Source organism: Rhinolophus sinicus, linkage group LG07 (genome assembly GCF_036562045.2).
Source record: "Rhinolophus sinicus isolate RSC01 linkage group LG07, ASM3656204v1, whole genome shotgun sequence".
In the NCBI taxonomy this organism is placed as follows: domain Eukaryota; kingdom Metazoa; phylum Chordata; class Mammalia; order Chiroptera; family Rhinolophidae; genus Rhinolophus; species Rhinolophus sinicus.
Window position 1 is genome coordinate 120806951 of NC_133757.1, and position 72089 is coordinate 120879039.

The window sequence follows — 72089 nt, forward strand, 5'->3', positions numbered from 1 at the left end:
CCACATCTCACAGGTTGCTACTCTCTGGTTCAGGGAACACTGCAGTCCCCGGGTAAAACATCTTCCTCTTCCTGGAATCCTCAGCTGTGCTCTAAAGGCCTGTCAACTGATTGCATCAGGTCCATCCAGATTATCTAGGATAATCTCCTTACATAAAGTCAACTGATTATGCACATTAATCACGTCTACCAAATACCTGTGTAACAATGCCTAGATTAGTGTTAATTGGATAACTGCCGATTGTTGTCTAGACAGGTTGACACACACACACACAAATTAACCATCACAATTTTTATATACGTGTGTACATAATTATAGTATTTTATTATTAATATTTCTCAAAATTGCTTTTCATTTCTTTGTCTTTTGACAGTATGACTATACAAACACATTTCCAGATGTACTGTATTTTAGAAGGCAAAACATTTTCTTCTCATTTATGTATTTAACTAGGAAATAAATAGAATGCAGTGTGACATAAGTAGGATAAGCCCTAGTTTTGAAGTACAGTAGGTTTGTGTTTGAAACCTTGTTCCAGTATTTACTAGTGATTCAATCACCTTGGACAGTGTTATTCAGTTTCTTTGAGGACAGCTTCTTATCCTGTTGTACAAGTTAATAATGACTGTATCTGTATGTAACATACTGTAACAGTCCTTTGTTCAGGGTAGCTGCTCAATAAATGATAGACATTATTAAATGAGATATGAGATAGCCCACTGGTGGGGTTGGACTCACTCCTAGAATGCTGGCCAGACTCGGAAGCCAGGGAATTCCTGTAACAATGTCTCCCTACCTTGGGGTGGAAGTAGCCGGGTGCACCATTCCTGTGAGAGTGATCCTTTACTAGAAGCATGGTGACCGGAGGCGAAGCAGTGCTCAGGGCCAGTGCCAATGTCATGGGGAGTGGTTTCTAAGGCCGTAAAATTCCTGCCTCAAATCTAGGTCTTTGCCATAAAAATGTTAGCTGCTCTCCAGTAACTCCTGAAGAAGAATATGAATGTCAGAATTTTGTTCATTGCATTCATTTTTTAAATTCAGCAAATATTAATATTTATTGAGTTTCTATTGACTTCTTGACATTGTTCTGGATGAGTGTAACAGAAACATTTTGAGATTTGTGGAGATGTCAACTTTAGAGGATAGTTTACAGATTGGAATGATAAGGCTGGTAATTAAGTATTTTAATCAATAATGTCCCTGGTCAGTGAGGGATTGTCTTCTGTCACAATAAAGGCTGCTGTAATAGATTGGGTTTTATTGATGTTAAAAACTCTTTTTTTATGCTGAGCAAGAGATACTTTATTTAATCATTGTAACTAGTCTTAGAGGACCCTCAGAGTAACCTCTATATGCAACCTCTGACCTGGCCTACAACATTGTCCATTATTTTCACTATCTTTATAATCAATACAATTTGCTATGACCAAATTAACCACACGGTAATCAAAACTTTTTATTACAGTGATGAAAACAAAGTACTGAACTTCTGTCTATGTTTCATTATGTTATGACAAAGCCTGTTTATATTTGCATATATACACAAATAATTTTTCATAAAATTACATTTATATTTACACATACAAAAATATTATTTCATATACTTACAGATTTTATGGTTGAAACCCAAAAGGTTTTAGTCTATTTTAATGAAGTTTTCTCAGAAAAATTATCTACATATTGAACTTGCACCGGAATCTCAAATACATATTTCGGCAAGATATGCGTATATGAAGACAGTGATGATATACCTCAAGTAGATCAATCAACGATGTATATTCATTGTATAATAATATTCGTAAACCTCAATGAAGTGTTTTCAATAATTAATTTTACTTTAATTAATGTAAATATCTCAATAAATTTAATTTAAATGCCTATTTAAGACAAAGTGTTGTGACGACAATCTGGCTGCAACATCTTTCACCCCATTGATCGCCAGGGTTGGTTGGGCTTATCTGGCTGGCTGGGCGGGTGTCCATTCCTCCCTCACTGCTCCACGTGCATCCCTCCTGGAGCTGCGGGCTCTTCGGAGGAGAGGACCACTCTTTGGTCAAGGTTCATGAGTAGCTGTGCTCCCCTGCTAGTAGAACCTCCAAAGAAGCTCTCAGGTCCAAAAACTCTTCTCACTTGAGCATGCTACATTTTTTTCTTAAAACGTCCTGTGAATCCATAAACTTTTCTATATGCTATTCATGTAATCTATTTATTTTCTTATTGGAAAAATACTTTTAAAAACCCCCAGTCAATCTGGTTTCTATTTCCTACACATGACCTTTGATTAAAAAAACAATTTCTTGGGGCCAAATTCTAGAAATTTAGGTCCTAAGAAACATCTGAATATGAGCAGTGTATGAAAGTGGCCATTACTTGACTGGAGAATCATCTGAGTAGTGATAGATTTCATACATGCAACAAATTGAAAGTGACTCTTTTTGCTTTCCGTTTGTTGGGGATAATTAATGTAGTGTATGAGTTCAGTATTGCATTCTCCAAGGTTGGGAAGTACTTTATGATAATCAGTGACTGTCTAAGGCCATCTACCAACAGTGTGGAGGTGGGCAGAACACCACTTCCCCAAAGGTGTATGTCTGGCAAACTCTGCTTTGCAATGTTAATAATAATGTGTAATTGTGTGTGCTAGAGGAAAAGTTATTTGAGTACATATACTATTAAATGTTTCAATACAAAGTTTTGTGTTATAGATATGTATCATTTCTTATTTTCCCACTTAAGTGTCACATACTGTTTAATGAAATCTAAATTAATTTTCAAAAAGGCATAACTTATCAGCAAATGCATTTTTAGATGAATTTCATGTTTGGTTTAGGGACTGAATGTGTATTAAATGTCAACTAGAACATGAAACTATATATTTTTTTAGTATTAAAAACAAGCCAAAAGAGCAATAATCCTGTAAAGTATTGCACTGGTGTATTTTTATAATTTTGTTGATTCTGAATGAAGATTATACGTACACTGCAAGAGTGGATACATCTTTTTTCCTAATAAAGGAAAAACAATATATTTTCCCTTTTCATATTTTTTTTTTCACATTCTAGAGACTTCTAGATGTACTACATAAAAATATTGATCAGATATATGCAAGTTATAAATAAACTGAAGATACAATTTTTGGCTATTTTGGTGCTTTTATAGTAAAGAAAGCTGAGATTTACAGATGTTTACACTGTAGAAGGTCAATGTATGAACCTGACATTTGTGTATAAATCTCAAAGGTGTCTGTCTGTGTGTGTATATGTCATAGAAAGATGTGACAGCTTGATGTCTCCTTTCCTTTCCTTTCCTTTCCTTTCCTTTCCTTTCCTTTCCTTTCCTTTCCTTTCCTTTCCTTTCCTTTCCTTTCCTTTCCTTTCCTTTCCTTTCCTTCTTTTCTCTTGGAACAATTAATTTTTTTAAAAGAACAGCTGATAGAAATATTTATGACTTTTAATACTTATATCAGCTTCATTTCTTTCACAAAATTATAAGTGGTATCCACTTTGGATTTTAGTGATTGTTTCACCAAATTGGCTTTTGAGCAATGGTAACAATGTGATTTTATTTAAAGAAAGCAATAACGGAAAGCAGATATGAGGAGTGACCTTTGGACTTGGTCTAGTAAGTTCATCGCAACTCTGTGATGGAAGCACATCTGTACTAGAATTGCCATTTACTGCGGCTTCTTCCTGACCCATTGTAGCTGTGCTCCTCTCGGCCAGACAGCCCCTCGTGCTCACCCTCGGCACTGGAGAAACACTTTTTTTCCCTCCCCCATTTATTTTGTAGTTTTTAAGTGCTCAAGTCAATTTGGTTTCTCTTAGTTATAATGATGTTAAAGTTACAAAGTTCACTAGATAGTGTTTTGTAGGGTGTTTAAAGGTGGGTTTAATAAATGAATCAAAAGCAATAACACCATAAATGCAACAGTTTATGGAAGAGGTAACTCAGAAACTGTAAAGTTGTACAGTTTGAGTGATTTGTAAGGTTCTAGGGATTGGAGAGCTGTAGTCAATGGGCCAGTGATTGCAGTGGTGTGTAATACTGAATGCTATCTAGAAATGATTGTTCTCTACAGCGTTGCTTTTACTGTCACGAGCAATGTGGGCATTTAGTGCAGTTTTTCAGATACCGTATAGCCCTGATTGATTTTCTGATGCTCAGCATATCCTGAAGTCCTGAGAACTCTCTTGCTGTTAATTTTTATAGTGCATAAACCAAAAATATGCTAAATGCTTTCAGTGTTCCAATCTTAACTTCACATTTTGCAACCAGATGATCCTTATAAATTTGTTTCCCAGAAGATCATAATCCAGTATTGAAAAATATGTATTTTAATATCAGAAGTTTTCTTCATTAGCATCTGTTTTGTAAGGTTCATAATTCAGTAAAATGACATGTTTCAAAGTACAGAGTATTTTTAAATAATTAGGAGTGGGTTAGCCAATTTGGACGTGTGACAAATTCTGGTTCTGAATATTAGGAATGTGCTGGTAGGAAGACCAGAAGGAGGGTCTGGGAGAGGGTCTGCTCTGATCTTATAGGTAAGAGAAAATCATTTCACCAGAAGGAGCCAAATGAGATATGTAGTGATGCATAAATCAATACACAGCTGTGTAGCAGGCCCCTTGTGTTGGATTCATCAGACTATTGACCAAAAAAAAAAAAAAAAAAAAAAAGTTTTGGAAAGTGGGGGAAGGGTTATGGAATAATCAAGAGCAGGTAAAAATCCCATTATAATGGATTCCATGAGACAACTAAATTGTTTTGTAGTGACTGCATACATTGCTGTAAATATTTCCATTCTGCAGGAGGAAGAAAAAGTTTAAGCATAGCTTATCCAAAACAAATTAAGAAGAAAAAAGAAAAAAAAATCAGTTCTTTGAACGCAGAATTAAAAATGGAGTGATGAGTAATATCCTTCTACCATATACTCCTGGCTCAGTAGTTTGTTTTGTTTTACTGTTTGGAAAGTTTATAGAGTTTTAGAGAGGTAGGGTGTTGGTATACTTGAAGAAGGACTATATAAAAAACATCTAATGTAGTATTGTCGATATAGTAAGTCCAACAAATATTGAATGAATGAATAAAACTTGAAAGATGGTTGCTGCTTGAGGCAGGGCTATGGTGACAGTGTGAACACCATCACCAGGGTCTGATTCAAGTTCATTATGCTCTTCCTTGTCCTTTCCTATAGAAAGAGTGTCCCGAGTGCTGAATTGTCTTCTCTTTCATCAAGGTACCCTGATACTCTTTACAGAAACTTGAAAATCAAAGGAGCTGGGCTCTTAAACTCATGTAGGAGGTTGCTAAGTGGTGTAAGGGGTTCACAGTGTGGATCCAGCAAACTCTTCAAGCATATTACTTCTCTCACAGAAACTACAAATTCTTGCATAAAAATTGTTTTTGCCATGATGGTGGATCATCTGGAACATTGTGGTGTCATGAACAATTAAAATTCTCTTGCATGGGCAATCTTTTGAATTTCTTCTTTCTGTTTTGAAATGAGAGCATCACCGTTTCCTGTATGTTCTACAGAATGCATCTTTGCAGTTATGCGCCTCAGCTGTATTCTTCCTATACTAAAGACCATAAAAAGCCTTTTATTTTATGACTGCATTGATAAAATAAGAGGTCATTGTCCTCCTAATTGCTGATTATAAAAAACAAACAAACAAACAAACAAATAGAAAACATTCACCCTGCAAAATTTTGAAAATGCAGGATTTTGGAGTCAGAGGCTCATTATGGGCTATTTTATAGATGAAACAAGACAGGATTAGCCCAATTAGTTTCTGAACAGGTACTAGACCTCAGGCAGCCTGACTGCCAGTATTTGCTTTTCTATTCTCTCTACAGTTTCACTTTTTCCCTGTTCCCCAAATGCAAGATTCTAACCTTGTTCTGCCCTGGGTTCACAGATTCCTTCTTTTAATCATGACTAATTAAGCACTTGTTAAACGCAAGAGATCTGACCAGGCAAAAAAAATCTAGCTGTTACCCTCAAGCCAGTTTGATCATCAGAAGTACTTGAGAAGTTGGGGCTAAGAGATAAGAAATGTTTTCTTTTTTTTTTTTGCCTTGTCTCCTGCTCTTGGGAGACTATGATTTTTAGAACTTAGTGACACAAAAGTGTTAAAAATAGTTTGAAAAATGTCTTAAATGTGAATGGTCTCAGTGCCTTACAGTAGCCAATACAGCCAATTGGATTCTAACTTTAAAAGGTTCAAAACCTCTGTAAAAAGAAAAAAAAAAGATAATACATTTATTTGATACTCCATAGACAAAAGAATCAGAAAACTAAACCAGTTTTTCAATTTTCTCACCAGTTGGTTGATTTGATATCATGTAGTTACTACTTACAGTTTCTAGTTATTGATGAGTCATGGAAATGAAGTTAATTGTATACACATTAGAATCTTGTTTAGGCATCCATTGGCTCCAGTTAAATAAGCCCACATCAAACTTTTGAATTACATGTAACTCTATTAATTCTTTATTGTCTTCTAGGTGAAAATATGTAGTTTTCATAAAAATGAAAATAAAATGTTTTGGAGTTTTTCATTTGCTTAGTGCCTAATAATGGAAAATACATTTTAAAAATAATATATAAACTACAATGATATTTTAAAAATAATTCTAATAGCAATAATGGAAAGTGGAAAAATTGATTTTTCCATTTACTTGCCACATGTTTTCAAACTGTCAGTGCTAAACATTTGAATGTTTAAAAAAATCTACAGGGCTTTGTTTTGCCAGATATTTTTGAAATTATTGTATATTTTAGAGCCAAGAGGGAAGAGATTCAGGCCAGGATGTTAGATATTTGCATGTCCTGTCAAAATAGGTCATCTTTCAAAGGAGTATAGAATATGTAAGCATTTGCTTACTTTGTTGCTACTTATGATGACAGTGTTCTCTGGAGCTAAGATAAATGAGATGTGGAGAACAATCTAGCTCAAGAATTTGAAAACAATCTCCACTTATTTATGGATAATGTTTTTCTTGGTTGAATCTTGTCTATACTTAAAGACTGTCCAATTGATTAGGAAACATGGCATAAACTGATTTTTCAAGTATATTTGTTACAGTCCCAATAATATGCTTACTATACTTTTTGTGCAACCTCTAGACACCTTTTCAGGTGAAATATTTCTAAGTTTAAAGCAATGGGTCCAATCGTTAAGCTAAGAAAAGTACAACAATATACTAGTTTTCCTGGTTTTCTAGATTTATTGATACTCTGTAGCTTATTTATTATAGTTTTTTACACTAATTTTGCTTTTTGTTATATATAAAGTTTATGAACCCCATATTAAGCAAATGATAGATGTCTACTAGTGAGACAAATTTAGGGAAAAATCAAGACATATTAAGTCACTTCATGTTTTATTAATAATATAGGAGTTCCAAGTCAGACCTGGAAAAATTTAAATGGAGAAATGGAAAACGTTACATTGCAAAGAAATGTTGATTAAACATGATGGCAAAAAGCAAGATGATTTCATATACTTGATGTATTATGAAATATATGAAAAAAATTACATGAAGTCAAAAAGATTGTTTTACGTGTTGCAAAGCGAAGTTTTACTGAATTTATTCTGATTCCATACACAGCATTGTTTGTGCTAGCTTGATTTCATATTCTTTTTTCTTTTTTTGTGTGTTTTGAATAATGAATAATTTTGTTGTGTAAAATGAGGGCCAGTGTAATTATAATGTGGACATTTGAATTATCACCTTATAGGTTAATTTTAAAACACTTTTTTCAAAGTATTTTAGCAATTGTTACTAGCGAGAAGTTACTGCCTCATAAATCCTTTCAAAAATTCTAATTATTATTCATTTGTACATTTAAAACAAGCACATATGCCCAAACAAAACCAAAATCCTAATACTGCTGTTTTAAATGCACAATAGCTAAAACATGTTATTTTTAGAGCTGAAGATTTAATTAAACTTAGCAAATATTTTTTAGCACCTCACCTACAGCCTCTCTCATAATCTCTCAATTATGCCTAATGCATAATTGGTACTCGATTGACACTCGATATTTCGGAGTGAGTGAACAGATGGAAGCATTTTGTTAGCCGAAATAAGTTGTGTATAAAGATATGTAAGCATTACTTATTCTCAAGGTTCTTGCTACCAGCTAGGGATTCAAATAAGTAAAGACAGAAAAGAAGGCCTTTCAGGGAGAAAGAAGTGGATGTGGAAGAGGAAGGAATTGAGAAAGCTCAGGAAATGCTTGGGCACAGTGTGTGGCCCCGCGTGCTTTGTGTTCAGTGCTGTGGGGCAGAATGAGAACTAAACCTGGAGGAGTGAGTTGACCCCTCATTTTAGAGAGATTTTTTTCCCCCAGACTGCATTTGTGCTTGAATGGTTTAGAAGTGGACACATTTTGGAAATGTGTTGATTGGAGAGATGGCATGGCATTAAGAAGGCAATTGTATGACAATGTTTACCAGGTCATCTGCAGGCCTGAAAAAGGGAGGCTGCCAGAAGTGGTACAGCCAAGAGGCAAACCAGGCCACTTGGCTACAGTCTGTGGTATGTTTCTCAAATTATTATTATTATTTTCTGAATTTTCATAGGCTAGCGTTCCAATGTTTATTGGCAACTCTAGAATGTTTCTTAGCTTATCCATATCATAATATCTTTCCTATCTTTCTTAGGTAGGACATTTAACTATTACGAGCTTCTCAAAATACCACCTTAGTTAAGATAATGGGTGTGTACAAGAGTGTGTAGCATGTCTGCTGTTGCTGTTCATCCTGGGTATCATTAAAAACTCCAAGTATATGAGGCCACAGTCAGAAAAGATAAAAATATGTATGACTAGCAACCCTCAGTATTTCCTCTATGTCTCTGAGACTGTTTCTGATTAGTTTATTCATTTATTCTTTTCTTTAGATTCCACGTTTAAAAAAAAAAAAAGTATGTATGACTGCCCTTAAGGTAAATTATCCTATTTATCATACTCAGGTTCGACTAATAAGACTTTTGGAACATGAATTGTTCTCCCCGTACTTTCATTTGCTAGCGATAATTACCTTTGTTAGTGTGTAATAGGCAGTCATTGTGCTAACTCATTACATGTAGTATCCTACTTAATGATTGCAATTCTGTGATTCATATGCTACCTTACTCATTCCTTAGAAGAATAAATTGAGGTTTAGAGACATTGAATCATGTTTGCATGTCAGGCAGCTAAGAAGTGGTACAGCAAGTACCCAAATTGGTCTGCTTCAAATAATGTTACTCTTTCATCATTTAACATAACTTAATCCTTGCAGAAATAGCTTTATGCAGTCTATATTATTCCTATTCGTTTTTAGATTAGGGAACAGTCTTATTCATCTACATAGAAAATGGCTACGCTGAGATTTAAACAGAGTTTTCAACTCCAAATTTCACGACCTGCATGTTCTATCAACTTCCTTATCAAGTTTAAGACTAAGAAACAAAGTAAAATACAAATAATTTTGGGTCCCAAGCTCCCTGTTAATCAGTGACTTCTCTAATATATTAGTAGCTTTTTTTTGTTGTTCTAATCATTCATAGCCCCAGCTTTGTTTCTATTAATTACAGTCTTGGTTTCAATCTTCTTTATCTGCAAATTTATGTTTTTAGTAATTTTTATTTATATATCTGTTATTGTCCTGTATTGGGACCTGAAAGCTTTGTATTCTCCCCCAGAACTTGATTTTGTGTTGCCTCTCCACTGGAAATGGTATGTATGACTCTAGACGTCTTCATGGTAGACCTTACTGCTACTTTCTTCTGTCTATTCTGTGCAGCTGCCTAGTGAGTCATTTCAGTGTCCACTCCATATTTCCCAGCTGCATTTCATTTCATTACCCAATACTCTACACATGCATGAAGAAACATTTCTTATAAGGTTCATGTTCCAGAATGCTTAGATTAGTGGGTGGCTTGGAAGGGAGGTGAGGAGGATGGCAGAAAGAAATTAATGGGGTCCCCACAGAAAGATAATTCTTCAAAATGCACAATAAAGAATTTCTTAAAATCCAAGTCACCCTGACAACATACATAATACAGTTGTAACGTACATCTATCTTAACTTTTGAAACAACTCTTCATTTATTAAGGTGAAAATGCTTGTTAGCATTTATTTCAGCTTGCACAGGAGAGGTAAATGATGGGCTTTTCAAACGTTTGATAATACAGGGTTAATTAATGGGTCTTAGGGGCTTAGGATTCTTATGAATGATATTTTAAAATCTATAATACAAGCTTTAAAGCACCACCTGCAAAATGAAAGTGTTCTGCTGCTTGAAATATATTGATAGGAGCTAAAGTGAATCTCATAAATTTTGTTCTGTTTCTCCTCTGAACAAACACAGCTTAGGGTTGTATAATGCGTGTCTGGGGTGGTCTCGGTCTTCGTGCTGTCAGGATGTAGCATGCTATGTTGTTCCAGAAATATAGATGTCATACATTATATGCCTGGAAGAGTGATTTTTTTTTTTTTTTTTTTTTTTTGGTGATACTACGGGCCTTATTCTCTCTGCCTTTGTGTACAATTTTATATTAATATAGAATGAACAATTATTAGTAGTAAATTAAACAGTAGAGGGACTGACCTGAACAATTATCTTAAAGGATTATATAGACACTGAGCTAATCATACCATGTTGGATCTAAATGAAATCACTGAACTCTAAATAACATTACCTTTATAAATGGCAAATGATGGCCCACAGGCTGATTTTAGCCTGTAGATATTTGGCCCACACGGTGTTTTTTTTAACAATTGAATTACTTTCCAACATTCAAAAATGAGAAAGATTTCACCTGAAATACCAGATTTCTGGCTTCTCTTGAAAAACCAGATCTGGCAGCATTGAGCAGACTTTCCCACATGGCCGCAGTGAGGAAAACTACAGAGATTACCCACTACATACATTTACTGGAACAGGAATTCCATGAAGACTCATGAAGAAGTAAATGTTCCATGAAGAACTAAAGCTCCAGAAAGTTCCAGGGAGAACTGGTTTTGTAGAATGAGGCAAACTGAACACCAGGAGGAGTGTCTGACTATAGATGCTCAATAAATATTTATCATACAAATCAACCTGTAGTCTTTTAGCAAACATTTGTTGAATTAACGGGGCTTGGGTTCTCCAATATGATTCCCACCAATCCTTACTGTATATACTAAAGCTGTGTTTTCATTTTTATCTCCCTGGCCCCCTAGGCATTTAAAAATTTTTATTGCTTTTTAAAAATTGTGATACAATATATGTAAAACCTATAATTTAACATTTTAAGCATTTTTAGGTATACAATTCAATGGCATTTAAGTTTATTTACATTATTGTGCGACCATCACTACCATCCATATCCAGAACTTTTTCACCTTCCCAAACTGAAAATCCATGTCTGTTCAACAATAACTTCCCGTTGTCTCTCCCCCCAGTCCCCTGGCAACTACTGTTCTACTGTTTGTCTCTATGGATTTCAGTACTCTGTATCCATTATACAAGTAGAATAATATAATATTTGTTAGTTTATGCCCTCTAAGAACTTAATGTATTACTCCTGTTTAATTTACCGTCCCTTCCACAAAATGAAACAAAACAAAACAAAACAAAAAACGTTATACTTGGATGTAACTAAAGGTCAAAGAAATGAGAGATTGTGTACATAGTCACATAACTGAAATTACTGGTAAACCTACTCTGGAACCAATTTCTTTCCTCCTGGACTTGTAGTCTTTGCACTACAACATGTTAAATTACTTATTTTCCCATTCACAGAAAAAGACTTTCTAGACGTCAAAGCTAAGAATAAGAGACAAAATATCACGTTCAAACTAAATTCAGTCCAAACTGAGGTCATGGTACAAAAATAAAAAAAAGTCAATCAAGTGATAATGTTTCAAAAATCACACATAAAAATCATTAATAAATAGTAATCATTAAAAATCCCTCTAGTATAGCCTCTTTTGACTAATCTGATTGCATATGGCTCTGTTCTGGGCTACACAACAGAAATAATGTACAATGGTATAAGCATACAGACCTAAATGTTTGCCCTAAATTTTCAACTTCATGCTTTAAATCCTTCAGAGACCTCAACTGATTGAAATTGGTGTTGGAACACTATTCTGGTAGCTGATTGGATGTTACCTTATCCACACAGTTACCCTTAGAAAAGGCTAAAAATGATTAATTTTTTTAAAAGAAAATCACTTTAGGTCTGGACTAATTTCAACTGTGTTTGACTGAATCTGTTTGCCTTTGGTTAAGACTGAAGATCTTACAACCATTTTGTTAATCTTGCCCACAAAGGGTGAAATCTCTGCTTGTTAACTCTGGTGTAACAAGCACACATCTGACTCCTGGGGAAGTCCTAAACTTCTCTACCAAGGAAAGGTTAAATAAAGACCTTCTGTGATGCCCCCACTCCCCCGTTTTTTTTTTAGCTTTAGCACAAGAATCCAAGGTCAGCCCTATCATCAGATCATAGGTAGCCTGCCTTTCCAGAATCATCACAATTTATTTCAGATTTCAGAGTTCTGTTGTTCCCAAAGTCTTTTTCTGACCTCTGTCTAATCTGCTGATAGATTTCAGTTCAGTTTATATTCTTTTGCTATCTTACTACCTAGATATTATATACTCTCATTCAAAATTTTCCAACATTTGTTTCTCAAAGCACTAGAGCTGTGGGATGTTAGTCATCATTTCATTTAAAAAATTGTTATGTTGTTAAGTAACTTTAGGAAGACACAAGTTAATAAAATTTAATTATTTTTTTCTTCAGTTTGTTTCAGAATTTTTAATATGCTGAGATGTGACCTGTATATTTGCAAAAATGATATATGGCACTATTTCCAAGACATTTTTTTTTTTTTTACCAACAAGTTCCACATTAAGTTTTCGAGGCTAGAATTTATCTTTGAGAACATTCTCATTATACTCAATATTATGTGATTGGGAAACATTTCAGTGTCTGTTATCCAGGACCTCCTGGCTTCAAGGGGTGATAAAGAGTATTTAAGCACATTGTGACAAATTTTGTAATAGAACAACGAAGTCTATGTGAGCTCATTAAAGGAACACCTAAGACGGAGGTCAGAGGAGATTCCTGGAAAGGGTGATGTTGAGCAGAGATTCAAAGGATGACTAGAGGTTAAAAGAAAAAAATCATGTAGTTCTAGGAAGGTAGAGGTTAGACAGATACAGGATGATTTTCGTGGTTGTTCATTTACTGTGCCATTGATAATATTATCCAAAATGATATTCTAGGAGGTTGCATTGAGAGAACACACAGGATCTGCAAATGGGAATAAATCCAGGGCAATGGAACAGAATAGAGGCAAACCATCATAAGTGGAGAAGTTTCAGGAAGTCTCTAGCAGTTGGAAAGTGAATATGGCTTGGGAATGGTTTCAACTGAATACAGACAACTATTTAAGAGCAGTGTTCTCCTATGAAGCTTACAGAGGTGTCAGCAGGTGATTCTCAGGTGGAACATCAGAGAGGCAGGTACCAAGAGTAATGTGAGAAGAACAGCTGGAACAGGGAGCCAATTAAATACTTGTCACTGAAGTATGTGCCGGACAGTATCCCTAAATCCTCTGCCCTTTGTACCTCAAGCAGAGAAAAGCTCTGGTGTTTATACCCAGTCAATAAAATCAGAAGGCTCTTCTATAAAGAAAATGAATAACATTTTTGGAGAGAGTTAAGGTTACTAAAGTAGATATTGGCACTCCAAAATAATCCTCTGCAGCCTGACAATTGTGGGGCCTGCACAATACATGTACCCCAAAAAGGTCAGTCAATACCCCTAAGTCATGTACATAGATTTCTCAGTCAACTTCACAGTTCAGAGAGAAGTCTGGTGGAGATGTCTGCCTGCTCCCTTGGGAACAGGTCAGACACCTCGGGAATCAACATAATCATTTCCTCAAACATGAAAAAGGAAATCACAGTCCCCAGCCCTGTGAGGCAAATTGGCAATAGGAGAGACGAAGACGATACACAAAAGTAACAATAGACTCTAGGAAACAGGCAATTAAGGAATGAGAAAATAACTTACAAATTGTTGTTGTTAACATCAGAAATATAAGAAGAATTGTGTCCATAAAGAAAGGCAGTCAATAAAGGATGAAGGAACAATTAAAGGAGAAAACAAAGCTCCTCGGTTTAGAAAATCTAGAATATAAAATTGAAGAAATAACTTCATGAACACTGAGTTAAAAAGCAAAAAGCTGAAAACAAAGAAAGAAATATTTACATAGGAAAGCCAACACGTCTCTAATTAGTAAGGGGCTGCTATATATTGCCCAAATAGCAGAATTAGGAAAGAACGTAGTACCAAGAGTTATGGAAGTAACTAGCAAAAGCACTTAAACAGGAAGTACTTAAAAATTATTTTCTCTGGCTAGTGGCCTGGGCCTTGTGTTGAAGGAGGAGTGGGGTGAAGAAGCTGTTGCTTTTCAGTACAAATTTTATAAGCTAATGTATACATGCATTATTCGCTAATATATTCGACACTTTGTTTTATTTTTACATTCAAGGTTAAAAACAAACCCAAGAATAGAATTACTGTATCTTTGTTGAATTCTCCACTTACTTGTATGTTGCCCTTTCACAAGTTTTAATCTAAGTTGCAAAATTTAGAGGCTTTTTTTGTCTTTGACTTAAAGACTCTTCCAGAAGTTTTCCTAAAATACCACCTCATCAATCATATTTACTTTGCGACATTTCGGATTTATAATTGCAGAATTTCATATTTAGAATTTGGTTCACATAGGGAATATCTTCCTAAAGAGAGTCATCTAAGTCATTATAAACATATTTATTTAATTTGTAATGATTTGGGAGTAAGAAGGTTGGCTATTCTGGCGAACATTTAAACACTACTTTAGCAACTATAGATGGAAGATTCTTCCATTTTCTTATATTACATTTGAAAAGCACTTTCTTTTTGCCGAATATTTCTTTTTTTCAGATTCATTTTCTCCTAAAAATCTGGGAATGCAGGTACCATTTGCATATTTTAAGAAACTGTGGTTTAATGAGTTTGGCGACTGAATGGAATTTTGTCCCATGTTTCATGATTAGTTCAGTGCTTTTTCCCTGCCCCAGGAATTCATAAGTATAGGAGTTTAAAAAAGAAAAAAAAAAGAAAAAAACTGAAACCCATACTTTTAAAAGATTTTGGGGACATATATAGGTTGTGCATTTATTTTTTCTCAATGATGAAAGAACTCTAGAATTATCTTAAAAGTTGAGTGACGTTCTTTGGATTTGTGTTCACCCAGTGAATGGCACATATAAGACCCAGGTATTTTGTAATGAAAGAAGGGATTCGTAAATCTTGTTAAAGAGCAAACTCTTAGAAGATGAGAAACAATATAGATATTTATTGTTAAGGGTACTACACTTGCAAAGCCAACATTTTCTTAAAAAATGAGACATTTCACTTTGACAACAAAACAATGGAATTTAATAAGTTCTGCATACCATATATTTTGCAGTTGAGCTCTAACATGGTAATCCACAGTACTGTCTTTTTTCTTCTCTTCTCACTCTATCATTTTGTCCACCACACCTTCTTTACTTCTGATGGAAGAATGGACTTGTAATAGTTGTGTTGAAATTTCTTGATTAGTGATAGTTGTGTTGAAATTTCTTGATTACGCCTAGTAAATTCTCAGTAAAAATTTGTTGAATTAGTGAAACTATATGTTCTTAGCATCTCTAAAACCAGATTATAGGTTCTAATGCTAAAAAATGTAATATTAAAGGCATTTAAATTATTCATTATTACGATTAATTTTAAAGAAATTAGTAATCCTGCTCTTTTTAGATATAATAATACTTAATGAGTCTAGTGAGTCATCTCTTGAGGTACCATCATATAATTGATAATAGAGATACAAGATTTTGACAAAGCCTCCCTCAGCCTTCTGGTGATGTTTCAGGAAAGCTTGAAAGCCAGATTCTTTTGAGGAAAGGCACTTTTATATCACCTATAATTACTGATGAGGCCAGAATTCAAGATCATTACATCCTCACAATTACAACATACCTGTCCTAAACTATGCCCTTTAACATGATTGCAGTTTTTACTTATTATTTACATCTCTTACTTTATCTGAAGTGTCTTGTGAAATCTCAATCTTTTTGTTCTCTGAACTTTAATATAATCTTATCACTGCTGATTTATCAGATTAATTTAACCTTAAGTTAAATTTTTTATGTACCTGAAAATATTTAAACCTTCTACCAAGTAAATGAATGCTCAAAATGCATATGTTTTCTTCATAAACCCATAGAACAGTGCTGTTTTTAATGGAAATCACCCCCAAAGTTGATCATTTGATAATATTCCTTATATAACAACATTTTTAGTAATAATCATGAAATGAAACAGATACTAACAGGAATAATAACAGAAAAAGAAATGCAGACAGGGTAATTTTCCTGTATTGAACTTTGTATATATGATCATGCCAGCAAAGAAAATTTAGAAAAATACAAACAAACAAAATAACTAATGGATTAATAATTCTTCATTTCATTAAAGTAATTTTTTTGAGAAAGAGGAAAGAAACACATGAAGAATGCCTCGGAGAGAATAAATTCTGCAAGATTCAGAGAATGAGCTGTGCAGAGAATTATAATATCAAAGGGACTCAAGTACTGTTTCTTGAGTCTTGATTGACTTTACAATCACTGTACTATAATTGTTTATTTTGAATTTGTAGATGCAGTAATATATTGAGCCACAGGGATTGGAGTTGTGAACTGTGTCCACACTGAGCTTCAATTATTTCAAACCCAAAAAATTCTTGCCCTGAATGAGGGCGGCTAGGGTAGCTGAGCTTTTGTGTGTCAGGGCTGACTGGGTAACTCGTTTTCCGAATTCACTTGCCTTTAGAGTACTCTTTTTATTAAAGGTAAATAATCAACACATGCGTAGTTGGAGCATACAAACATTTTGTTAGAACTCCACAGTAACAGGACCAATGTGTGGAACACAGAGCAGAGATATTCAAAGGACAGCCTGTGGGCCAAATCCCACAGGATCCCAGCGAGCCATTTTTGAGGCGAGGGAGAGGGAGAGCAAGAAGAGGCTCAGATGCCCCTTCTGAACAGGCACCTTCACAAGAGGACGGAATGCTGCTGTGCGTGTGAGGCTCCTCTTAGGAGGCGCTGTGAAAGCAAACACAGATGATGGCATTTCATTTCCCAGTTTCTGTGTGTCTTAGGTGTTGCCTTTCTCTGTGGTAATGTGGTGAACTTGAGTGTGGTTGAGAAAATATGTCTCATGCGTCTGAACCACCGTTACTTCTTTGGGGAAATAGTACAAGCTGCAGATTTAAATCAAAACCTTCGAGGAACTGCATTTCTTCAAGCAGCTGACCTTCATATAGTTTTGTTATCTTTCACATTTTCATTAAAAATAGTTAAATGACGAGAAAACGGTTTTCACATCAATATCTGCAAGCTATGTTTTTGAAATAATGCCTCCTCTTTTGACCTAATCTTATTCAAATAAACACCTGTTCATTATGTAATAGATTTCCTTACCTTTTTCTTTAAAGTACGTTACTTTATTTATTGGGTCTCATAAAAGGTTTCTATACAATTTGTTTTAAATGACCCCGTCATAATTTGGCAGACCAGAAATACGACTTGTCAGGGAAATTTCTTTCGTACTCCGTGACTCAGGCGCCATAGGCCATCATGTCCAGCTTTTTGAGCATCGCACCCAAATAGAACAATCTTTGCTTCCTCTGTGGGAATTAGCTATACATATTCCTGAATTTAGGCCACAGTGACTGCAAATTTTGCAGCATAGTCTACTTTGCAGCATAGACTGTGATATTGCAATGATGCTGTTTCTTTACTATAGTGATTTTTCTCCGTTTTTTGTATTCCATACTAAATAAAACACAAAAAGGAAAAGTCGATTTTATACCTTAAAACCATATAATTGTGTATCCTTGACTCATACCACTAATTTTGCATCTGTATTGGGCTGTAGTCTGGTGGTTTATTTCTGCCCCCTTTCCAGGAAAGAAGGCACAGAACTGGCCCCCCACCCCCCAGGGTTCATGGAGGTCTAGCTCATGTCCTCAGCCTGTATTTGGCTCTATAGTCAAGGACTACGTGACTGGATTTTCAATTGCTTTCTTTCTCTTTCTTTTCCTTCTTCTAAGTTATCCTTTTGTGCTTCATGGACATAAACTTGTTTTCTTTATGGGTTTGTCTCCATATTTTAAACAAAAAAGAAGCCATTGTCTATCATTTCTATATTTTGGGATTAGAAGAGGTAATTTTTATATACTTTATCCTCTAGCTTCAACGAGAAAAAAATGTGTATATGTTTTTGGCCATAAAACCCAGAATTATTTCTAAATTCCCTCATTTCTGCCCCAAAGGGTATCAAATACTTTTCTAGCTGGTAGCAGGGAGCTATAGCACATAAATTCGTACTCCCTGAATGAAAAACAAGCAACCTGCTTAAACCCTAAGATTTGCATGTATCTCTGTAGTAAATAGGGACACTAACTATTTTTTAACCTAGTTCATGAAAATGAAGTTAACAAAGCCATTCTGTTCCTTGTGGTGAAACTAATAGCAGGTCCTCTTATAGAATGGCGAGTTAACAAGATTAATGCCACCAATTATGCGATTGCATCAAATCCTTGAACTTCAGCAGGTAAATGAAGGCATTCATGGTGGTCTACTTTGACTTTAACCGTCTTAGGTCCCTATTCTTTCAGGCCTAGTTGTCTGTTTATGGAGAGAGTAAAACCAATCACTTTCAACATGAGTCATACAAATGCAGGTTACATAAAAATGCCAAATAAGGCACCTGGAGGAGAGTGGGTTTATTTACAGGATTAACACCCTAGACTTTGATCATGGTGTGATTGTTCAGTTCTCATCATTTCTTTTTACCATTAATCAGTTTCTGCTTCCATATCTCTTTTCAAACCTCTAATCAGAATCTATCATCCTCTTAAGCTTACTAAACTTGAGCTATTTTCCAAAGAAACATTTCTGAAATCTAAATTTTGTTCCAGAAGACTTTTAAGATAACATTAGAAAAATAACACTTCCTACTCTACATTCTCCTGTAAACATATGAAATGCTTTTTATCACCCTCAACTATTTTCTCAAATTATGTCCCATGTGATTATTATAAATTTAATCCATATGATATGTATCTATTCTGTCCTTCTTTCACACCGGTAGATAATGTCTTTGTTCTTTGCACAATTAAAGAATCTGGGGAAATAATAAAAATCGCATTAATTTATCTGGACGTTCAGCTCAATAATGCCAAGCATATGCTTAGCTAACATGTTTTTGCACTTAATCTGTAGATTTGATGTTATATAACTGCAGCTTTAGCATAAGTTACCAAAGAGACCTATTATCTTTCTTCATATATTTTTTGTTACTGTAAAGTACAGGGTGCATAGGAAATATTTTTGGAAGAATATAGCAATCCTGGAAATTTATGTTGCATTTTTGAAAGCAAACTTTAATATGCATAACCATTTATGTTAAAAGTAACATATGTTCACTTACTACACAAGTAATTCAAACACTACATGTTTATACAAAAATAACAATAGTATCACTTCCTTCCTCTAGTTGTACCTGTCTGAGGTAACCAATTCTAAGGATTTGGTGATATGCTCTGGAAATGTTTAATTGTACTTTTTGTATTCCTGTTAGGATTCTTAAAACTTAACCCTATTTGATTTTATTGCATGTTAGTTTTCTTCTATGACTTTGCTGTTTCTTCGTGGTCTTCTTTGGCAGCACAATCTAGTTTCAATTTTCATATCTTTCCAATCAATAGAATTGATTTTTATATCTTTCCAATTGGTGTATTTTGTCAGATGTGGCATCTACCATTAGCTAGTCAAAATGGTAGTACAGTTGATTTTTCTTTTTATGTGTAGCATTAGCTAAAATACTAGGTGATGAATCTTGGTGACTTTTACAGTGAATGCAGTAGTATAATTTATTGGAGGCACTCATAGTACCTGCCACAAACAGGTAAATTATACTTTGATATTTTCCCCCTGAAGAACATTTTAGCCTAAAGGATCTTACTGCAATTCCAATTGAACCAGAACAGTCTATTAGACTACTGTTCTTTTAGAAAAATCAATGCTTATTACCTTCAGGTTAAGCTTAAAAATACGGAATTGTTTGAATTAGTATGAGAGTGGCATGGTATCTTGTGGATGCATTTAAATATATTATTATTATAAAGATTCAATCGATGTCCAGCTTTTGTATATGAGAAACTTATAGCTGAGAACCTGAATAAACAACAGGAGAGTCAGCATTTCCAGTTTTACATGTTTAACGAAGGATTATGGAATTGTCCCACAAGTATAAGCTAAATCATGAAAATTTACATTTTCCTTCTGTAGGACAGTTCCTCCTAGCATTATCCTCTGAACACAGCTCGCTTTCTTGTGCCAGTATTCTATTCCCTGAACTGCAGCTTGGCAGCAGCGAGGTCTCAAATTTCAACCACATGTATTTCAAAAAATCAAAAGATCCTTATTTGGACTTTAGTCACATATCTTTAAAAGCAGTGTTTGTGCGTCAGATTTAAAAATAATTGAAACCAGGGGCTTCAAAAAACCAAACTTCTCTTCCAAGATGTTTCAACTTCAACTGATTCCAAAAACATTGAAAGCAACAGAATGGAAAGGAGAATAGAAACCGCATGCAGCCTGCAGCACATCGAACTGACAGCGCGGCAGAAATGGGGTCAAAATGTGCGTCTTAGTCCCAACCCCGGATCCTGGCATGCCTTGACCCTGTTTGCGGGGCTGCCTGCTTGAAAACAATCCTGGGGTCCTGCGAGTGTGCCGGTGAGGGTGTCAGCCCATGAAATCATTTTCTCTAAGACTGAACTCATACCCAAAGATGGGAACATATGTAGCTGTTTTGGGTTGGTTAGCCAATATTAAAAATCACATTAAAAACTATATGCAGATATATTTCATAGTCACAATTGATTTTCTATTCCTCAGATATGCCTTTCTTGGGGGGAAGGGTTCTTGCATCATGTTTTTGTCACAACCTTGAAAAGTTTAGTGAGGCTGGGCTTACTACGGTGTGTCCCTGTGAGAGCAGCATGGTTTGGAGCTCTGTTTCAGTTTTGAGCATTTGTCACGTTGACCTGGTCATGAGAAAACAGCTCCATAGAATTGCCTTAATAATTGCCTATTATTTTCGATTTGTTGGCTTTCAAATAATTTGAAAAGAGCCTAGATACCTTTAAGACAATAGGAGTCTTCCTTGTAAAATCCAGATAAAGGACATATAGCAGTTGGTAAAGAATTACTTGTAGATTTACAGCACATGCTTCCCCTATTTTGTGTAACAGGGTAGCAATAATCTGTCTAGTCCAAAAGAGCAATTAGTATTCTCTTCCTGAAGAAAAGCCATGAAGGAACTCCATTCTGCCTATAGATGAAAGAGGAGAATAAACGTGTATAAAAATAGTAAATTACTCATTGTTATGTAAATGTGTTTGTTTTTAACTCTGTTTCATAGGTAAACCTTTTTTTGTATACTTAAGGGACATACAATATTGATTATTTTAATCACACGAGCAGTTTTTTTTAGACCTCACTAACAATTTAATAATTTTGTATTTCTTCCAGCTTCTACTCTTTCTTTATTCCAAACATTGTTCACATTGTGTAAATTCCCCTTTAGAGAGAACTGCTATAATTATCCCTAATCAACTCAAAACTCCTCACTGAATCACAATTTTCTTCTATTCAATCATGTCCAAACACCTGAGCCCGGAAGTAAGCCTTCTTATGATTTTACAATTGTCCTTCAAATCCCATTCCAGTCTTAACATTTATTATTCTCTCACCTCCCCCTCGCCCATCCTCACTTGTACAGTAGAAAATCATGGTTTTCCTAATGGAGCAAATTGCAAAGAGAATAGACTTCAGAGTTCAGTAAACCAAAACTGAAATTCCAATTTCACCTTTTATTAGTTCTGAAATCTTGGAGAAATCATTTAATATTTATAAAATGTCTGTGTGCCACCTGTCTCTAGGGTGATGGTGCTTCCAAAAATCAAAAGGAAACATTTTGAAAACATGATGTACCATTAATTCCCAAAGCGTATCAATCAGAATACTAATTACATTTTATTTTCTTATTTTTATATAAAAAAGTGGCTCCATGCTTAAACATGTTTATTTGAATCCCAGCCCCACCATTTACTAGCTGCTGACTTGGATAATCAATTTAATATCTTCATGACTCAGTTTTCTCATTTGTAAGATGGTAATAATAATAATAGCTCCCTCAAAGTTTTCTTATGGAAATTTCAATAAAGAGTCAATTCTTATGAGAAGTTTGAGAGTTAGTATTAGAAAAAATGCCTAGAAGAGTACCTCCTGCAAAGGAAATGATATATAAGGGTTTACTGAATAAATAAGCACTGCATTAAACAAAGTTAAGTAGGTTTCTTTACTTTAGGACCTATAAGCAAATATTCACTCTTGCTTTCCAAGAGAGGATATTAATAGAGTCTCTGAAAATTATTTCCTAAAGGAAAATTTCTTTGGAAGAGTAACTGGGAAAATGCTGTGTTTTACAAAAATTGTTCAATTTCTTCCTAACAAATAATGTATTTTCTCACTGCTTAACCTCCTTTTAGGGAATGATATGCACATTGGCAAGGCCTGGTTATGTTCTCTAGCATAATCTTTTTTTTAAAAATTAATTAATAACCTGTATTTCTTACAGCAGTTTTAGGTTCACAGCAAAATTAAGTGATGAACAGAGTTCCATATACCCCATTTCCATACCTGTACAACGTCCCTAACTTTTGACATTTCACAGCACAGTGGTACGTTAGTTACGGGCGATGAACCTTCATGGACACATTAATATCACGTAAAATCCATGGTTTGCATGAGGGTTCACTCTTGGTTTTGTGCCTTCTGTGGGATTTTGACAGATGTATAATGAGATATTCACCATTGTAACACTACATGGAATAGTTTCACTGCCCTAAAAATCCTCTGTGATCTTCCTGTTTATTCCTCCTTCTCACCTAACTCCTGAAACTTTTCACTATTTTCAGAGTTTTGCCTTTTCCAGAATGTCATATGAGTGGAATTACACAGTATGTAACCTTTTCAGATTGACTTCTTTCACATAATGTATGCATTTAAGTTTCCTCCTTTCTTTTCATGGTTTGATAGCTCATTTATTTTCAGCACTAAGTAATAATATTCCATTGTCTAGATGTACCACAGTTTATTTATCCATTCACCTACTGAAAGATGTCTTGGTTTCTTCCAAATTTTTGCAATTATGAATAAAGCTCCTATAAACATTCATTTGTAGGTTTTTACATGGAAAAGTGTTTTTAATTTATGTGGGTAAATACAAAGGAACATAAGTGCTGGATCATACAATAAGCATATGTTTAGGTTTGTAAGAAACTGCCCAGTTAATTTCTAAAGTGTTGGTACCATTTTGCATTGCCACCAGCAATGGATGAGAGTTCCTGTTGCTCCACAGCCTCCTCAGCATTTAGTGTTGTTAGTGTTCTGGATTTTGGCCAGAACATGGGCATCTAGTGGTATCTCATTGTTGCTTTAATTTGCTATTCCCTGATGATGTGAAGTCAAACATTTTTTTCATATGCTTAAACATCTTTTTATTTTTATTTTTCATCTGTATGTCTTCATCTGTATATCTATCTTAAAAATTCTTGTTGAATTTTAAGTGTTCTTTGTATATTATGGATAACAGTCTTTTATCAGACATTTCTTTTGCAAATATTTTTCCTAGTAGTGTCTTGTCTTCTCGTTCTCTTCCTCTTGACAGTGTTTTTTACAGAGCAGAGGTTTTTACTATTAATGAAGTCCAGCTTATGAATTATTTCTTTCCTTGATCATGACTTTGGTGTTTATCTAAAAAGTCACCCCAATAAATTTAATTAAAAAAAAAATTAAAAAAAAAAAGTCATTACTATACATAGGAGTTTTATAGTTTTTCAATTTACATTTAGTTATATGACCCATTTTGAGTTTATATTTGTGAAGGGTATAATATCTGTGTCTAGATTAATTTTTTAGCATGTAGATGTCCAGTTGTTGCAACACCATTTGTTGAAAAGACTGTCTTTGTTCCATTGTATTGCCTTTGCTCTTTTGTCAAAGATCAGTTGATTATATTTAGGTCTATTTCTTGGCTCTCTATTCTGTCCCATTGATATATTTGTCTATTCTTTTGCCAATACCACACTGTCTTGATTACTGTAGCAAGGCTTTAAGCTAGATACTGCTCTGAGTCTGCTCCGTCTGAAATTAATATAGCTGTTGCTACTTTCTTTTAATTAGTGTTAGAATTATATATCTTTCTCTATCCTTTTACGTTTAATCTATTATGATCTTTATATTTAAAATGGGCTTCTTCTAGACAACATCTAGTTAGGTCACTCTTTTTTATCTTCTCTGATAATCTCTGGTTTTAAATTTGTGTATTTAAGCCATTTATGTTTAAAGTAATTATTGAAATAGTTGGATTAATGTCTGTCCTATTTGTTACTGTTTTCTGTTTGGTGCTCTGTTTTTTGTTCCTATTTTTGTCCTTCACACTTTTTCTGCTTTTCATAGTTTTAGTTTATATGATTTCATTTTTTTCTTAGCATATCAATTAAACTACTTTTTAACAGATTGTTTTAGTCATTGCCCAAGAGTTTGTATATATATTTGCAACTAATCCAAGTCCACTTTCAAATGATATTATACTGCTACATGGGAAGTACAAGTACCTTATAGTAACAGTTCCCAATTTCTCCTTCGTATCCCTTGTATTATTGCTGTCATTTCATTTCTACATACCCATTCATACACCTATTTATACATAAACAAATACATTATTTCTATTATTTTGAACAAAGTATTTTTAGATCAATTAAGAATAAGACAAATAAAATGTTTATTTTACTTTACTCATTTCTTCTTGCTGCTCTTTCTTTCTTTATATCTGAGTTTCATCTTTTATATTTTTCATTCTCCATTCTTTGTTTCAGGTGTTAAATCTTCCCTATTTCTCTGTATTACAGTTTCTTCTTGAAAGATAGTAGGAATATTCCTCTAATAATCTTGGCACAATGAGATTAAACATACATTTTAGTTTAAATAATCTTAAAATCAAATTAAATGATATTTTTTTGTCATTGTTTGAAAGCTTTCATTGAAAGATTTCATTGGGGAAAATTCAACCAATTTTGAAGTAATATAACATATTTTATAATACTTAATACATTGACCCCATTGCTCTATGCTTGTACACTTTAACTACAATTGGTAATACTTTGTAAGTACATTTTTGTGACAACTATTACCCTAGAGGAAAAAAACAAAACAAAACAAAACAAAACTTCTGCAACATATTGCATGATTTCAGCGTTTTTGTTTTGTTTTGTTTTGGTTATCTTTTTAAACATTCATAAATACCCTTTGCTTAAGCTATTAAATAATCAGACTACCATAAACATTAAGACCATATGTAATCTATGCGTGTAGTTTTTCTTCCTGGTATTTTTATAGGTTTTGAAACAATGAACTTAATGGAATTTACTCAGTTTTGTTAGCAAAATATTTTAGCTAATAAATAGAGCCTGGAAAATACCTTATGTCATAGATGTTTTTGTGGTATTTTATCATTTGATTTATTAAGCTAGGCAGTATCAGTCCAATAACCTAATGGGACTTAAAAGAATAATGTCGTTTTTCTTTAAGAATAAGCTGAGCTTTGAAATTGTATCTTCATTGAAAAAATGTGAATAGACCCACTCTAAATTTGAACTGGAAAGGACACATGCTTTATCAGTCTGAAAGTTGTACAACATCAAATATTCAACATAAACCTGACTGAAAAAAAAATAGTATCGTTAGTTCATTATTCTTGTTTTCTTGGATGTCCCATAAATCTTTGACAGATATTTCTATGTAATTATACTTACAGACAGAACATGTTGTTGACCTACGTCCTTTATTTTTGTATTCATTCATGACTTCTCTAATAAGTATGGATATATACACACATACTTTTTTAAGAGAAAATATAATATTAAAAAATGTACAGCATACAAAAGGCATAGTTAAGTAACATTCTCCAAGGTCATGTAAACATACCACTGGTAGAAAGTGAATATAATACTAAGGGCAGGTCCATGAACAATTTTCTTTTTAATTTTAATTGCTACTTATTTTTTATTTGCATTAAAAAACATATGTACATCCAAAATCTTGATTTTATGAGAGATCGAAGGATATGTTAAAAAGAGTGAATCACTAACAAAAAGAAACACTGAGTAAGTGATACTACAGATTGTGTGAAGGTCTGACCAGATGATCAAGGAGATAAGCGAAACAAGAAGTTTATGGAATGGTGCCTTAGGAGTCAAAAGCAGCATTACAGTAACATTTCATTTTAAAATATGATTAATTTCAGTAGCTTGTCATCTTAGTGTTTTTAGTTATAATTTAATTTAAAAAATTAGATTGTTATTTATTAGCCTAGTCAAAGTTCAGGTAAAACTCACAAAGCTCATGACTGTCACACAAGGAGTGAAATAAAAGAAAACCCACAAACTTGTCTTTATTCAGTGAAACGATTTCTGCGGAAGTGCTTTGCAACCTCAAAGTACTGTATACAAAAAAAAGGAATGAAGGCACATTCTATGACGTTTTCTGGGGGTTACGTGTAGACTGAACCTTTTAACTCTCTCGTGATTGGTGTGTCCTCATGTATTCCCTCTGAAAGAAAACCATTTGCCTTAGAGCTGCTGAATCTCTGAATTTTATGTGTCCAGTTGTTTTTACATACTCATCTGTGAATCTATCTCTGAGCCAGTGGGTTGTACAAATTGATGGGTAATGGTACAGAGCTTCTCATGCTATTTTGGACTAGTCCACCCAGGGCTGATCCACACTGGGAAAGTGTTATCGATGTGAAAGCCGCAGTGATTCCAGTCCCCAGATAACATACTGGGAAGAAGATAGTTGGATGGAAAGGACTCTTGGGAAGTGAGGAAGAGCCTGGCAGGATATTTGTAACTAAAATTATTGACTGTTCCCCACAAGGTGACTCACTTAAAGCAGAAAAATTTGAGTTACTATTTTATTTTATTTTAAATCTTTATTGGGGAATATTAGGGAACAGTGTGTTTTTCCAGGGACCATCAGCTCCAAGTCAAGTTGTGTGGAGGGTGCAGCTCAGCTCCAAGTGAAGTCGTTGTTTTCAATCTAGTTGTGGAAGGTGCAGCTCACTGTCCCATGTGGGAATCGAATCGGTAACCTTGGTGCTATGAGCCCTGCACTTTAACTAACTGAGCCAACCTGCCTCTCTGAGTTACTTTGAAATTCATTTACAAGTCTTTATAGTCCCAAGCCCTCCATCCAATGTACGTCAATGGAAATCCAAAGGTCCTCTTTTTTTTCTTTTTTCCTTTTTTCTATGTTTGAGTTATATTAAGCAAAATTTGACTGTTACTCTGGTTTTATTTTTGTTCTTTTGTATGTGGTATATTTTCTTTCTTTGGAAACTTTAAAAATTTTTCTTTCCCCTTAGCATTCTAAAATTTTACAAGACTGTATATATGTCTAGATATTTTATTAATTTTGCACACATGGTACTCAGTGAGTGGATGCTTTTAATATTTTTTCATGTTTTATATGAATTTTTATAATTTCTTTCTCTTATTCTTTTTTAGGGATTTATTGTTAGTTATTGAGCCTTTTACACTGATCATCTACATTACATATTTCTCTCATATTTCTCGTAGTTTTGTCTTTTATAATATCTTTTGAGACATTTTCTGTTATAGACTTTCTACTTCATTGTTTAACAGTTATACATTTTAACTTCCAAAAGATTTTTCTTGTGTTGTTGTTCCTTTTTTGAAACTTCTCAGCCTTGCTTTATGAATGCAAATTTTTTTTTTTTTTTTTTGTGTCTCTAATAAGGATTCCATTAAGGAATTTAAATTAGTTTCCTTTAATTCCCTGAATTATTCTGATTCTCTTGAGACCAATTATCAACTTATTTTTTACTTCCTCTTTTAAACTGCCCTCGTGTTTGAAGATCCTAGTTGTCTATTTCTATTGAAAGCTGAAGAACCAGATGGATTTTTTTTCTAGGTGGTTCTGAAATTCCTCTGCTCTTTGTTTCCCGACAGGACACTTTAGTAGGAGGAATGATTGATGAGGAGCCCCTGTGTTCCTGGGTGAAGTAGGTTCACTGTCAGGTTCTATTTGGGGTGAGAGGATGGGATGACAGCTTTCAGGTTGTGAGCCCCACATATAAATCTGGGGTAACAATGCCAAGTCTAAAAATCAGAGCTTTCCTTATGTTTAAAAAATTAACTGATAGAAAAGACATTTGCTTTTTTGCCTGGGGAGAAACAGTGCTTTGCTTGCTGCTCTGAGAAAGGAATGGGACTGAACCACCAGTTCCTTGTGGTACGTTCAGCCAACCCCTGCCTCTGTACCCCTCTATCGTATTAGTAGCTGACTCTGAGGTGGAATGTTCTGCGTTCCAGTGGACAAGAACTCTCACCTCAGATGCAGCACCTCAACAGCATATTCTGGGATGAAACTTCGTCCTCTTTATTTCACCAGAGGACACACTTTTATTTGCTTGCTTGCTTGCTTTTAGAAATATATTGAGATTTCACATTTGCTGACGAATCCTTTCACATTTTCCTGGCTGATTGTTTGCAGTTGTATATTGTCATACTGTTGAGCAGTGAGAGGCTGCCACGTAGACTCAGGGCACCAGATATTTATTGTTCTTTATCCTTGTGCCAGACATGGTTTCATATACAAGGGCTGAGGTAAACTATGTGTTTAGTTCTAAACTGTGCCTCAGCCTCACGAAGCTTATAATGGGCAGGGGTAGGGGATGGGCGTCAGGGAGCAGTGTTTGTTTGTTTGTTTGTTTGTTTGTTTGTTTGTTTGAACAAAAAAAGTTTTTAGAAGGAGTGACAAGTGATCTGAAAGAGGCAATACAAAGTGCTTTAAAGTTACCCAACACAGGCAGGGGAATCTGCTTAGAGCACAAGACATTTAAATTAAGAAAGAAGAGGAAGAGAAAAGTGAAAGTAGAATTTAGTGGTAAAGAGTGTGAACTACAGTGGGGCCAGCAGATGCAGAAGCTGGAGAGTTTCCTGTCCATTGGAAGAAGCTGGGAAAAGCAATTAGCTGGCAGGACCATGAGAGAATGAGACTGGGGAGGCAGTGTCCCACTGACACAGTTGGTTTTGTTGAAAGTTTTGACTGTTATTCCAAGAATAGAAAGCCTGTGAAAGCTTATAATCTGTGGCATAACGAGATGCCCTTTAGCTCACTCTGCTGATATCATGAGGAATGCGTTGGAAGGCACAGAGTCTGAATATGTGGAGTGCACGTACAGAAACTTTAGGAGGTTCACGTGGGAGTCCTGGTGTAGAGTCTTGGCAGCGGGGACGAAGAAGTGGAAGGATTTGACAGACACTCAGGGGCACATGCAGTAGAGCTTAGTGACCTTTTGGATATGAGGGATGAAGAGGAAGAAAGACTCAAAGATGATCTTCACTCAAGCTGTGCCTTCTGAGTCTAGAGTGAAACCTGGAATAGGGGTGGGTGTGCAGGGAAAGTGCAGTTGTTGATTCATTCAGTGTGGCACATGTTGAACTCAGCTGAATCAAGAGTCAGCAAGTGAGAGAAAGAAAAGCTGGTAAAAATTACGAAGGTGTGGGAATCTGGTCCAGTGCCACTGGGGTAAGGTGTAGGGGTTTGGTCCTGTGTCATTGGTGTTGAGGTTCTTAACAGGGTTGCCCTTCATGTGAAATGCTGAAGCATCTTTCTTTTTTCCATCAAGGATCAAAAACTTTTTGGGAAACTCTAACTAAACCCTCAATATGAATAAAATGCTTTATAAAAAGAAGAAAAACAGACTGTTTTTAATACAAATAGACACAAATAAATGAATTAAATAAGAAATGTTATTTTGAATTCAAGAAATGTAGTAAAATAAAGAGGTAGATGAATCATAGAGCAAAGTTTCTCAAAAGGCATGTTAAAGGGTGTTTTAATGGTCATGGACCAGTTTCTTTAATGTTTTCTTAAATTCTTTCTAGAGAAGTGTGGAGTATACATATATTTAACTGAAATAAAAGATGACAAACTTTCCTTAAGGTGATTGGGAGAGTTGGGAAATGAGATAAAGGAGTTAAAAAGGACAAAAGATAGTAGCTAAACATTTATTGAGTATAAACCATGTTCCAGTTCTAGGCGTTTCTCATGGATAATATAATTGAATCCTCGTACTGTATGGTAGGTGCTATTATTATCCCATTTCTCTAAGGAGACATAAAGCAATTAAGTAACTTTCTCAGTTTCACACATGTAAGAATTGGTAGGTTTAGGATTTAAACCTTGGTAATCTGACTCTGGAGCTCACCCACTTTATCATCACATTACAGTAGTACTGTAGCTCGGTTTTTGAACATCTCTATTGACGAACATTTTGGTTTATGAATGCTGCAAACCGGAAGTAAATGCTTTGGTTTCGAACACAACTCAGAAGTCGAATATGTCAAGATCCTGAGGCCTAGCTGTCGGCTGTTTTCGAATGTTTCAGAGCTCGTGGATTACGTTCGAACACTGAAGTAACACTGTATATGGGCTTTATGTAAATAGATAAATATCTGTATCTGACATAGTCACAAATAGATAACTTACCCCAGGTCTACGCATAGTAGAACCCCTGGGTAGAGTAGTCAAATGCTTGCCTGCATATGCAAGTGCTTTCACTGATACACCACACAAATCAAGTTAACTAATATATATGGCTTTATCTGTGCTAGAAGTATGTATATCTGAAGTACTAAGTTGTGAATGTTGATAGACTGGGAAACCTACCACATTCTTGCATACACCACATATGTCTTTGATGAAGAAGGGAAAAAATGAATTAAATGGTTCATCAGAGAATTTGCAAGACAGGCCAAGAAAATGGCATTACTATGCTCCAACAGTCCCTATATATAGCAAGACTGAAGCAGAGTCCCCTTAGAGTGACAGAAGAAAAGGAATTTTAAAAATTGTTCGTATGTTTGAGATTTTCCTGTGTGAGTTGCTCATCAATGGGCATTGCTCCCCACAGCCATGCCCACTTTGACCTTAATCCCTTTAACATGATTTGATGTGAATAGTCAAAACTTGTTTAAATAAATACACATGGTCCAATTTTGAATTTTTTTTTTTGAACAACTATAGAAAATTTCAGATGAAAATATCTGTGTGCGTATTTTCAAGGAAAATGTAAAGTCATTTAATGCTACCTAAGGCTGCTTTGAAAATATGAAGGTAAATAAGGATTTAATTTTCTCACTAGAATATTTCCCTAATTTGATGAACAAGCTGAAAGAGTAGAAATGACAGCCATTTCAATGATCCTCCAGGGAAGCTTACAGGGGGCCTCATGATCTCATTTTTTCTTAAAGGCAGCTCTATGTGTGTGTACCCAGGCATACATACATTTTTAAATTAAAGTTTGAGTATTAGAACGTTGCCTAGATTCAGCCACCCCATAGCTATGAAGAGAAGGGTGGATGGAATCACGTGCCCTGGGGAAAATTGAAACAAGGGGTGTAATTCATAGCTTCTGGGACAGAAAATCTGTTTACGTAAAAGTTTAAGAATAGATGAATCATGAGTATAAAAATGTCAAAAATGGAAAAAAAAATCCTAGAACCTAGTAGGAGCAGAGGGTTGACCTAAAAGAATGGGGTACACACATGTATCCCTCATGTTTCTAATTGACTTTTGTTGATTGGTTTTGACTTAAAGTCAGTGACAGAAAAAACTAAAAGGTTTAAATGAAACACCAAATTACTCCTATGTGACTCATAGCAAATCACAAACAGGAGAAGCATTGTCAGAGCTATGCATCCTGACACTTGTCATTTAGGTCATGTGCAGTTAGTTGCCAGGTGAGGGGCTTCACAAAATCAAACTATCGCAAGTGTCTTTAGTAATCATAACCAGTTCGTATTTTGCATGATATGCAAAAGCATTTCTTTTATTATTTTGGGTGCTACTAATAAACACTCTCCTACCCAGGAAATTGATGTATTGATAGATGGATAAGCACGGATATTTTGGGGAACACCACATTAACAGGGTTGATTCTCTCCCGCCCCCTTGGCTAATGGCTGGTGTTTAAGTGCTGCTGGATGGCCCTGTGCTCTTCTGTATACAAACAGTGGAACCATGAGCTCGAATAGTCAAATGCCTGACTGAATTGTGCACCTGTTTTTACTAATGCACACAAAACCCAAGCTGACTAAAAAAGAACTTATGTAGTCAGTATGGGGGGAAAAAAAGGGGGCATTATTAGATTCAAATTATATTTAAATTTTTGTTCAGAATTATTTTTCAACTTGGAGTTGTATAAGGTAGCATAGGAAGCTAGTTCTTTATTTATAACTGAAGGCTTGCTCTGACCATCTGTTTTAAAAGCCTCACTCAGGAGATTTTTATTTAATTTTTTATTAAACCTCCTACTTCTATAATATATCCATTCAACAGTTTTTGAGACCTTGGGGGTAAAAGCTATGGGACACAGTGCTACTTTCAGTATTCGTACAGTTAAATGATAACAGCAAAATAAATAGTGAATTATGCCCTTCAAGCTGTTTTCACACAACGTATTTGGAGACACAGTTTTCTTTTAAACTAGGAAAGTTACGTTCTTCCTGCACATTTATAGTTCTTTTCTTGCCACTAAGTCATCAAAATTAATCATAAAATCTTGCAATTTTTAAATTAACTGTGCATTGGTATCTTTTGGGTACACATGTACAAAACACTGGTTAACTGAACCAAACAAATAATAAACAAGCAAATAAAAGAATGAGTTGAAAGGCTACTCCGATGCTGACAAGACCAAAGTCCTGCGGGAAAGCAGAGCTCTCAGCCCTGGTCAGGCAGCCTGTTAGACTCAGAAGCGGGACCTAGCGGACATTCTCTCTCGATCTGTAGGCTGAAAACGGAAGTCCCTGTGCCAAACACCGAAACACCAAACGCCATTACCTGTTTTGTGCAGCCTCTGAGCTAAGAAAGTTTGGTATTGTCTTTTTGTTAAAATTTCTGAATGGTAGAACAAATCAAAATAATATTATTTTGTGGCATGCAAAAATTATAAGAAATTTGAATTTGTGTCCGTAAATAAACACAGTCCCACCCATTCATTTATATACTGTTTATGGCTGCTTTCATGCTGTAATGACAGAACTGTAGTGACAAAGACTTTTGCCTGCAAAGCTGAAAAGGTTTGCTGTCTGGGCCTTTACCAGACAGTTTTGCCCACCTAGACAACTGACAATAACCTTCAGTGATGGCATCTCCACTCGAGTGTCAAATAGCTACTAGGAGTCTGAAAAACTCAGCTAAGTTTGGATCAAGTTTCCATCCGCTGACCTGTGATCACAGGTGGGGACATTGGTTTATAGTGGACTACCCTTGTTTTGTGTCTAAAACAGTGGAGCCTGTTACAAACAGAAGGGAAGACCAGCCAGGAAAGCCTTGGGGCAAACTAAAGCCTTGGCCATTGGAACACCACAATCAAATTATCATTGCTGTCTTTTCTCTCATTTCTTCATTAATGTAGTTGATATTCCAATAAATCAACAGGCTCTTACTATGTGTTTTATATGTTCCTTTCCCTGGCTCCAGATAGATATCTGAAACAGTTCCTACCTGTGAGGGTCTCGTAGTCCTTTGAGGAAAGTGGCTACTCAAAAGGGGAAATAAAATACTATGTGAGAAGTCCTACAGAAGTGAGGTAAGCCAAGTGGAAGAAGATAGAGAAAGGAGGAAAACGGAATTTATCGTAGAAGTCTAGGTATGTTACAAAGAGCAGGTGAATTTTGAGCTGCATCTTTTAAGGATGCTGTTCCAGTTCTTTATTACCGTAGAATAACCCCAAAATGTAGTGGCTAAAACAACATCGTTTTATTTTGGTGGTTTATTTTTATAGCGATTAATAGTGGGGACATACTCCTTAAAGGTGCGATCAAGACACACCTGTTCTTTAGAACACTCCTGGAATTCTAGGAGTAAAGTCAGTTACTTCCTTTGTCTCTGTTCCTGTGATACCCAGTTTCTATCTCTCTTGCAGTACTTTGCACATAGTGGTAATGACTTTTGAATGACTGCCTTCCTTATGCAATTATAAGAACAAATCGACCGAAGCATTTCAATGGTACGACTGTTATGAGGTTTGTTTTCATAAGAGATTACCCCCTTTTGTGTCATAGGTATAGCCTTTTAGTTAGAAATGTGAACATGAATATAAAAATAACCGTATTTTATAACACGAATCTACTAATATGCTGTATTTATGCCACTAAACTGTAACTTCATCTTATTATTTTTCACGTTATCACAGGTTGACTATGGAAGTTTTTTTTGATCAAATGGAATGATTTCTTGCTAAACACACTGACCATGAATCAAAAACCTCACATGTCAAACACTTGCAAGTAAAGCATTATGACTGTTTATCACCAGCTTTGGTTTAAGAGTGTGCAGTTCTCAGGAAAACCTGTGCTCCTTTACATATCCCTTTATTTTGCTAGAAATAGGAATATAACCTTAGCGACGGATTGATCATAATTTTGAAATCTATGCTTTTTTAACTTGAATTTTATTTTTTGCTACCTTTCCTCACGCCATATAGCTTTAAACTACCATCTGAATCTTCAGGTATTGATAGGGTAACAGCATTCGCGTTGAGTTGCTGTGGAACAAGTTATCACAAACCCCGCCTCTTTATTAGCTTGCAGGTTTGTAGGTCAGAAATCTGGGCACAGTGCACTCCAGGTCTTAAGGGGCAGAAGTTGGGGTGGTGGCTGGTGCTGCTGTCTCATCTGGAGCTCAGGAGTCTTTTCCAAGGTAATATGGTTGTGGCAGAATTCAGTTCCTTGTGGTAATAGGACTATAACTGTAGTTCCTTGTTGGCTGTCAACCAGGGGTTGCTCTCAACTACTAGAGTCTGACTCCATCCCTTGTCACGTGCTCCCTCTGTCTTACAAGGATGGGGAATCTGTTTCATATCCCCATCACACTTCCAGTCTCTTTCTTTAGGAAGAGAGCTGTCCCTTTTAAGGGCTCACTTGATTAAGTATGGCTCGTCTCAGATAGTCTCTCTTTTATAAAGCCACTATGCAACATAACAGACCCCAATCATGACAGTGAAATCCATCATAGTCACGGGGCAGGGATCTTGGGGGACAGGTGCTCAAAATAGGACACTGTGGAGACTGAAATGGGGGACTATTTCTTAATAATTATACTGAGACAATAGTGGAAATGGGCTATTTGGGGGGAAAAAACACAAATCCAACATTCAAATTCAGATTTTGAACGTATAGTATCATTGCATCTGTTTTGGGCTTCCTGCCCTGCCCCTCCCCTGTGCTCCACCATTATCACCATCTGCTTGGAGCTTAGTGATTATTATATTACATTTGAACTTCCATTGTCTGTGAGAAGAGGCCACTGTGTGTGGAGTCTCAAGATGGAAAAGTCACCAAGGTACCAAATATTTTCCCCTTGTTTACTGTAGTAGCTTAAAGTTAGGGATGTGCTGACCCCTGAACCCTCTAAAATAGAAAAGTCACCATCATTTGGAGTCACCTGCAGTAGTGCCCCTTGGTAACTTAAGCGTGTTTAGTGTACTATTCCTGGCCATTCGCCTCCTGGATGTGAAACCTATTGACCAGCTGCTTTCAGCTCCAGGCTCTGCTGGCTCCGATCAGGGTCCTCTAATTTCCCCTCCAGTCCTTTCCGTATCTGGTCCTTCCACAGTCATCCAGCCCTCAAGGCTCTGCTCCTGTCTATTGTGTCCACTAAGTTCCCAGGAGACTCCTTTCTTTGATTGTTTTGAGTTATAAGCACATGGATACTTCCTGCAGTAGGAATTAATTTGTGCCACGTTGTATACAGAACCATCTAGGTGTCCATTTTCGTGACATCAGCAATATACTTTAAATAAAAAAAGTCCTCGTATTTCTTTGGTTTGTAGTTACTGTGTTAGCCTGACTTTCACTGGCGCTCTCTTCCTGCCCTTTTACCTCTAAAACCAACTGAAGTCATAAAGGACTTTGCACTGATGATACTGTATTTTTCCACTGTCACTGGTGACCTATAGTCCCCATACTTCCAAGGAGTCATTTATAAAGATTCTTATCAAAAGCATTAATATCCAGTTTGTCAGGACCAATCTACTTCCTAGAATTTCAGACCTACCCTTTCTACAGCTAGTACCAGTTGATTGCAACCTGCAAACTCAGTTCCACTTCTGTCGTAAAGGGCAATTCTAGCTTTAAAAGGAGAGGTTGAAACAGTGTTAGTTCAACTCTGTTAGACTGAGCATAAAGCTCTCCTGCTTGTCCACCTCTGACATTTGCCTACTTCTCACTACTGCATCTATGCCTTGTCCTGGCTAACCAACCCTTCTCTTAGACTCAAATCTTTGTTTTAAGGTGTGACGGGGACCTTGCCCAGCTCACATTGTGCCATTTTCTTATTCTTGAGTGCATAGCCATGGGATTGACTACGTGTAGGTACAATATCCATATACTGGTACCCATCTTATATGCAGGGCTCTCTTTGACCCTGGCCTCCGTATGCAAGCTGCCCTTTGAACACTGTGTTTCTTCTCCACTTTTCAGGGTGTGCAGCTTGCTCTCTGTCTCTGTCTTCCAGTCTCTACCCATCGCCACTACACATCTAGTTTGGACCTCTGGCTCTCTATAAAGAATGGGACCATGTCGGCTGGGACTCCAGAAATGAGACAGAATGGGAGCCATATCAAATTATGTGCAATAAACTATTAACTTTTGTTTGGTGATAAGGCAAGTCTGCAAACTTTTATTGTTTCTACTATGATACAGGCACCGTGCTAGACAACATTTGTCCATAAATTCATCCCTTAGCCCCTTCCTTTGGATTGCCTTCCTCCCTTCTAATAAAAACTTCAATCTCGCCTGCACTTCCGTTCAGTTTCCATAGTACAGTCTCTTTAATCAAGTTGCAATTTCTCTATCTTTACTGCTTATTCCTAAAGAAAATAAACTCCATATCTGAGACCTGATTAATAAACTCATCATAATGTTCACAATATGACTTTGACACTCTCTCCTGAGTTCATAATTAAGCTAACTTCTTTTTCAGTTTGAAGTTCTCATCTAACATCTCTCTTTCCAATATTTGAATTATAACAAATTATCAGTTCTTGGCAAAATGTTAAGAGCTCGTGTACATATCATCTGCTATTAATCTGTGTTTTCTTTGAATTCGTATGATATTAATGGCTTCCATCACATAGCCCTGGCTGAACAGCTGTTCTCATTCCCTTTGAAGTACAGCTTCCTAACGATGCTCTTCACAGCCTCCTTTCCCTTCCAGAAGTCCCAGAGCCTTTCTTACTTTCACTCTTCTTTCTGTTGTTCCACGCTGTGGTCTTGCAAATGACAAAGCGGATAGATCTACAGAGGATGTTTCTTTCCCTTTTCACCTTCCTTTGCTCCCTCCCTCAGGCCTCGCTTCTATCATCATGCTCCACTTCTTTATCTTTATTCTGTAATTCCTCCCCTTGATGGCCCTGATTATAGATGAGAGCTGAGACTCACCAGACCCTTGGCAGAAGCAAGAAGAACACAGTTGAGGCTGTGTTTTTCCTGACTCCCACAGGCCTGTTCCTCCAGATGGTCTCCGTGCTCCCCTGGTCCCCCCGGGTTCTGCCTGCTTTGTGGCTCCAGGACACTTCACACGCTCAGCCTCCTCCGCCTCCAAGCTGCCTGTGGAGTTTTTGCAGCAGGCAGGTTCTGTGACCTCTGTGTGTCCTTCTCAGATGTGAATGCAGTCCTGCCTTCCTCTCAGCAGTCATTGACCAGTGAAAGCCCTTTTAGTTATACAGTCATCTAATGGACAGATATTGCTCTCCAGACTCTTTGCTTATAAAGATGAGGAAATAGGAGCATAGATAGATTAAAAGATTTTGAATCAGTCACATGGCAGTTTAGTGTCAGAAGTTGAACTTGTAGCTAGGTTTTTGATTTCTAAGCTCAAAAAAAAAAAAGTGGAACAAATTGAGGTGCTAGGAAAATCAGCCTCTATCCATATGTACCAGATTATCTTCAGCCAAAAACACTAATTTGTAAACATGTCAATCTATTACTAATTTGGGCTTAAAATCTTCAGGAAGATCACTGCAATTTTAAATGCAAAGATTTCAGTTTTCTTTGAGTACCAGATGCAAAAGTTCAAAAACAAAGGTCTTAGTTTGTCTTTATACACTTTTTTTTGCATGGAAGTAGACTTTGAGGGAGCTTAAAGTTTAATGTTGTAATCTTTGTAAGGGTGTATTTCTTTCAAAGAGACGGTCAAGTACGTCTTCATGATTTCTTTTCACTAAAGAAAAGTGTATCTCCACCATCGACTGCAAATATCACTTCAGTCTTTATAAATTCATCAGTACTGTGAGATGACTACACACACATCTCCAAACAGCTTTTGGAACTTTCTTTTAACCTAACTTGCAATTCTAGTAAAAATACAGCTGCACTACTCCTCTGATGTAAAAGGCATTAGAAAATAGCCCTGCTAGTTCTGGAGTGAAGATCTTAATTTCTAGGAATAGCTTTGACTCAGAATGAACCTCTTACGCTGTATCTACTCAAGGCCAAACCAACAGCCTGAATAACTAAGGTGGGGTGAAACCAAAAGTAGATGGTCCCCAAAACAGTGAAATGGCTCAAATTCAGTCTACTTACCGAAGCGCCTTATGATGCTACAATTCATAATGTGTCAAAAGATATGCAAAATCAGTTTTAAATGAAGATATATTTATTTTAAATGTTTTACATGATATCCTATCCTATGCAAGGCAACTGACAGTGATATATAAGCTACACTTCAAATAAAGAGCACTTAGGAAGGATCTGGTGTGTTCCCAATATTTTCCTACAGCTGTGTACAGTGGACATCCTTGTGGTCCCTGAGGGCCATAGTTCTAACCCAGGAGGTATTTCAAGCTTCTTTTGGGAAATAGAATGAAAATAATAGAGAAAGGATGTGTAAATATAAAACACTATTATTTCAGTCCAGTTTCTCATAATACCTTAAAATGTTCTTCAAGTGATCTTAGGATTTTTAAAATTAATACATTCATATTGTGACATATTTATGACTCATGTAGTTATATATTATTTGTGAATGTTCCACTTGTTTTATAAAGGGGCAAATTTCTCACCTTTTAGAAGGGCTTGACTTTTTTCAATAAAGTTCTATTTAGTAACTGAGAAATGGTATTGGAATTTAGAAAAGCCTTGTAAAATGGACCCATGTGACTGGAAAGATTAATGAATCTTCAAAGAATGACTTCACTGGAATGAGTAAGTTCTATGACATTTTTAATGAATTTATGATGTAAAATCTACTCCTTAAAACTGCAAAATATGTCATGTTTTCTTTACCAAAAGTACAAATCCCTCAAGATTAAGGTCCTCTAGTCTAGTATATTTTTTTACAGTTATAAATACTCTTGTGTTTTTTCTTAGTCTATTTACATGTGAGAGATGCTCTATAATCTTTTAGTGTGAAAACCATTTTCTCTAAAGTGTCTCACAAAGCTCTCACCTTTAGTGTGAAGCTGTATTGACCCAGAATTCATCTAACTATATGGTAATTCTCAAATGATCACTGAGAGATATATTTTGTAATTAACTAGATTTTAGAATAAATAGAGACACATATAAGGTAAGTCGCTAACCTATGAGGAAAAAATAATAATAGAAATGTTAAAGAGCAATAGGATGAGGCATAAAGAGAGACAGATTTAGTGGAAAATGTACTATTTAGTGTGTATATTTTTCAGAATCGAGAGCAAGTTTTCTGTTAAGATAGCTTTCTCTAACTGCTCATCTGATTTGAATTTAAGATAATTTTACTATAAACATACCCAATTAAATCTGTTGCTCTATTTTTCTATCAGCTCTACTCTAAAAATAATGTTAATAAACGTTAACAATTAGTCCTTCACTTTATGTAAGTAGATGTGATATTTTGGGTGGGGAACAGCAATGAATAAAAGCTGAAAAAGATTTTACAATGTAATGTCTTTTGATTTTTGTAGTTGTCAAGCTTCATGGTTTTGCTTGTAATTTGTGACATCTTGTCCTATATTAAAAACCAACAAAGCCACAGTTCTGTGCCATGAGTCTACCATTAACTATTAACCAATCAAACCAACACGACTGAAACATTTATAAACTCTGAGAGTTCGTAAGTTGAAATTTCTGAGATTTGAGGTTAAAGGGATCAATCACTAAAGGACTACATAAAAGTCGTAGTTTACTGGCTTGAAGAGTAGTGTTCAAACTTGATACTTACTTTTGTTTATAAAGTGTATTTTGAATGAAATGGTAACTTAAGGTAGAGAAAGTCGTGTACCTCCTTAGCTCTCTCTAGCACTCACTGCTAGCCATTGAGTTGAATATTGCTTCTACGTTTCTTGTGTTATGAATGTTTAGGATACTGGCTTAACATTATACCAAGTTTTAAAATATTACTTACCATGTAGTCATACTGTTCCTCATGAACAATTTTGTGAATTACATTCTCCCCAGCCCAACTAGTCCAATTGGTTTTCCATCTCTCTTCCTTTAGGCTTTATGATTTAAGTCAAATGCCATCGCCTAGCAGTCTTTTCTAATGCCTAGGACATAAGAACCCTATGCATATCTTTATTATAAAACTTATTGTGTTTTACTATATATGTCTGCTTATGTATCTACATCTCTCCCATGTAGGATTACAAATTCTTGAAGTGGTTATGGGGTGAGGGAGTGAAAAAGAAAGCAGAGACTGTGTATATAATATCTTGCTCATCTTGTTTTCTCCAGGATCTAAAAGAGAGAAGGTGTTCCATAAATGTTTTATGCAAGTGTGGGTAGAGATACTTCATGATCACCCACTGGTATTACTGCACCAAGCCCTGTCTTTTAATAATGGTATTGTGATAAACTAGTATTTTCTCTACTGCAGAGCTATTCTTATGTCAGTCTTTTGTCTGTTAAGTTTATTCTAATTTGTTGGTGAGATTAACCTGGTGATCGTCACATGTCATTTGTAGATCAGTGTGAAGACCTTCGGATTTAAAAATCTCTTTCATAGTCTAAAGATCTTTTTTAATATCGTCAAACTTTTTAACAAATGAGAGACTTAAACATTTAGGAGATTTGCTGAAAGAGTATGGATTTTTCTCAACCTTATAATTACTTCCTGTCCATCTAAAAAACAAACAAACAAACAAACAAACAAACAGTGTTCTTCCTTAGAGTTATCTTGGGATATGGAAAATAGCCCGTAACATACATATTTATTCACTGTGAGATCTCTAACTTTGTCACAGCTTTAGAGTTTAAGTTCTTAAACTGGAATAATATTTGTCTACCTTTTGTATACCCTACAATGTAGTAAACTTCTAAAAAGGGTTTGGAAAGTTAAGTATGAGAAAATTAACAAGCTGTTTTCTTTTTTTTTCTTTTTTTTAATTTTTCCCCATCATGGTGGTAGGGTATAGAGCGTAGCACATTGGGCTCTGTCAGGGAGAACTATGTGCCAAACAGCCCCTGCATTTTAGCTCAGGTTCCACTCTGAGAGAGTGTATGTAAACTCAGTGCCGATGATGTCTGGAAGTGTCGAACATTATTGCAGTCTGACACTGGATGAGGTAAATGTTTTCTCTAATGCCTAAGACAGCCTGTCTCACTTACGGGAACTAGCTCCCACTGATGAGGAAGTCTGGGTCTTCTCGGTTGGGAGGGATAGGCGTTCTCTAGTTTTACCACTGGTTTGGTCAGTAGGATCCTTGGGTTCCCAGGATGGGAATGTGGTGGGTCCCTGGAATTTTCACCACCCTAACACTTACTTGGTCAAAGGTGAATTGATTACTGAAGCTTATTCTCTCTGTGAACAAAGGGCTCCGTCTGTTTTGATTCCCAATCCTCACTCTTCATCTGTCATGCATCATATATAGATATATTTTTTTTTCGGTACCCACAGCAACAGATGGACAAGACGGTGTCATTCATTGCAGACTCCATCGCAGTCTCTCCAGAATTAAAACCTTTTGTAGGTTGTTTATGTTTGTTGAAATGGCTTAAAGTCCTTTGGATATGTGTTTCATCAGTGGAGAATATATATGAGCTGGATAACATACATTTTTATTCCAGCATATCACATAGAAATAAGACAAGTGATTTTTGTTTGTTGCTGATAAAAATTGGTTCTAAGATAATGCCAAAAAACAAAATGCTTCAATAATTTACTTGTATGAGTGAAAACAAGCCATTGTTTTCCCTCTACCTTGATTCCATTATATGTTTCCTCTGCATGGAATGACATTTTGTCTACATATTTTTGGTGATTTCCTATTTTTTCCTTTATTATATTCATTCGGGGATCCATACTTGTCATTATTGAGATTCACACCACTTTTCTCATAACTCTTACTACCGTATTTCTCCAAAAATAAGACCTAGCTGGACAATCTGCTCTAATATGTCTTTTCGAGCGAAAATTAATATAAGACCTTGGATTATATTATATTATACCCGGTCTTATAGTAAAATAAGACCAATGGCCAAGGTTTTACTTTTGTATGCATAGGTTATAGTAAGACTTCAAATAGGCCTTAAGAAGAATTACCAAGACTACTTTAGTCTGATTCTTTTGGAAACATTTATTACCCTTGTATCTTGAAGTTTTTCTGCTCCTTCCTTGTGCACCCATTTATAGTTTTTCCTACCTGTAATAGTACTTTTTATCCTGTTATGTCTTTTTTTTTCTTTGTCTACATTGTTAATTCTTGCAGAATGGAAGCTGTGACTTATTCATTTTTGTATCTCTTGCACACAGTGACCAGCACTGAGCAAGTGCTAAAAAAGGTGTAGTGAATGAATAAAATACATATGTGCAGTCAGAGAAGGATAGTATTGGACGTCAGAGTAAAATTGTGGTTAGGAGCCTATAGCTTTTGGATTAGGTAGATTCTTGAGTTCTGTTACCAGGAGTGTAACTTTGAATGTGTATTCAAACCTTTACATCTTTAAGCCAAGAAATATGTCAATTCATAGTTTATTGTGACAATATAGATAAATGTTAGAGATATAAATACCTGGCACATGGGAAAATTCCCATTGTGCTGCTGTTATTGTATTAACAAGAACTGGTCCTTTAGTGAGAGTTAATTGTGTGTTTTTCAGTCATTTGATTACGTGACTTTCCTGTCCTCTCTGCTACCTGCATGACAACTCTTGTTCCAAGCCACATTTCCTCCCTTTCTCTTTTTGCCTTTATTTTCCATTTCTACTCTTGGAAGCAGAGGCTCACTGAAGGCATGAAAATTGGGCGATAAGCCTGCTTTGATGTCATTCAGAGATGGTTCTTGGCAATAATCCAGTATGATTCTATTTATATATTATATGTTTAATGCTACATGATCATACAGAAATGAATGACTGTTCACTTCCCCTTAACTTTATATAATTGACCAGTAATATTATTACTGGCTTCACATTTACTTCTTTCAAGGTCAAGTTCCTATTTCTTTGTGTGTCTATGTTAACTTTTATAAAATTAATTATTATTTTTTTTTTCTGAGCATGCTGCCAAGTTGCACAACACTAGAGAAATAATTCACATTGTACTCTGTGTCATAGAATCTATGAGAATTTCTTTTTCTTGCCTTTTCTGTTAGCTAGGACTTCCAGTACAATGTCGAACAGAAGTGGAGACAGGGAACATCCTTGCCTCATACCTACCGAAGTGGGAAAGCTTTGAGTTTCTCACCAGTAAGTATGTGAGCTGTAGGTTTTTGTAGTCTTTATCAAATTTAGAAAATTTCCCTCCAGTTTTAGTTTACTGAGTTTTTATCATGAATGGGTGTTAGATTTTGTCAAACACTTTTTCTGCATCTATTAATATGATCATGTGTTTTCCTTTCTTTGTTGAAAAATTTTAAAAATATTTGTTTTTAATTTTGGAACAATTTTAGATTTACATAATAGTAGTAAAGACACTTCAGGAAATTTCTGTACTTCGCCTGGTATCCCATAATGTTAACATGTTAATACTATGGTACACTTATTACACTGAGATTAATATTGGTGCATTATTACTAACTGCAGTTTAGATTTTATTCAGATTTTACCTCTTTTCCCACTAGTGTCTTTTTATGTTCCAGTATCCAATTCAGGATTCCACATTTCATTTAGTTGTACATTATTTCTTGAGACAATTTCTTAGTCTTAATGTTGTGTCTGTGTTTGTTAACTTTACAATGTTGAAGAGACTGATCATGTATTTTATGCAATCTTCTTCAAACTGAGTTTCCTCATGGTTAGACTGGGGTTGTGGTTTTTGTGGAGCAATTAAACTGAGATGAATTGCCCTTATCACTACGTCATATCAGGAAATCAGCATAATTTAGCATTTGTGTTGTTAACTGTAAGGAAGTGCCTGTCAACTTTAAAGTTACTATTTTTCTGTTTCTCTGTGCTATTTTTTGGAAGTGAGTCACCAAGAGTTCCCAAATCCAGCTCACACTTAGGGTAGGGGATGGTGTATTAAGCTTTACTTCCTGGGGAGGAGCATTTGAAATGAATGAATAAGTATTTTTAGAATGTATCAGTTTCCATTTCCAATATAGTATATTTCTACATAAACAAAGCTCTAGTGCAGGGGTGTCCAAACTGTGGCCTGCCCACAATCCATTTTCAATTGGCCCACAGCAAATTCCAAAAATATATTTAGTTTACTTAAATAAACCAGGTGAGGCAATATGTACTTCACCTTGAATGAGTGGCCCGGCTGTTTGCATATTTTACCACATATGGCCCTTGGTGAAAAACGTTGAAAAAAGTTTGGACACCCCTGCTCTAGTGCCTCAATCATGTTAGAGTGCAATGGAATCCTAAAACCAAGCAGTGTGGGAGTCGTTGGTCTGACTTGAACTATCACTGTATCCTGTCACCCACGTTGCTCTGCAGTTACAGATCGGGTGCCATGATGTGGCACTGCCATGTGGTTTCTTCTTTAAAGCACACCTGCATGTCCAGACTCATTTCATTCTTATGTAGCTCAGTACCTTTGTCCCTTCCTCTCCCATTTGCAGATGGAGACGTAGTCTCAGAAGTGCTAACCGGTTCACCTGATCTCACCCAAAGCTTGGTCTCAGTATTTGGCAGTGTTCTTCATTATACTGCGTGCAATTATTCTTGTTGTTGTCCTCCTTTCATGAGACTAACGATTCACGCTGTGAAGTTTCTGTGAGAAACATACTAAAAGTTTAGCAGTATAATGTTGAATGGAATCCATTGAAGGACTCTTAAGACAAAAACACTGAGTATGATTTTAAAAAAAGTTTATGTTCAAGCCACACAAAAAAGAGCATCCGTGGAACCATTAGGTACCACTATAGCTGCAGGAACTCTATGATTTATGACAGATGATCTGTTCCCTTAAAGAAATTCAAACAACCTTATAATTCATTTTTCATTACGGTGGTGATAATAATAGGAATAATCTTACTTGTATTCAGGTTGTTGAGTGTTAGAGACACCATTATAATGTGTTAAGTTAGAAATATTTTCTAATAAGATACATTTGGAAAAAAATAAAAACATCACAATTTCTTTTTAAATTCTCTTCAATTCCTGCACAAGCCAAGATAGTACATTATTACAGAGCTTAATGGACTAGGATAGAAAGGTCTTATTAGAAACATAACACCAACAATAAAACAAAACAAAACAAACAAAAAGAAACATAACACCAGTGTTTCTTTAAGTGGAATAATGATGGAGACATGAGCTTTTGTTCTGAAAAGATGCTGTGCTTTCCCTGTGTGGTTCAAAGCACTGCCCAGTTTCATATTTCATATCCATCAGATCATTAAGGGGCTTCACGGCCCCACCTACAACCTCTTGAATCAGAATCTCCGTAGGTTTGACTCCGCAATCTGAATCTCAGACATTCACTGTAGATGATTTTTGTTCATCCTAAAATATAGAGTCGCCAAAATACAAGAAAGCGCTAGGTAACCTTTTGCTTCAAGAAGTTGTTTTGATTTTGTGAAAGAGCTCACTCATTATGTGCTTTCACCAAGAATATGGTAGAGATCTGGTGCTAACGGAGACTGTGTAAGATAGGAAGACCTGGTCTGGGGTCAAATACAAGGGTATCTCAGTGTATCAGGTACATTTTTGAAAGTGCAAGTCCTTGGAAGCAAAAGACTTGGCTAAGACAATTGAGCGAGGGTGGCCTCATCTTTGATTCAGTATTACCGAAGGTGGCTATACTCTCAAATGCCTGGAGCCCTACTTGTATCAATATGTTGCCCTTAATCTTAACTGTGCAGGCCTCCAAAACTCTTATCTGATTGGCAAGCCCATAATTACAGAAGAAGGAAAAAGTTTCTTGTGGTATTTGAGGCATATGTTTCATAGAATTATGGGAAAGCTAAGGAAAATGAACTTAGTAATATACTAAGGAATTGCAGAACTGGTGACACAAAAGGTATTTTCTACTATTCAATCCCAGTTCCCAAACTCATTGTTATTCAGTATTCTTGCCTAAAATATAAGATGAAATCTGCATTTATACATTATGGGGCTGAAACATAGTTTAGGTTAAATCCAGCTCTTATACCAAATTACCAAAGGATTTTAAATTATATTGTTAAAATGTCTTTCTCCTTTTGGTGCTGAATACCCTAATGTATCTTCCAGGAACCTGAGATGGGGTTATGTGTGGAAATGTTCTTTGTAGCAACTTTTTTCTGGGTTTAATTTGCACTACATTCAGTGAGTATACTCTTATAATGTGTTTCCTGGGAGATCTGAAACAGAATTGTAGCAGTGTGTTTAGAGGGACGTGCATTTAAGCTGTTTGCATGAAGATAAATAATAACTTTGTGGCCAATCTTAAAAGTGTACAATATCAAAATGGCATAGGTAGTCTTACTTATTTATGGATAACTGAAGAAGCTTGTAGTTTTGAGATAATCTGTCCTGCAATGTTGATTTCTGATGGAAGTTTAAAGTGTCCCTGAAGATGACATTTTTTAAAGTTCCTCTTTAAATGGTACAGGGGTATCACTTACATTCACACTAAGTGGAGGTGCATTTCTTGATTCCTTTCATTAGACTTTTTGATTTCCAGAATGCATCAGACATTTTTGCTTAGAAGAAGGAATAAAATGCGTTTGATTTTAAAAATAATATTGATCACCTGTAATATAATGTTTTAAAAAATGATGTGTAAGACAGAATGATAAATAAGATAAATTTCCCTAACTTCAAGGAGCTTGTGATTCAACTGGCTGAGTAACACATGTGCTGGAATAAATGTGTGACAGTTCTGTCTATGAAAAATTGTCCTAAGCAAAGTAGAGAAGTGATGCTGTGGCTGTTCAAAGGAGGACAGAACAGGGATGGCTATGAAGAAAGTAGTTGATACAGCTTTCTTTGATTTAATACCAATGGCATGAAAGCACTTGGGGGTCCTTTTCTTCTTGATTTTGCAAGGCTTCCAGTTTAAACAAATGCTTGGGTGAAAATACCCAAAAATTAGAAAGGAAAATGGGGAATTATGTTTAGCATAGCACATAGGTGCTATGCACACGCATGGTAGAAATGATTTGGTTCCAAACACCCTACTCCCCCCACCAAGGTCATATAGAAACAACCCTATAATTAATCTTTAAAAAACAGCACTTACATTTTACTTGGCATAGGCAGTAAATCAGTCTTGATTTAGAGTTTTTTTAATCCAGAACTTCCTCAATCTGCATTTTCACTGTTTTTGTACTAAACCCTTGGTGAAACTAGGGAATTAAAAAACAATGTTAAGGAAACCCTGCCATATTAGCCATCACATGTCAAATTTATCCTTTTATTCTCCCTGATTCTAGTTATAATTCACTTGCAATATATATATAATATTATATATATTATATATAATATAATATATATATTATAATGTATATAATATATATATAATATATTTCAATTCCAGAAGCATAATGGAGGCACTATTTGAACAAAAACTACAGTTATGAAAAGTAACTGACTTGAGCATAAGGACAATTAACTAAAATACTATTGTAAGTTTTTCATCATTTAAAAGAAAAGCTTAGTAGAGAAAGTTGTATATAATGCACAAGTCTGTTATCAAAGCAGATGACTCCTAATCCTCACTCTGAGAGAACATGAATGACGGGAATGTATCCAAAGATTCTTTCATTATCAGTGACAAGAATTCTGTGGAACAGGAGAAGGGAGTGAAGTTATGGTTCTCGTGAGCCAAGACTCATCTTAGTGTCAAAAAACCAAAAAAAAAAGAAAAAGAAAAAAACAAAACAAAAAAACACACAAATCAATCCTCTGCACTCTTTTGGTTAGAATTAATTCCAGAAAGTTTTTAAATCTGTGTAAAAATAGTTTGTGACACAATTTTATTGTGTTAGAAGTCCTTCCTACAGTATGGTAGTAAATCTTATTAAGTGTTATTCTTATTTCTCATTCCAACAAAGCCAATATTTTTCTTCCCCAAGCTACACCTCCAAATACAACTGTAGAAACCATAACAAGAAAAATTTGCATTTAATGACTAGAAATTTCATCATAAATATTATAAAACGCTCTATTAATAAATTTCAGAATAATACAGGGAGTAAAAAAGATGAGTATTATATATTAAGTTAAAAATAAAACACCTGACTTTGATATGTGGTTTGGCACCCTAATAATTATTTCTGGCACATGTATCAATACAGTTATTCAAAGTAATGAATCATTCAAACTTGAAAAGTACGTTTCTTTTTAATATCATTTATATAAATTGGATAGGATTATTTATTAATAGCCATTAAAGTACCTGAAAAAACGTGTCATATTTTTGACGAAGGGTAACTAGGCTTTTATGATCTTTTCTTGAAGTGAGATTTGAATATTTCAAATATTCAAAGGCCATGCAAACACCTTTGTAAATTGTTTTTTCTTTATTTTTGAATTGGTTTATGAATCATTGTCAAGGTTTTGAAGGGCAGTGTCGTCATTGATCCCTCACAGAATCCTTGAAGAGCATTTAGTTCAATTTTAGATTTCTATTTCAACATGTGCAAATTCTGTTATTTTTATTTCCTACTGAATACCCAGGGTGCCAAAAAAATGTATTCAAGTGGACACTTTGGTCAACGTTGCTCAAGCAGTAGTTCGGTGTAATCAGAAGTGTCTGGATTGTAACCACTTTGAGCACCTCTTGTAATTGCAGAAGTCAACTGTGAGTTGTATGCATCTTTTGTTATCGGTATATATTGAGTATTACAATTTTAATACAGTTTTCCTTCCATAAAATGTGTATACATCTTTTTGGCACCCTCTGTAGATGTCTGTTTATCTCCAACAGCTGTTGGCAGGTAATGAGTCCAAACTACAGTCTTCAGCTACAGTCTGGCCTTGGGCAAATCTCCCCAAGTGTTTTTTTTTTTTTTTTTGAGGGATGTTATGATTTTAATTTTGGGAACTTTATGGTTGATTATTATGTCATAGTTGTGATGATATGGACTTTAAAAAATATGGAAGAATGCCCGTTTCCTAAACTCCTTCCTTTTTTCCAAGCTCAGAAGAACAGGAAGCAAAGGGAGGAATTGGAAATGGCAGAGGGGTGATTTGCATGTGCTGAGAAGTGAAAATGTGGAATGCATGTTGCCAAAACAACTTCTGCAGTGATATTCTCCTTTGCTTTCTCTCAAATTTAAGTACTGTTTGGGGGATTATAGATTTCTGGGCAGAATTAGGAGTTAAAGACTTTCCTAAATATTATTAACTATGCTTTGAGGAACATATTTGTGCAGTTTAAGTGAGGACTAATTAAATTTAATCATTCAATCTTATTTGTGGTCAAAGGTATTTGTGTTTATACATGTTGTAGGGCATTTAACCGTGATACATGTATATATTCACCCTGTACAAATTCACATATTATAGGTGTTCTCAAGTTAGTCAGTGTACAACATGGACAGTTTGAAGCTCTTGGGGACGAATGAGTACACTTTGCTGTATATAATGAAGGGCTAGCAGGAAAAACGTAAGTGGACGGTCAGAGCTCTGGTGGATCTGTGGCTAGCCACATTCAGATTTCATTGACACGTTTCATAGAGAGAGTGTTTTAATGAAGGATGGAGTTGTAGATAATTCATTCCATGCTGTGAGGTTAACCACAAGCCTCTAAGAAATCACAAAACTTATTACTCCTGCAGATGTGCTGAATCTAAAAGCAGGCATTGAAATTCTGAAAGCATGATGGTTTTTCTCTGATTTGATCGTGAAGCATATTCTGGTTAGGTGACCAGATTTTAAAAGTGTGTGTGTGTGTGGTGTGTGCGTGTGTGTGTGCGTGCGTGTACACATGCATGTGTGTGTGCACATTTCTGCTTTTTTGAGAACACCTCCTTCTTTGGTGTTCCAGAAATACAGCTGAGACAGTTTCAAAGCCGTAAGAGCTGAAAGCGGAAATAAGCCCCACGTTTGTGGCGCTTCCTTGCATAATGTTTTCACAGGGAAGTCATCCCCGATGTCGTTATTTCTATCTGTATTCTCCCGTTCTGATTCTTGTCTCCTAGCTCAGCAAATGTGAAGCCATCATTATACGTTAAAAAGGCATGAAAATAGTTTTGAAACCAAATGTCCTCCCTTTCTCTCTCATTTTCTTTTAACACCCAGGTACTCTGCTGTTTAAAATTTGGTGACAATTGTGGTGATGGGAACAGCAGCTTGACAGTTCTAGCCTGGGTCTGAGAAAAAGGATTTGTTAGAATTAGTCATATAGAAAACAGAAAAAAAGAATCTCTTCCAAAATTTTAGCCCCTAAAGGAAACTGAGGAAAACAGAATGGATTAAGGTATGACAAGAAGTCGATGAGTATGTTGAGGCAAAGAATTCTTTCCATTGTTGTGTTTAGATAGATTCCCTAGGGTTGGGGAAGGAGATGATGTGTGAGCGGGAAAGTAAGACGCAGACCCCTTACCTCCACCTGCTGTCTTCCCTTCTGCCTGCCTCCCCCCGCCAGCTTCCCCCTCTCCTGCTGCTCCAGTCCTTCGGCAATCGCTGTCTGGTAGGGCAAGAGGTGACTCAAGGTTCCAGTCCCGAAGGACTCGGTGGTTAGAAAAGAAAGGTGACTAAACACCCACCTCAAAAAGACTCATGATCGAGAGTCAGAGGGCATGGTGGCACATGTCATGCCAGTATGGCTAGTGATAAATGACATCTTGACACTAAGTCATCTCTTAAGAACTTAGATGGAAACCTGAGAAATTGGGAGAGGGTTTCTGAACTGAGTGATATTAATTTCTGACAATCTGGTAGAATGTGAGTTCAAGAAATGGGGTTGAATTATAGAAGTTTTTTTAATGACTTTTTTCTTTTATACACAAGTTTGTGGTATGAAATTGTGGTAATTGAATAGGGAATTAGAACAAAACAGCTAAATAAGACATTAATCTGCAAAATCTAGTATATTATGGATGTTGGGTGGCTAAAAGAAAGGAAGAGAGACTGATACATTTATTGGTAAATTGTTGATAGGATCCTGGACATGGAATGACATGTCCACACTGGAGAATAAATCTGTTGTGTGAATCATCACTTTATGTACGAAGTTTAAGAAAACGTATTTTAAATAATGGTATTCCCATTCCTTCAGAGCAAGAAGACACGTTAATACCCATATGCCTATCGTGAGTCATATGAGAACATTACTAGCCTCATTTGCTGCAACTGTATCTTTTCATACTGTCCTATTTCAAGTATCATGTGTTCAACTGTCATGAATGCTAAGTTCAAATGTGTCCTCACTGCTCCCCAGCAATCATACTATATTTCCCTAGACCTTTTCTTTCATGGCTGCTTTTATTTTCATAACTTTTCCCCTTTGACCAAACTTTTGGTACCTTCAGTTTAATTTCAATTTCATTGAGATAAAACAGGAAGCTAAGGCGAGCTCTTATAATTTCCCACCAGGTTAATTTCTCATCGTCTATGACCAAGCACTCTGCCTCTTTGCCTGTTAGTGTGGATGCATTGTCCACATCCAAATATCCAAGCCAGTATTGATACTTTTGCACTGAATCCTTTACCTGTTGTTTACTCAAAGACGGTATTCCAGCAATTCTACCCTCTCCTTCAGCTTCATAATTTCCTTATTATTAAATTATTGCCACCAGCCTCAAAAAACAAAAACAAAAAACAAAAAACAACAAACCCAGTCTTCTTTCCCTTATTTCCTTCTAGTTACGCTACTGTATTCACTCACTCTCAGATTTAGAGTTTTCATGAAATTTCCTGATATTCGTGTTTCCCTGCTCCTTTTTAAAACAAATTTGACAGCATGACAGTCTGTACTCAAGTTAGTAATTACTCGCATTCTCTCATGGACTCTATGGGCTTTCTGCTCACCCACTCACTCTACAGAAATTGCTCTTCTCAAAATCACCCCTGTCCAATCACCCATGAATCCCAGGGTCAGTCCTTCATCCTCTAACCTTTGACTTCTCCATAGCGTGGGGTACAGGTGAGCTCTTCCTTCTCCATGAAAGTCTATTTCCACTTATCTTTAACTTTCCCTCTCCCCCATTACCCCTCCTAATTAAAATTATCAAAAAACAAAAGAAAATATTTTGAGCTTTCCATCTTTACTCTTTTGAATAAATGAAGGAGCATCATAGACTTTAATTGCAAACATTTGCAATAAAATGAAGTTGCTGGTGAACTAACTCAAGTTTAATGGAAAATGTAGATCGCGTAGATAGTGAGTTTTAGCTTCTATCTGATGAACTTTAAAAGCAGGAGTGGTATTATTTTCTATCCTCTTTGCTTTCTGATGACTTTTCGAACATACTGGGTTTTAACAGTTTGTAGAGTATTCCTTTTGACAGAAATTCATGAAATTAATCATGCATTTTAACTGATCCGCACACATACAAGTTGTTGACACTGAGACAATTTGAGTTCTTTCCATTTTCTGAAATTGTGATGGTTTTTGTTTGATGCTGAGAGACCAGGAAACAAGGGCGTCTTCTTTCCATTCCTTCTAGAGATCCACAGGGATTGGTTTCAAGGCTGATTTGGCCTTCCACATAGAGTTTTTATAAAAGGAACTGATAATACACTTTTAAACAAAATCTGAGCAAATCAGTATTTTGTATTGTGATTACAAATGAGTGTAAAACAGAACCTGCAGAGCTACAGAAACTAAAACTTGGTTTTGAATGTGCTCCGCAATAGGTCACCCCGCAAAGTGAAGTGAATGAGCCCTGTGCCTCCAGCTGCGCGTGTGCACCCATGAGGGGCCTGTGGGAGGGGTGCTGGGAACGTGGAGTAGACAAGTGTCAGGTGACCACACTTTAGCGTTGGACGTAACTCTTTAATTTGCTTGGTTACATTTGTTATCGTCCCATTGTTTGACCTTTCTGTGCCCCTCAGTGATAGATTCCTTCTACATTTTCTTCATCAAAACCTGTGTGTCTGTTATTCCAGGGTCACATCAGAGAGATGCATGAGTCATAGAATTCCATTTTTTAGGCCCTAGGGACAGTAGCTGTTTATAACATCCTCGTTCTTCTAAATACAGTCCAGGCTAGCCTGGATTTTCTTTTGTGTTTCTGCTACTGGCTATGTGTACAGTGACTGACGATACATGTATATTTTCAATCACATGTCCTGTCTCAATTTGCCATTTTCTGGATAAAGACAACTTTCTTGGTTGCTCAGTTACACTTCTGTATTCACTCACTCTCAGACTTAGAGTTTTCATGAAATTTCCTGATATTCGTGTTTCATTCAACTCTAATCCAAACAAAACACACTATTCATTTTGCCACTGAGTAGGAAATGACCCCAGCTAAAGAATACTCAGTCTCCTTTCTAATTTGCTGGTAGGCTTTTATTAACATCTTCGTGGACAATTAAGCTCCCTAGCTGGGAATTCTTCTTCTAAATGTTTAAGTTTTCCTTGCCTCTGAAGAATAAGATTGCTGCCTTGGAGCACAGCTCTGGGCCTTGTCAGCCACCCGGGCACAGACTTCTCACTGCCAGGGATGCTCCAGTCCAACCCGAGAGTTCACTGCCATAGCATGAAAATCTGCCCGGGCCTTGGGGAAGATGAATGTCGGTAAAACTCCTGAGAGATGGATGCCATCTGTGACTTCGGAACTAATGGAAGGAGGAACTAAATGCTGTAATACAATTTCACAAGAACTTGGGTTGCATGAAAAGACCAGTATGCATAAGAACATCCTTAGGTTATAAAAAAATGCTTTTGTCTTTTTCCTACACACAACTCTCAAAACTTTGTCTTCTATCTTGGCAGTTATGTTAAGCTCTCAGTACAGATTTCTGCTTCCACACTGTATATCTATACTTAGCCATTCTTTAAATTCCACACGTGATAATAATGGCAAAAGGAAAAATAATAACATTCATGAAAAACCTTCCTAAATAAAAAAATATTCTTTCAAATGGACTGTCTCGTTTGGTCTTGAAAGCAGCTTTGTGATATCTATAGGGATTTTGTTTTTGTTATTCATTTTCAGATCAGGATGCTGGAGGATATAAATTATTTGGCTGCTTTCATATAATCACATAGTGACAGGTTGTAGGAAAAATGAAATTGAGGTCCAGGTTTTGCAACTACAAAAGTCAGGGCTATTTCAACCATGCTGTGTTCATTTTCCTCCCTTTCTGCTTTTCTTCTCTTAACTTCTTTTTTTCTGAATTGCTCATATTTCTCCATATATTCAGTCACTTCAGTACTTTCACATTGTATGAAAGCTTCTTAAGCACCGAGTCTTTTAAATTCTTTATTCATAACTTCTTTTACCATCCTTTCACATAAGTATAAAAGTGTAGGTCATTAATCTTAGAAGGCACATGCTTCAGTCCAAATCCCAAAGAATGTTTTACTTCTTTTCACAAAATCCTGGACATATGTTCTACTTTTTTTTGAATGCCCCATTCAGATTTGGATCCTAGTTCTGCTACCTGGAGCTATCAAATGTTTGTTCTTTCAGTATTCAAAGACAGATTTCATTTTCCAAAACCTCTCTTTTGTAGGTTACATAATCTTAATTTATTAATTATTCTTCCTAAGGTTTCAAATCAGTTGTGGATCTTTTAGATTCAAGTGACAAAAACATGATCTAAACTTAAAATGCATTTATTTTCTTACCAAGTGAAATATCTAGAATGAGGGCCAGCTGCAAGACTGGTTGGTGCAGAGGTTCAGAAACACTCCCAGGTTGATTTTCAAAGGATGGCATGAAGGAATTTGGGAGTGATGGAAATGTTCTGTGTCCTGCCTATGGCAGTGGATACTCCACTCTATGCATTTGTCAAAGCCATAGAAACATATAAAATGCACCACACAGAGTGCATTTTAGTGGTGTAACTTTAAAAAATCCGTCAGGATATGGGCATAACCTAAATTGGAACAAACTGATTATGCCGACTGTACCAAGGGAGAAAAACCAACTATCTGCATCTTATCCTCACAAACAGTGGGATCACATAACACAGGTTAAGAACCAGATTTTATTTTATTTTTCAGGTGTAGCAGATGAATTTTATGGTGTTGGGTATGAAAGAAGCAAGGAGAAATAGAGAAATGCCCTCTTTGAATATTAGTATAGTACATAATAGTCAAAGAATGAGGTATTCAATGGGGAGACACATAATAGAAATTTATTGCTTTGGGTTTACTAGTCTCATTATATGGGATTATATTTATATGTGATATGGCAATTACATTTATTTTAATATACTTCAATAAAATAAAAAAATAACCATTACTTAAATACCTGATGATATTCTTGCTGCGGACTCACTCCCGTCCAAATCTCAAGCCATGTAAATTCCAGTATAATATTTCTGTCAATTGGAAAGTTTCAAAATTGGTAACTAAGTCAACTTTTTTTTTTTTTTTTTTTTTAAATTTAGAAGAGAATAAACTAAATGGTTTCTCCAGGTTTTTACATCTTGGTTATTTGATTATATTCATTGACTCACTTTATCCAATTTCCCTCTTTCAGTATTTATATTTGCCTTTCCTCCCATCAAGGAAAAGAAAATGTCAGACACGGAGTAATATTTATTGGCAAGAAGAGGACAAAATTCTATTCACGAAAACCATAAACTGTGTAAAAAGTACTAGTACATTATACTAAGGTCAAAATGAAAGCTGTAGTGTACATTATATTACCTCTTTTTTTAAGTCACTTTGTATGTAGGTGTTTGCAGCACAGTTCTGTCATCAGAAGCATAGCTCACTTAAATACTTACAGTATTTTTTTTTAAAAAACAGCATTTGCTTGCTGAAATACTAACCAACTCTTAAGAAGATTAGGGAACCAAAGCTATATTTATTTTTAATTTATCTAGTAAGCCATGCAAATCATCAAAGCATGAAATTTGCAGTTTTACTTCAAACGATGTCAGTCAGTGTACTGGATTTTGTGATGGCTAGGGTACTTTAAAAACATTAAAGATATAATTTCTTCTCATTAAATCAAAGAAATTCTTCTTTTACAAAAATGTAAGAGACAAGCATCCAAAAAGCCCATTTGACATGATTTTGTTTTTCTCATCTTCATTTTTTGCTTCATTTACATTCTCCTTCCGCATGCCTTTGATTGCAAAAATAAGTTGCTTGTTGAACATTCTGTATAGTTTAGCATTTATGTTTTAAGTAACTTTTTCCATATGCTTGTTTTTGCCTCCATGAGGTCTCTTTGTCTCAACTTTCTTCACTCCCTACTCTTAAATTAAAGAAAAAAAATTCTTTAGCTTTCCTTGTTGTGTTTGGCTATGATGTGTAAAATCAGTCATACCCAGCTCTCTCCTGTAAGTTTATAATTTTAATTAGCTTCCTATAAAATTTCTCTCCTGACTCCATTGCCCAGTTAAAATAAGTTTCAACTTCCTCAACTCCCAAGAAGTGGGATGTGCAGGAAGACAGTGATTAAAGGATTAAAATAAACCTCTAGAAATCCTATTTCTTCTTTGAAGAAAATTAGGTCAGTTTTGCCATGTTTTCTGCTCGGCTTCATAGTTCATGGCTGACCATCAATATTTGATGATTTAAAATGGCTTTTGGCTTTCTCATTTTAAAAACAAGATTAGTTACGTATGTCATATGAACTCCTGCATTTGTGGTAGCACACACTAGAATTAAGGTTATTACTCTTTTTTCCATTACTGTTTGCTGTCTTTACTCAACTTTCTCAAGAATTCCTTCTTGGATTAGAAGTTTGAATGCTTGGTTTCGGATGTTGTCCAATTACTGTTCATATCAGCACATTCAAACCTTAAAAGACAGAATCAAAACAAATATTGGAGTGTGGTAGAGTGTGGTAGGATGCTAATCCTCTTTGAATAAAAATAAATCAGTCAGCATTTGTATAATCAAGGCAGAATGGGATATAACAAAAAGATGTGGTCATTCCAGTTATCCAACGCCTCCTACCAAATTCCTGTTGGGAACAGAAATTAAGGAAAAGATGTGATCAGAGTAGTGGATCATATCTTGAGAATAAAATTTACCTCTTCTGCTTTCCTTTTTTTTGGAAATAAATTCAAAGTCAATGTAAATTATATTTAGGTATGCATTTTATTTGAATATAGAATTATTAATTTGGCAGTATCAGTTCAAATTTAATATTTGCCTACATAAAGACCCAGTAATGTTATTCATCTTTACTCTACAGAAAAACTTTCTATATGCCCAAGGAGCCATGTACAACAAAGCTATTGAAATATGATTTGTCGTACTGTAACCTAAGAATAACCAAGATAGTCAATAAAGGAAAGGCTAAATAAAACATGGGATACTATTAACAGTTAAATATCTTCAAGACATATTACATACTGAACATTGTAAACTCCAGGCTGATAATCTACAACATGCTACCACGTATGTAATAGATGGGGAGAGAGAGAGAAAACACATATGTACCATATGCATAAAATTATCAACACACATGTATGTTTAAAATGACCTAGAAGTATACGTGGTAAATTGGTAGCCATAATTACTTCTGGGAGAGAAATTTGGGCTGGCAGTTTGATAGTCAAGGAGAAATTTTCCCTTACCCAGGTTGTTAGTTTTTCACTTATTTTGTATTTTATGTATTATTTGGATAGCGATGAATATTAACATAACATTTAAACAAAGAGCACTTTCTAGCAATATCATGTTTTTACCATATAAAGAGATAAAATGTACATATATTCACATATTTTGTGTTATGAATTCAGAATATCCAGCCTGGTTTTTACCTACGTATTCACCCTTGGACTCACCACTCACTTCAAGATACAGAAAATGAAATAGCTAACTTATAACACAGGCATATGTGATCTTACTCTCTTTTATTTAACCGAAAGAGGGAGCAACAGTGATGATGGAGTTGAGGGAAGGCCTAAATATCACACTTAATGACTCCCCACAAATCAGAACATTAGCCTTTACCTCTAGATAGTAAAATAGCAAAATGAGAATAAAATATATATGGTATTGAAAAAGTGGAGTGACTTAATGATATTATGGTCAAGGTCTTCTTTGATTTGTCAGCAGATTTGCTTTTCATGTAACTCAGTTATATAGGGTGATGGTGGCTCTGGGATTTCCTCTTTCCTGTAATGTGGTTGTTTTATTACCATGAGGATAACTATCAGTGTTTAAACTGACCAACAGATTATATTTGCTTTGGAAAGAACTGGAGAGCATTGTTTAATTTGTTTGCTGGATAAGTCATGCTTGTGCTTTTCTATAGATGGTAATTACTTTAAAGTTAATAACTGAATTAGATATAGTAATGTTTTTGATGTTTAGAGAAAGTGGAACCAGAAACAGATGTCTTGTATTATTAGGTTATCAATTCCTTTATCTGGAACAATAAGGGACCTTGGAAGAGTAGCTCTTACATTTTATTCTCAATCTTGATGATACTTTGTTTGATTATGAGGGTGGTAAAATAGAAATGCAAAGTCTCCCAGAAGTTAGAATATAATGGTTCATTTAGTTTATAGGATTCCTGATGAAGACCTGATAGAGCTGAAATGCGAAACTCTTCTTTCTAATATAAACACACACACACACTTCTTTTTTACTCTTAGTTCTAATACACACACACTATACATACATACACTTGTCAAGCACATAGAAAAGTGTAGAGAAAAATATAGTGAGTAGCCATGTATTTATATCTAGGTTGGTGACATATGAGTAGTGTACACTATTTGATTTTTTTTTAGTATTATTTTTAAGGAATAAACAGTTATTTTTTATGGTTGAAATTACCTTATACCTTTCCCTATTCTAAAATTTATCTGTTCCAGAGGAAAACACTATTTTGGATTTGATATTTGTCTTCCCACCTTTGTTTTATACTTTTTTGTACATACGTATATTTCATGAAGAATACATATATATTATTTTGCAAGTTTTATATCTTTCTATGAATTATGTCATTATCCATATATCCTTTTAAAACTTGCTTATTTCTTTTAACCCAATATTGCTTTTGAGGTTTAGCCAAGATAAAAAATCAATCATTACAAATAAAGTGAAAGACTTTCATATTCCTATCCTTCAAGTGGCATCCTTTTTGTTCCTTCTGGACACGCACATAAATGTTATTATGAGCAGTTAAGCTATTTGTACTTTCACTACATACTATATAATATATGTATCTAGAAATAACATGCTATCTTGTTTTATATGTTTATATGTTGTAATTGTGTGCATTTTGTCTTTTCGTCATCATGAAATATCATTTTTGTAATTCTAGCAATACTTCTTGTAATAAAGTCTGTTTTTACCTGAATTTATAGTCATTTCAGACTTCTTACCTTTACTCTTAACATAATTTATCTTATTCTAGCCTCTTATTTTTGACTTATTTGGAGCTTTATGTTGAAAGGCACATAGCATATAGCTGGGTCTTGCTTATTCAGTTTAGTTTAATAATCTGCTTTTTATTTGGAGAACTTAGTCCAATTACATTTAATGTAATTGCTGATATGGGTGGATATAGGTCTATCATTTTATAATTTGTTCTCTATTTGTTCTAACTTATCATTCCTTTGATTCTTTATTTTTATTTGTGTATATATATCTAAATTTATATATATATATATTTATATTTAAATTATATATATATGTATATTTATATTTAAGTTTTCCACTTGATTTGAGCTATAACTCTTCATTATTTTAAAGTATTTTCTTCCAAGATTATAAAATGCATCTATAAGTTATCACAGTCCAATTAATGTTTATAATGGATTACTCTATGTAAAAGTGTGAGAAGCTTGTAACAGTTTAATTCTATCTAACACCCCTCCTATTCTTTGTGATATGGTGTTATATATATTAGGTCTATCTATGTGAAAAATTCAATAGTAAAGCATTAAATTTTGCTTCAGTCACTTGTCTTTTTAAAAAGTTAAAAAGAGAAGGGAAATATGTATCTAATATTTATCTACATAATTGTCATTGTTACTGTTTTATTCTTTTTTGTAGATTGAAGTTTTCATCTAGTTTGGAGTTTCATCTCTTCATCCTTTCGGTAAACAACAATGATGAATAAAAATGGTGAGTGTGGACACCCATTTCATTCCTAGTTTAAACACATACCTTTTAACGTTCCTTACTTTGAATAATATTATTATAGGTTAACCAAGCTTATTAAGTTAAAGTACTTTTGTATGTTATTAGTTTACTCAGTGTTATTATCTGATTGAGTATTTAATTTTATCAAAGTCTTAACTGTATTTAATGGCATAATCTGGCAGTGTAATGAAGATCATTTTTAGAATTCCTAACTAAAACCAAGCTTTATATTCCTAGGATAAAGACAATTCAGTCATTTTTTAAAATAATCTGCATCAGTGTGGAGTTTGAATTGTTATTTGGGATTTTTACTTTATATTAATGAGTGATATGGATTTATAATATCCTTTTTTGACTGAATCATTTTTATTAACGTAATGCTACATTTTATACATAATAATATCTAGTTGTCTTCTTAATTTCCTTTTTTAATACTATTCTTTTTCTGGTTCTTTATTCCTTTGTACATTTTTTAGTAGTTCTTTGATTAACAGTGGATTAATAGTAAATTGTCTCAATGTTTGTTTGCCTGCAAGTACCTTATTTCATTCGCATCTTGATTTTTTTCTGGGTATATTAATTGTTGGGAATTATTTTTTATAGCACTTTTAATGTACTATTTCATATTTTTCTGGCTTTCATTCTTTTGAGACACTTGCTATGAGAGTCATTTTATAATTGTTTTCTAGTAATTTGTCTTTCTCTTTAATTGTCTTTAAGTTATCCTTTCTCTTAGAATTCTATAGTTTTTACTGTTAGGTTGGTGAAAACGTAATTGTGGTTTTTGCAATTATTTTTAACCTTTGGAACTGCAATTATTTCTGCACCAACCTAATAATATAAATGTAGGTTAAAATCTTTGTCATTTATATCATTCAGTTCTTGTTGCCTAATGAATTAAGGATTTAAGCAGTTCCTTAAATGTGTTAATATCTCAACCAATAATTGTTTCAAATTTTGCCTCTCTGCATTTTGTCTAGTCTTTCACTTTGGAAATCCTATTATTCAAAAGTTGGATTTTCTCATTCTGTCCTTGATTGTATTTAACCCCTCTTTCCTATTTTCTATTTATTTGTCAACCTGTGTTCTAACCTGTGCTTCTATTTTACACCCAAATCTTTCCAATCATTTTTATGAGGTATTTTCTTGTGTTTTAATTGATTATTATATTTGATTAATTATTTTAAATACACCTATCTTATAGTTACATCTGACAGGATGACTAGTTGAAGTTCTTGGTGGTCTAATTCTGTTGGTATTATGCCTGCTGACTTTTGATTATAGTGTTTTATAATTTGGGAATTGTGAGCTTCTTTTTAGCATACTTTTAGCTGTGGGAATTCTGTGAAGCTTGAGGGAGGATTTGATTTACATCTCCCAAGGACCCATTTTATTATTAAATTTTAGCTTTCATTGTTCCCATTCAAACAAAAGAATGTAAATTTAAAAATCTATCTTATGTCATGGTAGATCCACGACCAAACATGTCTTAACTTTGTACTCTATGGTTTATAGTAAATCGGCCTAGTAGAGAAACACTGCACTGATAAACTGTACAATTTACATTTTTTTAAGAAAACCATTTTGGTTATTTGAGAATTTTGAGTGATAACATGAGAAAAGAACATTTGTAAATGATTATAGTACTATAAATACTCATTTACCATGCTGAATTAAAGTATTTACTTAAAAGATGTCTGTTGTATGATTTTGAGGGGGAGGTTTACTAATGTAATTATAGTATTAGGGAAATAATTTCAATGCTCTGTACCTCCAGGCATTGAAATGTCACAGAAATAAATTAGCATTTGAAATGTGTTAAGTGCCAGAGTTTATATTAACATTAACTTTTTATTACATTATTAGTGAAAGTGATAATAAAATAACTACTTATTTGGTTATTTTCTACTACTTATTATTTGAAGCACTTACTTGCATCTTTAGAAAACCCCTGAAGAGGGTATGACAGATATCACTGTACTCATTTTACATATAGATAAACTTAGCCTCAGCCTAGTGAAGTAACTTTCTTCTAATCATTGGAGGCAGAATTTGATCCCAGATTTTCTTGTGTAATCATACCACTATGCTAAAGATACCAGGAATAATCATCGAAAAGAAAACCTCCAATTTTTTTTTTTTTTTTTTTTTTACATTATGAGTTTTACTTAGTACTCTTTAGGTTAAGTTTAAGTTTGTGGAGTCATAAAAAAAGAATCTCAAGGAACAGAAATGTAATCCTGGTTTTCCTTGAATTCTTTTTCTTTCGTGTGGGAGTTATACAATTGTAAATGCAGCTCTTTTTTTAATTAAAATTTGTTGGAGTGACAATGGTTAATAAAATTACACAGTGTACAAATCTGTAATATGTCATCTATATATCACATTGTGTGTTCACCAACCAGAGTCAGTTCTCCTTCCATCATCATATATTTGACACTTTTTTCCCCATCTACCGGCCCCCTCCTCCCTTATCCTCTGGTAACTACTAAACTATTGTCTGTGTCTATGAGTTTTTGTTTCTTCATTTGTTTGTCTTTTCCTTTGTTGCCTTCAGTTTTTTTTAAATCTCATTATTAGTTTTATATGTAACTTTCAAAGAGTCCTAGTTTGTTAAATGTTGAGTATCTAGGCACCAGATTTATCATGTAATAAATAATAAAATGGTATGTTCCTTAAATTACTTAATTCAGCAAAGACAAATTATGTAAAATTATCTCAAAAAAACCTTGGATGGAGCTAGAACATTTCTATTTTTGGTATATTTCTATCTAGTTGAATATAGCACAGTTTTAGCATCTGAAGTTTTATTAAGAAAACATGTATGAGTTAAGCCTTGGTTAAGTACTGTAACTAATCATATTTTTTCTCTTGTGACCCTCCATGTGTATACACACACACACACACACACACACACACACATATACACACACATATGTGATCAAATAATACAGTGAAGGTTTAAATTTTAAAAAAATCATTATAGTGAAGGAAACATTGCCATTAATCCCCCTCAAAATACTCCCCCTCACTTCAAACACACTTATCATTCTTGTCACTTTCTGAAGTAGTTCTCGAAGCCCTCTTTTGAGAGTATCTTTAGTTGCACTCTCGTGGCTGCCTTGATCTCCTGAATTGATTCAAAACATTTTCCTTTCATGGTCATTTTGACTTTGAGGAAGAGCCAGAAGTCACATGGTGCCAGATCTGGTGAATAAGGTGGACGAGGACACACTGCAATGTTTTTATTTGACAGAATTGCTGTACCAGAAGCGATGTGTGACACAAAGCATTGTCATGATGGAGGATGAAGTAAAGATACTCACGAAAGAGGACTTCCAGACCTGCTTCAGAAAATGGCAAGAACGATGGGATAAATGTGTTCAAAGCAAGGCAGAGTATTTTGAAGGAGATTAATGGCAATGTGTCTTTTACTGTAATTTTTTTATTTAAGCATTCACTGTATTTTGTGATCACACCTCCTGTATATATACAAAGGGTGCCAAAAAAAATGTATTCACATTTTAAGAAAGGAAAAAACTGTATTAAAATAGTAATACTTGATATATACCAATAACAAAAGATGAATGCAAGTCATGTGTATACATTTTTTTTGCACTCCTAGTATGTGTATATATACACACACACTCAGTGTGTGTGTGTATATGAGGTCAATTAAGTTCGCGAACTCATCCTAGAAAAAGAGCTACATACCTCATTGCTGAATGTCACTACTGTCACCTTCGAGGTACTCCCCTTGGGAGGCTATGCACTGACACCAGCACCTAATCCACCCTTTAAAGCAATTTTAGAACTCTTTTTCTGGAATGGTCATCAGAGCTGTGGTCGTATTACCCTTGATGTCCTGAATGTCATCAAAATGTCTTCTTTTCAATATTTCTTTTCTCTTCAGGTAAAGAGTCATTGGGGGCCAGACCAGGTGAGTAGGAAGGGTGTTCCAATACAGTTATTTGTTTACTGGCTAAATACTCCCTCACAGACAGTGCCGTGTGAGCTGGTGCATTGTTGTGATACAAGAACCACGAATTGTTGGCAAAAAGTTCAGGTCGTATAACTTTTTCACGCAGCCTTTTCAGCTCTCCCAAATAGTAAACTTGGTTAACTGTTTGTACAGTTGGTTCAAATTCATAATGAACAATCCTTCTGATATCAAAAAAGGTTAGCAACATTGTTGCAACAAGTTTGCCTACTTCATTGTCAGACCTTGTGTGTGTGTGTGTGTGTGTGTGTGTGTTTGATATAATGTATCTTTTGCTTTATTTCCTAATTTGCAAAATAACAATATGGTCTAAGGCAGAGATTGTAGATGATGGTATAATTTTTTGTCAAAAACTATTTTGATTTGAGCTTTGATTTTATATATTTTGCTATTAGTCTATGAGTTCCTGCCACACTGGGGTTTCTGAGCTCGCATTACTGTACTTTGGATATAATTTACAAATTATATTTCAAGTATAAATGTTTATCAGTAAATGTAACTTATTGCATAATATTTATTTAGCATATTGTTTAAATATACATATTTTCTTTAATGATATCCATATGTTTTAGCTGCTATTATCTTGAAGAAAAATTATGTTCGCGTCAGGCTATACAAATGTGTTTGCCTACTTACTGATATGAAATTATTCATTATAAGTTACTGAACTCCATGAATTCTAGCATTCATATTATTATTATTATTATTATTATTATTATATGATAAATGCTGAAAATATTCAACTGATTTCATGGGTCCAGTATCATCTTTCATGGTGGTTTGAAATGAAAACTTATTTAGAAACACAGGAGATTAAAAGTTTTTTTCAATATAATGTTTTATGGATCTGTATGTATATTATCAACCACACCTTTATTAGATATCTAGAGGCTATGTAGGAACTATGCACCATCTTAGAGCTAGAGTTATTTGTTTGCTTGAATATTTTTGTTTGATTTAGATTCCTAAATTTTCCTCCGGTGTTCTGATTTGTATTTTCTGAATCTATGAGACTCCATCCTCTTTAACTGAAGTTATTTATTTGGTCTGTCAAACTATTTTGATTGTAAAGAGTTTACTAAAACATGGAAGATGTATGGGAAAAAAAGTTTACTAGAAAGTATGTAAAAGATACTGTCTAATTTAGGAGAATGTTGAATTTGAATCTGATTCAGTGTCACCAAATTATTGGCTATGAAAAGCAGAGTAAGCAGTCTTTTATTATTAGAAACTGGTATGCATAAGAATTGAGTTTTATATTTATATTAATTTTTTTATTTAATGCCATGATTATATATTAGAGTAAGAAGCACATCACGTATTAAATGTAGAGCAATCAAGAGATATCACTAATTAATATAAATATGCATTTACTAAAGAATCACTCATATTTATACCATTATAATGATAAGGAATTATAAACCCCAATAAAAAATAAATCAAATAGACAACTCTCTCTTACCCTTAAAGTGATCTCATAATTCAAATTTGTCTCCAAAGATAATTGTGATTGTAGCCTATGCTGGAGGTAATGCAACATGGAACGTCTATTGCTATCACGATAGGACAATGGATAGTCAAGAAAAACATTTCTCCTGAGAATTCATTTTTTTCCTCTGATTTGATTTACAAAAGGTTTTCTTAGGTTAGTTTTCCCTTAAGGACAAGATCATTTGAAAACACTCAGCATTTTCTCACAACAGAAGTATCCAGCAGTGTTTTTTTTTTTTTCTTTGTTTTGTTTTGTTTTTTTAAACCCCTTCCTTATTGGAAAAATCTTGGATTTATAGCAATCAAACTTATCAGGCCAAAACAGAAAACATAGTTAGGAGCTCAGACAATAGTGGCCAACAGTATTCCCTGATCAACATGTCATAGCTGATGGAGTCCTGCTGACCCATTTCTTTCATCAGTCACATAACACTGTGTATATAGCAGTGCCTCAGGGTACAATGAAGGGCTTGGGTGTTGAACAGACTTTCCCACTGAGCATCTGTTCATGAGACCACCAGGCATGTGTTATTGACTTTGTTCTGTAGCATATCCTCAGGTATGCAAAGAGGCATGGGGCACGGAATCAGTCAATAAATTGTTATTTCATGAGTCTGTATCCAACTTTACCTTTGAGCATATGTGAAACCGAGTAGCTAAAATTTCCAAAAGAAATGCAACTAAAGTTTCCATCAAAAGGTATACACTACACAGCAACACACTATCTTACGATAAAACTAAAGAGAAAGAAGTCAAAATAATCATCAAGAAATTCAGTAGGTGCTTTAAAAAACATTAAAATCCCACATCTACATAGACACAACTACCTCAGTCCCTTCCTCATCTTGTCAATGTCTGTCTCATTCCAGTTCCTCCCGTGGTATCTTTCTAGTTCTCTGTTTTCTCTGCTTCTCTCTTGTCAGTTTAGAGGAATACTAGATTCCGTATATTCTCATTAAAGAGATCAAAAGTACCTGAAAGTATCCAGAGAGGAAGGGAGTTCATTCCAGAGAAGAAGGGAGTGCACCGAATGATTCTTGATGTATTTTAACTGCTGAAACAAAGAGAAGCCTTACTGTGTAATGCAATGATTTGAAAAATTGCATATCGATACTAAGTATTAGGAAAGAGTACTATTGCTTTACCATTAATAATTCAAGATTCCTACTTCTTTTTTAGATTTTACCTTTAATAATTCCAAACTGCTGAAGATTTTTCTTATTTTTTTAAATTTAGTTTAACAAGTGTCCAGGCTCTACATTATGCAGTGGCAAGTCTTATTTTGTAAATAGACAATACAAACAGAATTAGCACAAATGGTTTGGTGGTAGGTTGAAAGTAGTCCCAGTGGGTTATGGAGTCGGCTTCTGTGTTTTTCAGGAAAAGAGTCACATTTTCTACCAAATTCTCATTAATGTTACATGATACGAACCACATGATTAAAAAACCCAAACATCTAAAGAACACAAAATATACAGATATTTGGAAGTACTGGGACAATTAACTAATTTTTTCGTTTATTTTTTTTAATCCAGATATTCTCCATGTAGCCAAAGACATAAAATATGAATATTTGTTTTCTTCATTAAAGTAGTTATTAAGTTTGGTTTCAGTTTATATCATATCACAAGAATTTGATAGAAAATGTGTTTCTCTTCCTGAAAAAATGCAAAAGACAGCTCCATAATCTTTTAATATAGATATTTTGATTTGTTCTTTTACTATAAATATACTAGAAATACCATATAGATTTGAACTTTTTTTTTTTCAAACAAAATGGATTTCACAGTCACTGTAGTTAGAGAAAATTATTTTTATTAGCAGGGCACTAACAGAAGAATGGGAAATAGCCACTAAATTCTGCCAAATTTTACTGGAATTACTTTTGAAAAAAATCCATACCCTAGAGGGAAAAGGGTGGCATCAGCAACCAGGCAGAGTAGAGATCCCAATAGTTGTCTCCCTACAAAAACCAATTAGATGGCTATTCATAGATTAAAGTAGCTCTGGGAATGCATGGGGGATTTCAGTTAAGAATCTGCAGCTACACAGTGGAGCAAAACAGCCTGAGAGTAACTATAAGAAAGGATGGGAAGAACGGTTTCCTCTTGCCTGCATCATCCCATCACCTGGTCCTAGACAGATGGAGCTCAGACCGGGTCTTATATTAATTTTTGCTCGAAAAGATGCATTAGAGCTAGATGGTTCGGCTGCATCTTATTTTCCGGAAACACAGTACCGTGGCCATGTGTGCACACAGCTGACACTGACAGCCGATCTACTTTGACATAACCCCACCCAGATTGCTGGAATTGTCAGCTGAGAAGTCTGGAGACTGCTCGGAACAAAGGGGAAGGATGGAACCTGTCAGTGTTAGCCTCGCCGTAGGTGCAGCCCTGGTTTCTGGGGGTCTACTGTGCAGAGGACCCCCGGCAGCCTTGGCCACTGAGGATATCAGCAGCCCTTACTGCTGCCATGGAAACTCAGCTTTGACTGCAGAGGATCCTGTAACATTCGGTGTTGCGGATCGCAGCAGCCGGCTCTGTAAAGAATCCCGTTAGCTTTTGCCAGTGAGGAAACCAACAGCCATTGCAGATACCGGGGCCCCCTGTGGCTTCACCTGTGAGGGTTCCACAGTTTTTGCCTTTGCTGACTCTAGCTGCTTGAGCTGCTACCCCCTTAGAGCGAGTCCAGCTGGTGCCACTGTGGGTGTCCTGGCTCTGGGGAACAGTGTGGCCCTGAGGTGTGTACCCACAGCCTACCTCAGCCCCTGCCACCAGCCCTGGCTTCCATGGCTGTGTGTGTGCACACAGAAAACTACTGCAACCATGTGGGCACACACATGTGGGCACACAGCTGGCTCATGTACTTGCTGCTGCTCTGCACTTGCACACATCCCACGACTGGCCTTAGCAGCTGCACACATGGCCCCTACCCACGTGTGCTCACTGGTTGTGGAGGGTCATGCCACTGTCTGCCAACAGGCTTCACAGCCAACATGGGTCCCCCCACAGCTTTAAGTGTCAAGGCCCACACACTTGCTGATATGGTAGATCATAGCAGCCTGAGCTACCAAGTCACTGCCACCCTAAGACCTAGAGCTACGGCGTACATGCCCTACATTTAGAAACCTGCGTGACACTTGGTACTGTGCGACAGCATGCACCTGTGTGCTCCATCACCCCCTCCCCACAGGTGAAAGTCTTTCCTTACCAAAGCCATGAAGTATGGTTTTAGTCCATAAAGTCTGGAAAAGGTGATTGCTTCTTCAAATATGCAGACACTAATGTGCAAGGATTCAAGGAACACGATAAATCAGGGAAACGTTACATCACCAAAAGAACACAGTAAACTTTCAATAACCAATGCCAAACAAATGGAGATCCATGAGTTGCCTGACAAAGAATTCAAGATAATTGTTCTAAAGAGGCTTCACAAGTTATTACAAGAGAAAACAGATAAACGGTTTAATGACATTAGGAATACAATACAAGAACAAAATGAGAATTCAACAAATAGAGAAAATGAAGAATCAAACAGAAATTCTTTAGCTGAGAAATATAATGCGTGAACTAACTAATCCAACAGAGAACTTCAACAGCAGACTCAATCAAGCAGAAGAATCTGTAAATTCAAATCTAGAGTATTGGAAATTATCCAGTCAGAAAAGAAAAGAAAAACAGTGAAGACAGTGTAGAGAAGTTATGGGATACAATCAAATGAACCAATATAGACATTAGGGGAGTCCTAGAAAGAGAAAAGAGAGAGAAAGGCCAGAAAGCTTATATTAAAAATAATAACCAAAAACTTCCCAAATCTGAGGAGAGAAAAAGAGATCCAATCTCAAGGAGCCCCTAGGATCCCAGATATGCTGACTATCAAGATATCTACATTAAAGCACACTATAAACTGTCAAAAGTCAAAGATCGAGAATTTTGAAAGCAGCAAAGAGAAAAGCAGTTTATTACATACAATGGGCACTTTTCCATAATACTGTCAATGGATTTCTCAACGTAAACCTTGCAGGTCAGAAGAGACTGTGGCAATACATTCAACATACTGAAAGAAAAAAAAAATTGTGAACAAAAGAATATCATACTCTGCATGGAGGTAAGGACTTTCCCAGATAAACAAAAACTGAAGGAATTTGTCACCATTAGACTTTGAAGACCTATCAGCACTCCTCTGTTTATTGCAGCACTACCGTATTCACAATATCCAAGATATGGAAGCAACCTAAGTGTCTTTTAATGGATAAAGGGATAAAGAGAATGTCATATTATTCAGCATCACAAAGGAAGCAAATTCTGCCATTTGCAACAACAGGGATAAACATGGAGGATATTATGCTAAGTGAAATAAGCCAGACACAGAAAGACAAATACTGCAGGGTCTCACTTATGTATGGATTCTAGAAAGTTGAATTCATAAAAGCAGAGAATAAAATCATGGTTTACAGGGGCTGAAGAGTGCGGTGAAATGGGGAGATGTTGGTCAAAGAGTATAAAAGTTTAGTTAGATGAATAAGTTCTGAAGATCTAATGTACAGCACAGTGACAATAGTTAACAATACTGTATTGTGTACCTGACATTACTAAGAGGATAGGTCTTAAATCTTACACACACACACTCTCAGATATGTACCTATATGAAGATGATAGATACATTTATTATTTGGATTGGGTTGATCATTTCATTGAACATACATATTTCAAAACATCAAGTTGTACATCTTAGATGTATAATTTTACATGTCACTACACGTCAATAAAGCTGTTGAAAAATCCATATGCCATAGAAATGTACCCTTTATATAAAAATATTTTGGAATTCATATATAATTTGAATATGTTTTTATGTAAGAGACATTTTATTCTCATATAAAGTTCTTTGCGAACATAAAAGGCTATCTGGGTCAATGAATAAGCAGATAATTGTTTCTGGGATGTTGTTTGAAATTCAATTAATTATTCAATTCATTATGCACAAGAAAACAAAAAAATGACAAGAAATAGAGTTCCATAAATGTTCAGAACATTAGCTAAAAACTGTCAAAATGGATGTGGAAGTGCGTCTTAGAGGAGGGTGGAATTGCCCATCTAGTGGGCTGAAATAGGGAAGGCTTCTTGCGGCACGTGGGACTTGAATGAACACATTGCAGTTGAAAGAGAAATGAGTGTGCATGTTGAGAGGACAGAGAAAAGGCCAATGGACTAAAGTAAAGACTAAGTTTGTATTAAAAAATCAGGTTGGTTAGGTTCAATGGAGTTAGGCTGCAAAGACCCTTTTTTTTCATTATTGAAAATTACAAACATTTATAAGAGTAGGGAGAGAGATTATCAGCATAGAGTCCATTTTGTTCCCCCACCTATAACCCATGGAATATTTTGAAGCAAATCTGAGACATCATATAATTTCATATATGAATAATTCAGTATGTATCTCTTAGAGACAACTAATGTTCATCCTTTAAAAAAAACATATCATGATATTATTATCATATCTAAAAATAACAATAACTCCTTAATAATATAAAATATGCACACCATGCTGTAAAGAACGTAAATGTTGGAATGGAATTCAGAGTTTATCATGGAGGCGTTGAAGAATCATAGGCATTTTTGTCATGCCAGGGAGGAACAGTGTGCGAGAATATTTCCAGATGGTTGATCAGGAAAAGTGACATGATAAAAATAATAACTGGAGACATATGGGATTTTCAAGAAATGGTTACAATA